The sequence below is a fragment of the Dryas octopetala genome, chromosome 3, assembly GCF_963921425.1.
Source record: "Dryas octopetala chromosome 3, drDryOcto1.1, whole genome shotgun sequence".
In the NCBI taxonomy this organism is placed as follows: Eukaryota; Viridiplantae; Streptophyta; class Magnoliopsida; order Rosales; family Rosaceae; genus Dryas; species Dryas octopetala.
Window position 1 is genome coordinate 8,405,562 of NC_141368.1, and position 62,262 is coordinate 8,467,823.

Here is a 62,262-nt window from a genome sequence, read left to right on the forward strand (position 1 = left end):
TAGTATAAAAGTAGCTCACAAGTTTGATGGTCCTTGTAAGCGATTCAAATCAACTCCCAACTTAGCCATATAATTTTAAGAGCTATTAATTGTTTATCACTACAAAGTACCTCCCAAGTTTGACAAATCTGCTGTAAGATCTGATAGGCTGAAATTCCACTGAATCTGGTCCAGTGATCTAAGAGAATCCCGAGAATTTCCAACCCCACCATCAGGTGCAAGTTGCAATCCTACAGAACTTGCCACATCAGATGTAAATGTTGTATCAAGTGCTGATGTGTCTACTCCCATTCCTGATATTTCTGATGCAGTGAAGGGGAAATGACCACTGGATGCAACTGACGTAGGACTTACAGGCATCTCTGACATGGAAGACATGGCACTGTTCGGTGGAATGACAGGAACCACATCATCACCACTGCAGTCCATCATAATACTTCAAAAAGGAGAAAACAGCTGCCATTAGCAAACTTCTACCAAATAAAACAAGATAAAGGTGCACATTATGAGCCAATGTCATCCAATATATATGTTCCCCGGGGAAAGGAACATTTTCTTTTATCCGAGGAAAGGAACATGTTTGAACCAATGTATTTTCTTTTAGAATGGGAATGGGGAGCTAGAAAAACAAAAATGTCTTTATGGTTTTGGTAACAAATGAATTGTTGCATTAAATAGGTAGTCAAAGAGAGAATGAGGCAAAGGAATAATTCTCACTCATTCCCAGAATTCATCCGAATGGGATGAAAGTTGCTTGGTGCAGGGACTCCATTAACTACATGACAGTTTGATATTGCACAGCCCATGGAATCAAGATGGGGTTGACCTGCTGCTGGCATTGGAGGTTGCTGAAGGACAGGGTATCCCATAGGTAAGTTGTTAACTGCACTGCAAACAAGTGGCAGTGAATACTAATAACTACTATTTATATAAGAAATGCCATATTACATATTACCACAAACTCACAGACTTATATAGATCTGTAACTGGCCACCGTGGAACTTACAGCAAGAATGATTCTTTAATAATCATTATCAAGAATCACATTTTAACTTTTCAAAGAGTTTGGCCAAAGTTCTAAAGAAGGAAGCACAGTTCTGTTAGCATTGAGGAACCCAATTATGACCTCCCTAGGAGAAATGGGGATAAAGTAGAGCTACTACTAAAGAAAGCTTTTTTAAGGGGAAAAATATCATAACAGGATTGATTCATGTTTTTAACATTATGTTGCTGTAAGCTGAAAACTTACCAGGCATGGGATGGATCCCATTCTGTATAGGGGCCAAAGGAACCTTTGGAGGCATGGGATGATACTTCGAGAGATGATAGTGATGCTCTAGTAAATGATTGAACAGGAGGATTTGCTTTTTCAATTTTAGCCTTATGTAATAAGCCCTGAAAAAATCAGCATTTTCTTCTTCCAACTTCTGCCATACTGAACCAAACAAAAATCATAATAAAGAGCAAGATCAGTATAATGTGCCTGTTTTACAATTAAAAATAAAAAGATAAACATGTAGCTTCTTTTGATTACATATTTTATTCATCAATCCCTCATTATAAGGGAATAAAAGGTCATCTAGTTTATAATCATAACAAGTCCAATTTCACTCTATTGAGTCATGGATCCTCATGCCAAAAGAAAGGCAACATGAGAACAAATTTACATAGAAATTATGGATGGTTTCTATTGAGAATAGCCAATGGAAAACAACTACATGTGGACCATCTTTTTTGTACTCAACCAATTTACAATATACAAACTTAATCCATGTAATGACAGTACTCACAGTACAAAGGCTTAAACTCGTAAAGAGGTTTCAAGTTGCCTACCCAAAGTTGTAAATCCAGGATCTATCCTTGCACGAGTCAAAAGGGTTTTAACTACCTCATCTCTATTCATATATAATTGTAAACACCGCTCTATTAGATTCTGGACCTACAAACATTCAATTTGCAGAAAATACCATCAAAGAGATGAGAAACGGATTAGTTAGCTATTTCGTGAATATTATTGCAAAAAAAAAGTAAAACAGAATAAAATAGCAAACATAGAAAAATGGAAGAAAATATTGCAAAACTAAATTAAGCGGTATCCTTACAAGTTCGATATCTTGGCGTGATACTTTCTTACTATCATTGCCTGAAGTGGTTATTGAAGCTGAATCTGTTGCAGGAGCCTCAGTTGTGTGGTTTTTCACTTGGTCACCTTGTGAATCATGTATAACTTGGCTTGATGATTGTATTTCTTGCGTGCTCTGTGAATCACAAAAGGACTCTTCATTTTAGTGAAAAGTAGTATGCGCAAAAAACAAGATTTCAAGCACTAAAAATATGAAGAACTATGAAGTGGCACCTGTAAGGTCTTCATTTCAGCTGACTGTAGGTGGACCACATCTCTTTAGTATGGCTCCGGTATCCTCCAAGCAAAGTTCATGTTTGGTGACATCAATATATTTGCACATACAAATAACAAACTATGAAAGGAAGTTTTTACCTGGAATGGAAGATCAATGGCAAAAATCATAAGCTTAATCGCATAAATACTTGAGTCAAGTCATGAACACTTCACAGTGAAAACATAAATCAATCAATAAAGTTTAACACACAGAATCAAGATCTCTTCTATCAGTAAAATAGTATTACAATACTTCTTCCAAAATTGAATTTGAAGCATATAGATTATAAATTTCTACAGGAATTTTATCTACTAAAGGTCTGGAAACTTGTCCAATATGAGATATAGCACATACGCAACAACAAGCGCATACAACAAATCAGACAGAGAAACAATCATACACTTAAACCAAGTTATGTAGACAGTTGAAATCTGGGCTACATACGGTAGAGACTGATTTTCCAATTTTTCATCACATTGCATTGAAAGCACAAAATTGAAAAATTCAATCAAGATTCCAATTGCTACATTAATAATAGTTGCCAAGAAACACTCATTTCTCAACCAGGATATAAACTTTACCAAAATTATGGGACGATTTATTGTCCCACTAACAACCATAGATGCTTAAGTAGCTTCATCGTTTCAATGACACTAGCAACACCAAATTTTATTCCAAAATATTATGAGTTCTTAGTTTCTAGAACAACAAAAGAGAATCCAAACTTTACTTTAAAAATATTCTCTCTTTGCTAAACTATCTCTGGAAACAAACAAAACTAGTAACCATAAAATGGTAAGTGTTTAATAGTTTGTATGAATGCTTAAGACCCTAAGCAACTGAGGAACTCAGCTCAACAAAATTCACAAATTACTAAATAAATAAAAAGTGCAGACTTGTAAGTCGACCTCATGCAAACAAAGAATTTAAGAAACATAAGTAATTTCAATCAGATCTCAGTCAAGTCCATAACTTTGCTACTTTACACATTACATACAAGCTCTTTTTTTAGCCTATACATTACATCCAAGCTTAACCATTAAAATAAACTAATTTGATTAACTAATAAATAGCTACAGAAAGAAGTAAATTTAATACTTTTAAATGAAACAAAGAAAAAGAAAGAGAAAGAGAACGAAGCAAACTAATAAGAAAAAAAAAGGTGAAGATCCATCCAGCACATGTTACCTTACTAACCCAGTTTCTAAATCTTCAAGAAAACAGAACAAACACACTTTATGTCGACGAATTAAGAAACCCCAGTTCCTCTTTCAAGCTGATGAGTCACAAAAATCAAAAATATCAAACAGAGACTAGTCCCTACCAGAAAGAAAAAGCTTCAACGATTTCAAAGAAAGACACTTGGGGAGCTCAAATTACAGACTATAGCTGCTACTGTCAATTGAAGCACTGCTTAAGGTGAAAAGAAATAGTTGTGGAGGTCCTGAAATGATATTTACAGCAAAGACAGAGGAGGAAGAACGAGTTGTAAGGTTTTGCTATGACATTATTGGAAGCAGAGAAGTGAAGGCTAGAGATAGAGAGAGAAAGAGAGAAGGAGAGAGAAAAAATCTCACCGACTTGGGAGTCGGGAGGGTGTTTTGGATTTGGCTTTTATACAATTTACAGTTTCTATTTTCATATTTTTGTTCGCGGAAAATGAATAATGCGAGAAAGTGAAACTTTCTTGAAAGGGAAATATTTAAAACATAAAATAATATAAACCCTAATATATATGTATACGGCTTCTACTGTAGTAAGTGTACGGATTTTTTTAGTGCAAATTAAATAGAGCCACGTAATGTGGCACCACTCACGAGGCCTCTGTGATGCAGGCACTTGTCATGACTCACGGCTTCACGAGAGCCTTTGCTTTCCCCAATTTTTGTATACGTTTTTTAATCAGTAAAATGATAAAAATGTCTACCAGGGAGTTTTTTTTTTTTTTTTTTTGGCCACTGTCTACCAGGGAGTTTATTATACTATAAAATAACTCATTTCATGTGTTTTGGCCTTTTGGGTTAAAATGTCTGGCCAGTTTATTAGGATGATAAAACCGTTTATATTTGTTTAATATACATTGTTTGACTTATTTTTTTAAAATTTAAACTTTTGTAATATAATAATTATCTAACATAATTTCAGAGCCTTTATCGACCACGGTCATGAATTTTAATCTTCCATTCTCCAATTTTGTCTATCAATATTTGTATGTTCTCCTCGTGCACATGGGATTGCACAATGGTTGTCTACCAGCCCACGCTATAAAATTAGCTTGACATATTTGTACAGTGCTGAGTGCTTGGCATGTCCCCTTCTTTACTAGATGGTTAACAATTTCAAGAACTGTTGAAAATTAACGAACAAAATTAGGGCAAATGCGATTTCAAATAGTTATGCGTTTATGTTGGTTTATTTATTTTTTACATACATATATAAAAAAATACAAATATTTGTATAAATATCATGTTTATACAATTTTATAGTTAAATTATTTCATAATTTTATTGAGTTGTACTGAAACCATTCAAAATTACAATAAAACAAAAACATTAAAAGCTCAACTTATTAAAATGTGAGCGTAGTAAGTCACTTTATCTAGAAGGCCTTTCATTTAGCTTTTAGAAAATCATTTTTTTACTGTGAGTTATTTACACTTATACATCTCGGAGTTTATTGTCTTTTCATATATATTATCTGATATTTTAAAAATTATACATACACACTTTAAGATTTCAAAACTGTTGCATATAACCTTATGCAAGAGAAAATAATAAATAAATAAAGAAAAAAATATTTGTAATGAGGTTGGACCTTACACCTTGAATAATTTTATTAAGTCATTTCACTCCCTTAACATGCTTTTTTGCATATTTTTTTATTATTTTTCGTCTCACTGTAGAGAGTTATATGCAATAATTTTGAAATATCAATGGATGTATGTGTAATTTTTAAAACTCTAAAATGTATAAATAAAAAGATGATAAACTTCAAAAAATGTAAAAGTAAATAACTTATTTTATTGTATTGAATTTAATTTTTTTTCTAACATGGTAGAGTTTTGACTAAAGACGTGGGAGATTGTCTTTTATGTTACGTAGTACATAATAAATGGCTAAAATAGCAAAATGGAAATTTAAAAATTAAAATGATCTAAAGTGTTGATAGATATCTTAAATTAGAAAAGTGAAGCCACTTCTTGCGGTTTGGGCGGGTTGGACGCCACTTCAACTTTTTCATGATATCAACGTATTTTTACGTCATTTAATATAAAATTATTTACGTATTTTAATTCAAATTATACCACACATATGAGATGGTGGATGATATGTTGAGATAAATCTATTATGAAGCTCATTTATTTATAATAAATAGAGAAAAATTTGTATATAACAGATATATATATATTTTTACTTTTATAATAAATAATTACTTATTAATATACGAGGAGATGTTGTAAGAATGTGAATGTATATACCATTACAATACTTATATGCAAATTTTTTTAATAACAAATATTCAGTATTTACTTTACCAAGTAGAACAAGGTAACTCATTTAGGCCTTCCACTATGGTAAAGCCATTTTTTGTGACCCAAAACCTATTTTGGGTCACAAATAGTGCTGTGACCCAATTCTCCCATTTATGGTGCTGTGACCCATTTTAGGTCACAGTGTTTTATACATATTTAAAATATGCCTAATATTGATTAAGTGATATTTAATTGATAATTTTAAATTTAAAGTATAATAAAAATGATTCTAGTGATCTTATTTTAATGAGATCTTTAAAATAAGGTCAATATTGAATATATTTAAAATAAGAAAATTTCATAAATTAGACAACATAAGCCTTACAACATCGGGACTTCAACAACCACAAACAAGAAAAACAACACGATGATTTAAAGGAAAAACAAGTACAACATGATCACTAAAAGGAAAAAAAAACAAGAACAATACGATGATTTAAAGAAAAAACAACAACAACAATCATAATGAGAACAATATTGACGAACCATGATCCAGGTCGTCAATATGTTGGGGCAAGTGGTGGGTTCCCCTCTCGGATCCAGATGTGCTCAATCAAATTAGTTTTTAGGGATTCGTTGACATTTCGGTCCCTAAGCAAATTCCGACGAACATTCATCTCAGGTAATGATGATGGAGCGGCACCGGTCGGACATGGTTCTACACCTTCGTATTCAGCTTCTGCCCTTCTAGTGCTCGCTTCTGGGTCTATTGGGTCATCCCTACCGTCATCCTCAGGGCGCTCATCCTCCACGATCATATTGTGCAATATTATGCACGCCTTCATGATATACCCAAGCTCAATCGGACGCCAATAACGAGCAGGTCGTTTTATAATCTGCCACCGGGCTTTTAAAATTCCGAACTCCCTCTCCACATCCTTCCTGTATCCCTTCTGTCGAGCGGCAAACAACTTATGGTGGGGAAGAACGGGACTGTGCAATGTAGTGATAAGAGTTGACCATTGAGGGTAGATCCCATCTGCAAGAAAGTATGGAATGGTGTAGTCTATCCCATTCACAGTGAATTTCACCCTGTGGTTTCGGCCGGAAATCATATCATCAAAGAGATGAGAACAGTCCAGCACATTGATATCATTATTCGACCCAGGTATACCAAAATTTGCATGCCATATCCACGTGTCGTACCCAGCAACGGCTTCAAGGATAACTGTTGGGACACGATAATGCCCACGGTACACAGCTTGCTCGACCATTGGGCAATTTTGCCATACCCAATGCATGCAATCCAAGCTACCAATCATACCTGGAAATCCTCTACGGCTCCCCTTTCGCAAAAGTTTCCTCAAATCGGTCGGAGTAGGCCTCCGGAGATACTCTGGTCCGAAGACGTCAGTGATGGCTCTCACGAACTTCAAGAATGATTGTCGTATGGTGGTTTGGCTAATGGTCATTGACTCTGAGACCAAATCATATGGAATGCCATATGCCATCACCCGCAGTGCTGCAGTCACCTTTTGGTGAGGTGTGCAACCCACTCTACCGACGGCATCAACTGTTGGCCGGAAATACTCATCCTGGAGGCAGACCGCTTCGAGAATTCTATTGAATAGCGGTTGGTGCATGCGGTATCGCCTGCGGAAAGTCACGGTGTCCTCGATTGGCGAGGGGATGAAGTAGTTGTCCATGAGACGTTCGTGGGCGGCTTCTCGATTCCGGTGTGTGTACCGGCGATTTGAAGAAGTACCGCCATGCCTTGGTGTACCGGCGACGACGGTATGACCCATTGACACAATCAACTTACCCACCATCTCCCTTCCATCCTCTTCCCTATCCCATTCAGCATCAGAGTCCGAAGACGAGGAGGAGGATGAATACACATACAAAGTATTCATTTGGGTGTTTATGGAATGAGAAATGATCCTGAAATAAGATTGAGTGTAACATGGTAAATATAGTGGTATTTATACTGAAACCACTTGCATTTGAGATAAGGAATGAATGGTCCACATTCATTTGCTTTATGATGGTGTAGTCATTTCATGCATCAGTCTTATCTACTGTAAAGCATGCATCAGTCTTATCTACTGTAAAGCATGCATCAGTCTGTGGTTAATAAGGGAGAATCCAATGTTGGGTGGAAATGCAAACATTAATTGAATAAATAGCAAACCATGACTTAAAACAAGATTGACGTTCAAATTAAAGGATACAATTAAAGAGCAAACATAATTTAAAACAAGATTAACATTCAAACTAAAAAACACAATTAAAGAGCAAGGTCTAATTCTAATTATTAGGCGGGTACCCCTGGTTTGAGTGAGTGAGGTTGGAAAGATCCGGGTAGTATCCAGATGGAGTGGACTCCGAATGGTGGTTAGCACGCATTTGCCTCCTTGCAATGACTTCAGCCATCTTTTGCTCCCAATACATCCGTTGCCCATCATTCATTTTGGAGAGGTCTTGGCCCATAATATTTTGTTCTTCCCATTCTAGCTGCCTCTCGATCCTCATCCTTTCTCTTGCTTCCTTTGCGGCGTCTCTTTCACTCCTTGCACGCTCTCTGTCAACTCTCGTTTGTATGAAAATCCTTGAATTTTCATTATAATGATCTACTGCCTCAACCATATGAGTTTGGACGGGCTCGGCTGCCTTGGCCCGTTTTGCATGGTTTCTCCCTGGTGGCCTTGGCCGCGAGGAACAGCATGGTTGGAATGGTGGTGGGTTTTCGTCCTCGCCAAGTGGTATGACTGGATCGGTCTCCTCGGGATCATCATCGGCGGGAGTGTCGGCATCGTCGGTGGCGGGGGTCTCTGAATCACTAACCCGAACAGGAGCATGAACGGCAGCATACTTTGCACTTTCCTTTATTTTTTCCCAAATGTGCACCCATGGAAACTTGAATCCAGTCTTGTTTCGAAAGCCTTCAAGTGCTTGCGTAAACTACAATAATAAAATAAAAATTAAAATATATAAATTTTCTTGTAGAAATGCAAACATAACTTAAATAAATAGTAAATTTGCTACATTTATAAACAAAACAAAAACCATAATCATACAAATATATAAATATGCTTGATAGATAAACAAAATACTGAAAATACAATATAATAATATCATTATACAAATATGCTACATTTATAAACACAACCAAAAATAATCATACAAATATATAAATATGTTTGATACATATACAAAACAATAAAATAGTAATACCATTATATAAATATGCTTCATTTATAAACAAAACATATAATAATTATACAAATATATAAATATGCTTGATAATTGGATAAAACAAAAAATAATCATGCAAATATATAAATGCATAAAAACTTACCACATTGGCATCATTTGCACCGCTTGCACGCATTCGCTCGGCCTCCAATAAGCAAGCATAAAATTTGTTGCAATCACGCGCAATATCTTTGAATCGTGCTTTAACACCGCCAACCTTACGAATTGTTTCACCCCCCATGTTACGCTTGAAAATTTCATAAATTTGTTCCCAAAGCATGGCGGCTCTAATTTGGGCACCAAGACAACCGTCGGGAGACCTCTCTAGGTACGCCATCACTAGGGCTTCATCTTCAGCTACCACCCAAGCACTTCCTCTTGGAGCCATGACAAAGAAAAAAAAATTTTGTGTAAATTTGGTAAACAAAGGTTGTAAATTGTGATGAAACCATATGAGTGTTGTGTGATATATATAGACATCCTTGAAAATATAGCTGTTGGAGGGTTTGGGGAATTTTTTAAAATTTTTTCGAAATTTTTTGGCAATTTTTCGGATATTATATCTATTTTAAATGATTTATTAAATATTTGTTAAAAAAAAAAGGATATGGCCGATCTGGACCGTTGATTATCAACGGTCCATTAATCTCAGCCGTTGATCCATTTCCGGCCCATCTAAAAAAAAAAAAAAACGAGGCAAAACGCAGCAGCCGTTGATCACCAACGGTCGGCCGATCTGGACCGTTGGTGAGTATCCCATTCAGCCACGCGTCAGCAACAGCAGAAAGGCAGGCGCTGCAACCGAGTTTGCTTGCGTCAGCCGACACCTGCGTCAGCCAAACCAGCCGCTCGTCAGCTTTGTCAGGCGCGGGGCCCACCTCTCTCTTCAGCCCAAACCGGTTTCTCTCTCCTTCACGTGGGCTTAAATCTGATTTGGGTCACACAACATTTTGGGTCACACTGAAACACACATTTGGGTTACACTTTGGGTTACACCCTCTTTTGGGTCACACATTCCGGCCCATAGTGTTAGGGTGTGACCCATTTGTGGCCCAAAATGGGTTTTGGGTCACACAATCCGGCAGCATAGTGGAAGGCCTAAGAATGGCAAACTGTTCCTCTTCTTTAGATTTTCAAATCAAATACTATACAGTTATAAACTTATAATTGAATTGCTTTTTTTTTTTTTTTTATAAGGCTTGTTTCCTTTTTTTTCTTTCCTTTTTTTTAGATAATCCAAGTACGTGCCAAAAAGAATATATATAAAACAAAACTACATTGCCGAAACAAGGCACGACAAGTAAAAAGATAGCCAAATTATTGAGTAGTCCTGTTAACTCATCATTTTAAAGTGGCCTTAAAGAAAATAGATAATGTCGACTATTATCCAAAAAAAAAAATTATTTAATAATATTTCTCTCTACAATTTAAATAATTTTTTTCCTAAATAACAAAAAAAAAATGTTGTATATTCAAAACGATGTTGTTTCAATATTTTAGAATTAAACGTTTAGATTTATTGTTTAATATTTAAAATTTTATTAAAAAAAATTATAAATCTAAAACAATGTAATTTTAAATATTGATACCAAATCAGAAAAAGAACCTCTGAGTTCTCTTCAAAAAGCAATAATGTGGTAATTAGCCTCTTAGCATATGAAGGATGGAAAAGAGAACTAATTAAATGTATGGGGTTTCCTATTTGTATTTGACATATCTTAATAATTAAGATGATATATAACAAAATGACAAGAGTGCTGTAACGCTATCCAAGTTGTTCATTGTTGTTTCACACATGTACTGACCTACACAGCATGGTGCATAATTATTTAATTACTTATATGTAGGTGGGGCACGATCAGACTATCAGAGTGTGGTCCAGGTCCAACCATAGAAAAAATATCCTGGCTAGCCCATCAAGCTGATTTTTCATTGTAATTTGCAAATTGATCTCCTACGTACATATTATTCTTCAAATGGGTTAGGAGTTAGGACCACTTTGCACAATCATAGTGTCATAGTGACATGAATTATATGATATATGATGGTGGTTTAAGAAAGACTTTGATCATATGTAAGATTAATTTAGGATATCTCAAATCCCAAAATAGAAAACCAACCTTTTGGTGTACACTAAACAATTCTTCTTCTTTTTTGTTTAAATATTTAGGAAAAACTAACAACCATAACTTCTAAGACATATATCCTACCGCATTATATCACTTTGATATGTAACCCTAATTTTGAACTTAACTCTATTTTTGTTTCTAAATATGGTGGTGGTCATGTATGACCATGGTACATAGTATTATGACTCATGACGATGGCCTCATTAGTTACTATATAAGTCGTGAGAATGTGATGCTTTACGTGGCCTCTTTTTAAGTTATTCTAATATACAAAATCATGATTTCAACTTAATATAAAATATTAAGTTTTATGGCTACCAAACTTATTAAAATGTTTTTTCTTTTTAGTATGAACTTATGGAAATGTTAATTTGGACGAAATTGAAATTATCAACCAGTTGAAAAGGCAAATGTGTTGAAAAACTTGAAATTAAAATGATAGGGTCATAAATTAAATCGACGCCAAACTGTTGAGACTAGAGGCGCATTTGCTATATTACTTTTCTAACTTAACATTTCTATTGACTAAACTGAAGGACATGTTGATTTGGTTTAAGTTGAAAATTTGAAGAGATATATCTTTTTCAAATTTTCAAATACAAATAACTCTTATTCTAGAGTGTCCAATACTCCAATATGTCATCCTTTAAAGTTTGACAAACCCAAACCCTAGAGAAAAGAAAAAAAAAAAACCCAAGAAAAAGATATGTGCTAAGATTCAATAATTTTCTTCAAACTTTTTTATTTTTTATTTTTTGAGAATAGGGTTTGTCAAACTTTAAAGGATGACATGTTGGACAGTACTCTAGCATGTACATAGTACATGGCATTTAATTTGAATCTAGAACCATGTGACTTGGAATGATGATTTTGGTACTTCCAAATCAGCTTGCTCGAGTAAATTCTGATCTTTGTCTTCCCTTAAGATCACTCTCATGATGATCACATCTCATCAAAGAAAGCAACAACAATAGCATGCTGATAATGAAGACAACGATCAAAGAGAACCTCAGGTTACAAAAAGCCAACATTTCTATATGGCCGACCAACTAATAGGAACTCCATTTACCTACCAAATTTAAGCCACAGAAAAAATCCAACAACAGGTCTATTCTCTCCTATTCCTAGTCACACTTAAGAGTCATGGTTAAAAATTTGTATGGACACAGATTATTTCTAAGTTTAATTACATTCCAACTGATGTGGTAGATTAATTTTATTATTTTGATTTGGTAGATTAATTATATGACAGTGTTTTATTGTTGCAATAAATAAGATTTAGTGAGATAAATTATGAAGAAATACCTTGGAAAAAAAAAAAACACTAAGCATATGCTATATAAATTTTAGATTTGAAAGCGTAAACTTTGAGAATGATGCTGTGAAGGAAAGTATAACTTTTACATTTCTTTTCTTTTGCCCCACTCCTTTTCTAACCCCTTCAAAAAGCAAATCTAAGAGGATGACACATCAATTATTGGCCAAAAAGTTTAGTGAATATTACGAGCAGTGTTAAACGCAATCGTTTTTACGGCTATTGATTCAATGAGTCTCAGTGTCTCACATTTCATCGACACTTGTTAGTTATCTATGTATGTCTGAGCAAACAAACGCTAATGTTCTCCATGATATAATTCTTACATGACTAACAACATCATATTTGAAATCTTTCTTTGTTATCAAGTTGAAGGCAAATAATGTAAACTCATAAATCTAATATCATAGTGTGCAACAACCTTAGACACACCTCATCAATTAATGAATTGGTGTGTAGTTAACTTGTACGTGCCCATAATATAGGGGTCCCCAAAGGTTGTTCAAACCTATTAAGAAATTATTGGAGGTGAAGAAGGACCACTTCATATCATCTTCACCACCTTTCTTCTTCACACATTTATAACTTTTGTCTATGCTCTTTCTTCTTTAATTCACATATCATCTTCAACCATGCACTTATAAGTTGAATCACTAATTCACTACCAACCATTAATTGTATTCCTGGTTGGACTTGTTGTGATCGATATCCATATCAATAACGACCATAAATGACTGACACTAGTATTTCTCTGCACTACTTGTTATTACTATACATTCAATTTGATTGTTAGTAGTTTGGTAAATAATAATAAGCTCACTAAAACTTTTCTGAAATTTTAGTCCGTGACACTCAGGGACGGACGCACAGCCAAGCTTGGGGGGTCGGGCGACCCCCCGAACGGCGGAGCACGCAGGCTTAGACCTCTGGACGGCGACACCAGCGACCCCCCGACGTGAAGAAGGCGACCCCCGACGGCCCGACGTGAAGAAGGCGACCTCCAGAGCTCCACTGCTCCAGCCTCCAGCCTTCCAGGTGATGAAACGCATTGAGAATTGAAAAACAGAGAAAGTGAGAAGAGAAGAGGCTGAAGAGCTGAAGAGGGGGCTGGGCTAGTGGTAGGGGTGGGCATTTTAACCGAGCACCGCCAAAACCGGCCGAACTGCACCGCCAAAAAACCGTAAAAAACCGCGTTGACAAAAAAAAGTCAACATCGCCAAAAAAACCGAATCGTACCGGTTCTCTCCAGTTCTGGTTCCGGTTCTACACCTTATTTAACTGCACCGAACCGAACCGCATCGCATACTTGCAAAAAATATATTTTTTTTATATTTTTATACATATATACACCATTATATATATTTTTATATATATATTTATACGATTATTATATACTTTTTATACACTTTTTGTACACATTTTTATACACTTTAGACCCTAAACCCTAATAAAATATTAGAATTAATATTAACGTAGCTATATTTTAGGTTTTAGACCCTAAAATATATTTTATATAACCCTATGACCTATTTTCTAGATATATAATATAATAATAAATTAATAATGTTTTAGTATATAATTTTAGTTATACCCATTACCCTATATAATAAAATTAGTATATTATTTATATTCTATATAAAAAAAATTAGTATATTATTTATAGTTTATACTTTATATACTAAAATTTTTAATTGTTTATAGTTCTAGGGTATAATATATAGTTATATACTATATAAGTGTATAGGGTATATACCATATAAGGTTTATAACTTGTAGTAACTAGTAAGTTAGTAACTTTGTTTTAAGCAGGTTCTTAACTTGTAGTTGTAGTCATTGGTTGTATACTTGTATAATTGATTTTGTTTTTAACTTTTAAGTTTTAAGTACTAAGCAGGTTAAACAAAGTTTAATGTATGAGTCTTTTTGGTTAAGTTCATTAAATTAACTTGTAAATTTGTTTTTTTGTTGCCAAAACTTGTTAATTAGGATGAGTTTGCATCATTAAATAATTGGGCTTGGGCTTGGGCTTAGGCTTAAAAAAATAAATGTGAAGCCCAAAAGTGCTAATCTGAATAATAGCCCATTAGGCCCAGAACCGCGATGGAGAACCGCACAGCACCGCATCTTAAATGGTTTGGTTTGGTTTTTTTATTTCTTTCACTGTTTTAAGCACCGAACCGCACCGTGTATTAATGTCCGGCGCGGCGCACGGTTCCGGGGGAAAAGTGAGTCGAACCGCACCGCGACCACCCCTAGCTAGTGGGCTGCGGCCTGCGGGCTGTTTATTTATTTATTTTAAGTTCCTACTCAAAACGACGTCGTTTTGAGCTAGGAATTAAAAAAAAAAAAAGACTTTTGCTGACCCAGACTCCCACTGACCCGTGTTGTGCTCTTTCAGCCTATTCCTCAATCCCTTCATTCATTAACAGTGAAACCCAAACGGCCACACACAGAGCCCAAGTGCCCAACCCAGCCAGCCGTGACACCGTCGTCCCTATTGCAGTGCTCGGTCCCTAAAAAATGTTGCCTCCGCTTCGCGGCGCCAAGCTCTACTTAACCATGACCTCCCAGGTTGGGGATCCTGGATCCGTCCCTAGTGACACTTGAATTTGGAACAAGCTCATCAGATATGAATACATGAAATACTGTTACATCAATTAGGATACAAAAATTTAGAATTTTTTTTGGTATCTCTAGCATTATTTTTTATGAATTCAACATTGTGTTATGCTTTGTGAATATTTTTTTTGGTAAATTTTTTTTGGTAAAAGGATGCTTTGTGAATCTTTAGCAGCAAACAAATGGTGATTTTTTGAATTGGGCCAGAATATTGTGGGCTAAACTATGGACATTGCAAGCCAACGACCCAATGAGCCAAACAATAGAAACTGGATCAGATGCTGTGCTGGTGGTCAGTAGACAGTAGATGGAAAAACGATTTGTCGTTTTGGATTGGAGGTTTGTTTTTTGGCCATGGTTTTGGGTTGGAGCTTAAACCCTATCCATTACTATAAAACTATAACATGCATTTTTGCAAAACCCTTTTAAACCCTAAATCCCCATTTCGGGGACTTGCTTGCACCTCTCTACCACAGAAACCTCCATGAAAACGACGTCACTTTCGACTACCCTTATGCCCGTTAGGCTCTTGCCCCAACTCCGCCTCCTCAACCTTTCTCTTCCGGTGACCCGTTTCCCGGCCATGAAATTCGGTCCCTCCATTTCGTCCTCTCGGGCCGTACCCATTTTGTCTCGGGTCTTCCCCTTGAGGCTCAGGTACTCAGGGTTAGGGTTTCGTCGTTCCCTGCAGACTGAGCGGACATTCTCGACTCGGGCCTTCCGGACCTCCAGGACCGGGTCGGGTTCCGAATTTTCACGTGGGTTTGAGAAAAGGGCGGTTGGTGGGGGCTCCAAGAGCCTGGTTGATGACGAGGCTGAACTCAGTGACTGGGTCAGCGAGTTGAGGAGCGACTCGTCACGTGGCCGAGTTGGTGGTGAGGGAGAATCGGACGGTCGTAGAAGTAGGGTTAGAGATAGGGGTAGTGATAGAGAGTCGTATCCTGTGAAGAGGAGCAGAAGAGATAGTGGGTCGGCCGAGTTTGGTGAGTCGAAAAGGGGAGGATTTCGGAACCCAACTCAGTCATTTTCGAGAAATTCACCGATGAGTAAGCGATTGGGTAACAGATTTGAGGATGATGATGATAAAGAAAAGAGACCATTTCCACCCAGAAACAATCGGGGGAGTTCGATTTCAAATGACAAGTTTGGTGAGTCGAGTAGGCAAAGATTTTCAACCCCAAATCAATCTTTTTCAAGAAATCCACGGGTGAATAAGCCATTCGGTAACAAATTTCAGACTGAAGATGATAAGGGAGATGAATTGTTTCCGCGTAGAAATAATCGTGAGCATTCAAATACAAATTCAAATGCAAATTTGAAAGCGAATTCTTTGAGTAGGAACAGAGGTGGGAGAGATTTGGATTCGGGGTATAAACGTAGCCAAGGCAGTGAGGGTTTAAGGAAAGGCGGAAGAGATTCGAGTAAAGCATTGCGCGTGGTGGATGATTCCGATGAGGAGGAGGACAATGAGTTTGGTGTTGGCATTGGGGATTTGCTTAGTGAGGAAGAGAGTGATACTGCTGCTTCTGATGATGATGGTTATGCATCATTAAAACAAAAAACTGCAAATTCTTTGTTTGGTTCCGACAACCAAGTGAGCGAAAAGGTTTTGCCAAGAAGTTCACCTGGAAACTCTGACGACTCTTATCTGAGTGAGACTAGGTATGTTAAAATCAACATTTCTATGATGGGTTTACACACAAGTTGCTTGCTTTAACTTGGTTTAAATGTTTGCAGATTTGATCAATGTTCGGTCTCTCCGCTGTCCTTGAAAGGTATCAAGGATGCAGGATATGAAAAGATGACTGTTGTACAAGAGGCTACACTTCCTGTAATACTCAAAGGTTTGGTTCTCTACAAAAAAATGCACGACCTTTAGGATAAGTGATGCCATCTTGCTTTGAACAATGGATCTTCAAGAGGAGTGCTTTAAAAACCCCAACAACCATCAATTCCATTGTTTAATCCGCAATGACCTTAAATAAGATAACTTGTGTTCTCTTAAGGATGTCTGCTTTTTTTTTTTTTCCTTCATAGATTCGATTGATCTGCAATTATGAAAGTGCTTATTCTAATTACTTATGTTTTCTAGGCAAGGATGTTCTGGCCAAGGCTAAAACAGGGACCGGAAAAACTGTGGCATTCTTGGTATGAAACCTTATTTATGTCACTCTGTGGGAATGAATGTCCTCATGTTAAAAAAAAAAAAAAAAAGATGAAAGAATTGTGTGGATTTCCATGATACTTTTAATTTATTTAAGGTTCTGCGTTTGTGTTATCAATATATGTAGTTGCAGGGGATTTTTCATCCTACTTGATGTTGAAGTTTTTAATTTCAGCTTCCATCAATTGAAGTTGTTGTAAAATCACCTCCTCTTAGCCGTGATCAGAAGCGAACCCCAATTCTTGTACTTGTAATATGCCCAACTCGAGAGCTGGCAAGTCAAGCTGCTGCAGAAGCAAATAAATTGTTGAAGTATCATCCTTCAATTGGTGTTCAAGTTGTGATAGGAGGTACAAGACTTGCTCTAGAACAGAAACGCTTGCAAGCAAACCCTTGCCAGGTAATATTTTTATTTTTTATCATTTCTGGAGCACTTTGTCATTTGCTATACTGTCTTGTCTTGTTTTATTCACTTCATTAGCCAAACATCAACTGAGTTAATGATTTATTCGACATTGACGAAAGACTGGAATGTCATGGGCTAAGCTAATAGTGAATGGTTGAATTAAGTTAATTGGATTTTATTAAGTTGAATTAAGGTTGAACTGAGAGTCCTTTAAAAAAAAAAAAGGTTGAACTGAGGGTGAAAGGTTGGATTAAGGTAGTAGGTTCCATCTACTTGAACCATTTCTATTATTATAATTATACACTAATCAATTCCCCTCTAATTTTTGTCCTGGCTCTTTGGTATGTTTATTTATAACACTGATTCCAACTAAGGACAAAGATGAAAATCCATGTCATCGTAATTAAATGGACGTTTATATGTTATGTGACACATTTAAAACTTACAGATTCTTGTTGCTACACCTGGAAGGCTCAAAGATCACATTGAGAATACTTCAGGTTTTGCAACTAAGCTGATGGGTGTCCAAGTCCTTGTTCTTGATGAAGCTGATCATTTACTGGATATGGGATTTCGTAAAGATATTGAAAGGATTATATCAGCTGTACCAAAACAACGACAGACACTGTTGTTTTCTGCCACAGTTCCAGAAGAGGTTTCTTTCACTACTTATTTTTGTGGTAATGTGTTTTTTTGGGAATTAAAAAAAAAATGCATGTATGTACATTATGTATGAACAGTAGGTCTTTTCTGGTTATAGGTCCGTCAAATTTGTCACATTGCTTTGAAAAGAGATCATGAATATATCAATACGGTTCAAGAAGGCAGTGAAGAGACGCATGCCCAGGTAGGCTCTTTTATGATATGTGTGTGTGTGTGTGTGTATTTGATTATGACAATTTGATCATTAATATGTATTGTTGGTATTTCTATTCTAAAAATATGGATGATTTCAGGTCACACAGTCGCATTTGGTTGCTCCATTGGACAAGCATTTTTCCATAGTATATACTCTTCTCAAAGATCATATTGCAGATGATGTCGACTATAAGGTATGCACTGTATTACCAAAAAAGCCCAGGCTCTTGACTTCATGCACCAGAAGTTTTGGTTGGTGTTTGCCAATGTATTGATTCAATAGCGTCATGGGTTTTATTTTGGAGAGGTATTGATGTCAACAGTTACTGTTGACTGCCACTATTGGAATTCTAAAATATATGATCTTCAATTTTGCATAGGTTCTTGTATTCTGCACTACTGCTATGGTCACAAGACTGGTGGCAGACCTTCTTGGTGAGCTGAACTTGAATGTCAGAGAGATCCATTCTAGAAAGCCACAGAGTTATAGAACCAGGGTTTCTGATGAATTCCGGAAATCAAAGGGTCTTATCCTTGTAACTTCTGATGTATCTGCACGTGGAGTTGATTATCCAGATGTTACCCTAGTTATACAGGTAATAGAGTGTCAATTATTAGCTTATGCAAACCTGAATTCATTTTCGTTTACCATTGTTTTTAGTATGCAATATTAAGGACTATGCATTTTTGCTCTTGCTTGTTAGAATCATTCTTATGAGGTATTGTAAAGGTATACGTAAGAATGATTCTTGTTAGAATGATTTTTATGTATGCATATCTTAGCACTTTATTCCTTATGAATCTTTTACCTAGTTTTTTATTTGAACAGGACTTGAGTTTCTTGACCTTCTTCAAGCCTCATAGTTAGTTTTAATACATATCTTTTGCAACTTCACTGTCGTAGATTCTAATCCAAGTTCCCCTTATCCCCCTCCCCTTTTTTGTTGCAATCACAGGTGGGTGTGCCAGCTGATAGACAACAGTATATACATCGACTTGGTAGAACCGGTCGTAAAGGCAAAGAAGGGCAAGGAATGTTGTTGCTGGCTCCTTGGGAGGAGTTCTTCTTATCCAACATTAAGGATTTGCCAACAACCAAGGCTCCTTTACCTTCAGTTGATCCAGATACGAAGAAAAAGGTAGGTTTCTCTCCCTCTCTCTTCAGGTCTCTCTCTCTTTCCATTTTCCTTGAAGCGTGTGGTTGTGATTTGTAACAAAATGCTGGCATATATCTAACAGGTGGAACAAGCACTATCCCAAGTGGTGATGAAGAACAAAGAAGCAGCGTACCAAGCGTGGCTTGGGTACTACAATTCAAATAAGAATATTGGCCGTGATAAGCATAGGCTCGTGGAGCTCGCTAATGAGTTTAGTCGAAGCATGGGGCTGGACAACCCTCCAGCCATTCCCAAGATGGTTCTTGGCAAGATGGGGCTTAAGAATGTCCCTGGGTTGCGCTCCAAATAGCTTAGCAACTTAGGCAGTTGATCTGATTGTCTCAATTACTATTTTTTGTTGAGAACAAGAAGCTATCATGTTTGCAACGTGTTGGGAACTGGCCATGTTTTATCAAATAGAAGAGATATTTGACAGTCTTAAATTCTCTTAAATATACAAATAAAAATGCTAGGGGCTCCATATTAGATTAAAATGTTAAGAATGAAATGTTGAAATAAGATTTCTGCCCCCACTGTACCAAAATTTTTTTTTGCATGGAACATACATTTTTAAAGCTTGGATTATCAGGACATACTAAAATATAGATTTTTGAAATGTACAATTTGTTTGTATGTCACATGGTCTCTGTATTATAAATGAATTCATGTTTTTTTCTTTATCTAAGGGATAAAGGATTTGAACTTAAAACTTTTATAACCTTAGTGTTCAATATTTAGTTGGTACAAACGAACTCATGTTAGCAGTATAAAATGGTTCGATATTTCTCCTGAAGCTTGGACTAAAGCCCTACCCAAGGAGATTGAAAGGAGAACAGAAAACAATAGTGTTCGGTCTCTAGCCCTAGGGGATTCGGATGCCTGAAGGTCCTGTGGACTATGCCCTTGGGGAAGGGTTCCAACACAAGGAGATTTGCCAACTTGTTATTGTCATTTCTGATTGCAGATGCACTTGAGCTCTCATAAACTTGCTTGGCCACCTTGGTGGATGTATTTCTGAGTATACACAGAAAGAAAAGGGGCAACCATCATATTAGAAATACCAACTACTGTCTTAACTTTTTAGATCCTTGTTGATATGTCAATACTCCATTTGTTTTTATATAAATCTACTCTAAGAAATAAGAAAATGTCATACTATATGCCACATGGCCCACATCAGTTGGTATCAAAAAATCGGAATAAGAGTTTGTTTAGTTCTGAAGGTTCTCTTTGTTCAGTCCGAAAAATAAAAAGGAAAGAGGTTCAATTCTTGTAAATATATTTCAAAGGGAAAAGCGGATTGATGCCAAAAGGTCAAAAAGCCTTCCAAATGGAGCTTTCGTATTGGAGATGAGTAGCTTCCCCTCTTTGGGAGTATTTCAAAACTTGCTGAAGAAGTTGGCTAAAGTTGATGTCTACAAGTTATGCTCTCCCCCAATTTAGTCTTCAATCTTCATTGCTAGTCAGGAGGATTTCGCTTGATGCGTATTGCAAGACAAATTATATACTTACAAGAAAATATGATTTATGACTTGGTGTACATATGTTTCTTTACATTTTCAAATAAACATAATTTCTCTTTTGCAAAATGATTTTTATTTTTATTTTAAAAAGTAAAATAGAAGATAGTCAAGTCAACCGAATATGACCCAATTTTTATCTATGGTGCTGTTGTTGCTACACTGTTAAATATCTTAAACAAGAGTACATAAAACAGAACTGGTACACAGATTCTGGATTGAAAACCCTAATACATGGTGTGAAAGAGATTCCTCTGATAGGACAATTTTTGACACAGTAAAATCCTAAATTCTGAACCTACAGAGAGTTTTCTAATTCAGTAGAGTTACAAGGTGCCTAACCCTAAATGGAATTTTAGGTCCCCGAGTCCTGCCTTCCCCTTCGCCATCACCATCACCATCATCCCAATTTACCACCAATCTTGTATTCTTGAAAATGGAGCAAGTAAACTACTTTCTAGTGTACATAAAAGCTCCAAGCAGGCATGATGGGATAAGGAAGATATAAATAAATCAGGAAATGGAATAGTCAAATTCTTCCTATTTTAAGAAGGGGGTGAGAACAAGAACGCTTGGTAATGAGGGTTTCTCACTGTAGTTTCTTCCATCATCATTCCCTTTCTGATCTGGAAAAGCTAGAGGCGAAACATCCTCATCTTTCATCTGATAATTTCTCTGGGCCACTGATTTGGCAAAATAATCAAACTCCCCTGTTAAGATAATTGACAGCATCACAAAACAATCCCAGGGAAGAGGTTGCAAGTAACAAAAAAGAAAAACTGATTAAAATCTCCAGAAGAGGTTGCCCATGAGACACTGCCGTGGTACCCAATTAAGAAAAAACCCAGACCAACTACCTTTGGAGGTGGGGTGAAGAGGGCTGATCAGGTGAAGACCGTTGAGCAGAGCCACCATGAAACCTTTGTTCCTCAAATACCCCACTCATCCGGCTCCCCTCATTGAGCTGTGAAGCTTCATTCAAATCAGAGAAACCCACTGGTCCAAGAGAACCAAACTCAAGCTGTTCAGCAGGTGTTCCATAGCCAGCATTATGATCATAAGGATAAACCATGACAACAGACGGAATGGTAGGACCATTTGATGGCATCCCACTGGGGTTCAAGGCTGGTAGCGGATACATGCCATATGCAACATTGGTGGAACCACTCTGTGTAGTGTTTGAGCGGATAGGACCATTTTGAGGTTGATATGAAGAGAATGATTCCTGTCTGTGAGAGCTCCATGGCCTTTCAGCTCGGTTCTCACTAGCTGCCAAACGATCTACTCTTGAATTTTGCTTCTCAGCTTGGCTGCGACTGTGGTTGCGCCCAGAAGCTCGTGACTTTGAATTAGCATTCCAGTTCCCTTCTCTATCACCATGGTGGTCATTTCTATCATAGTTGTAACTCCCCCTTCTGGTACTTGTAGTATGCCGATCTCTTACAGAAACCTTCTGAAGTAATTAAAAGGAAAAAAGAAAAGGAAAAAGAGAGAGATAAATGGAACTGCAACAAGGACCTAAGTTATCACCCCTAAAGCTATAGTGCAGTGTTTTTTGGCAACCCCACCCCCTAAATTAAGAGAAGCTTTCTATGACATGGTAACCCATGGCTAACTATTCAGAAACCATACACTGGTCAATAGTCAAGATTGTTAGGGCAAACATGCTTGTTAAACAAAGAAAAGAGTTCCTGCATTTGAATCAACACAATCCCCCCCCCCCCCCCCAAAGGAAAAAAAAAAAAAAAGCCGAAAGAAAGGTTCCAAAATAATCAGCCAAGAAGGAACATGTTTAATTTATCTTACAGGATTTGGCAGGTAGGTCCCAGTCCCACTCCGATATCTTGGAAGCTCATCCACATAACGTTGATAAACACCGGCAGGTCTGTTAGAAACTGACTGGAGAGGAGCAACGGGAACCAGTCGAGGCCCATAACTCATAAGCTGAGTGAAGAGATTCATGTTTGCTGAAACAGGTCTCCCGGGACCATCCCAAGGAAATCGTCCTTGTAAGTAGGCAGGGGGCACCATAACTGGTGGATAAGGCAAAGGTGAAGAATGCCGAGAATTTTGGCAAAACCGTCCATATTGCAAATTCTGCCAATGGCTAGCAAAGTCGCTGTTGAGAATGTCAGGCTTATGCTCTAAAAGCTCAATAGGAGCAGCCCTTCCCACAGAGTTAGAAGTACTTAACACCTCAGGCTGATCAATTCCCTCAGATGAATCAAAATTCTGACCAGAATCACTATTATCCGGTCCCTCTTCCCTTGTGAATTGGCTTGTTGATACATCTGAAGTTCCTGTCTCTGCTGGGAAATTGTAATAAGGAAGCATTGTAACAAACGGAACTGGAGGCCCAGTAGGATAAAATGCAAAGGGAACCATCCCAGAATCATTTGTAGCTCTCTGTCGTGAGCCAGGGCCTAAGAGCACTGGAGCAAAAGGTATCAGCGAATCTGATCCACTTGTCTGAGATTGTTCAAAACCAGGTATTTGATGCCTTGCAGCATGCAAGGAAGTAACAGTGTGAGGTCCTGTGCTTCTTTCTACCATTTCAGCCCCTAAAGTTGTCGGTGGATTCCAATCCCTGTTGTCATCATCGGCCTGAGTAGAGGAATGTTCAGACACACTCTTACCTTTGCCATATGAAGCAGATGGAGCTGCTGAAAGGCCAGTTTTTCTACCCCGTTTTTCCCTTGTTGACTTTGAAACCTTCGCTGATGATCCTTCCCAAGAACTCTCAGAAGAGGTCTTGCTTCTCACTGAACTAGTATAAGCAGACAAGGACCTAGAACTCACTCGGTCATCAAAGTAAACCCCATTTCCTCTGTTATCTTGATACTGAGAATTATCCGTGTGATCTTCCCTCATTGAATCTTGGTTTTCTTTGAAAGACTTTTGTTGAACTCGCAAAGAACTTCCTGAGGCGCCTCCCCGAGATGAAGGATGAAAGTTATAACCAGATGAGGTTGACTGTTGCTTATCATCTGCCTGAAGCATTTCAAAACTTCCATTATCAAGATCAAACCCACCAGTAGAGCCCCTCTCCTGCTGATGCCAGAAATCATGATCAGATTCACCTGAGTTCATTTCCACAGATCCAAAATCATTACCAGGTTCTATTGAATCTTCAGGATTTAAGGTCAACCCCATGCCAGGGAAATAATGGGTCAACGGTGATGGAAAACCACCTTGAGGAAATTGCATATTTGTGCCCCACGGAGTCTCAATCAAGGGAAAATTTGTGGGAACCATTCCACCCATATTTCTCTGAGCATATCCCATTGAAGCAAGAATGGAAGGTGGGATTGGAAGAGGTAGGTGACTGGAAGCCAAATTCAATGGAAGATGAACCTGTCCATTAAAGCCGTGAGCTGTAGAAGATGCCATCATGTTAACAAGATCTTGCTCCTCTTGGTGCATCCCTTGTGCCCCCGAAACAGAAGCAAAATCATCAGCAATGGCACTCAAGCCTGACTCATCATGGTAGTTATTTGAACCACAGTTTAAGTCAACAGCAGCATCAAGGCTTTGACGAGATGAGATGTGTCTAGCAGAAGAAGGATCATCTGTTGAGGATCCAATTCTGTGGCTTGCCAAAGTATCAGATTCCAGGTTCTTCCTCCTGCTATTATCCAACCTTGTCGAATAAGTTTGACTTTTCCCACTCTCCGGAGCTCTGTTGCGCCTACCTTGAGAGGAGACTTCACCATATGTATCAGTAAGCTCAGGACTAGAACGTGTCCTCGCAAAAAGAAACCTCCCGTGGAGGTCATTCACCAACTTATCAGGTTTAGCACTTCTCTGACCTTTATCGATGTGTGCACCCAGGTCGGAATTGGTTTCCTTTCTAATCTGATCAGAGGCCCTAGCAATGCTTGTGTTCCCATGTCTCTTTTGGCTTTGAGGGTGAGTAATGGTAGATAAATCACTGTTCCCGGATGTGCTTTCTAAAGGATAACTATCGTGCTGAGAGGGAACACTATGTGAACCATGCGTTCCCTCACCTTGAGTATCACGACCAGGAGAACTTTCATTTTTTTGGCCGCTTGAATTGTTCCTGAGATTCTCAGACCCATGTACGTGGTCTGGGTTCAAAAGTCTCAAGCGCCTCAGATCATTTCGTGGTGCATCAGGTCGATGACCACTCCCATGTCTATCCCAAGTGTTCAGAAAAAATTGATTTACTTCAAAAAATAGATCCTCTTTGGCGCAATCAAGCAACCTGGCCAGCCTTTTAGCCCCAAATGCAAATGCACTGCGTATCCTAAAGAAGTTACCTGGAAAATATATACATACAATAATTAATAATATCAAGAGCCCAAAATGCGACTTGATAGACAACCAAGCAACACAATTACACCTTACAAGCACCATAGAAAACATTGACAAATAATAAATGATTACAGGTATACACAGCAAATGAATCTTTGGGTGTCCCGTGAAATAGTCCAGTTCTCCTAAATATAAGAGTTTTTGTAAATGTCATTTTGAATGAGGCCATTTCCAAGAACCAAATGGATATTGTGTCCTTCCACATTAGCATGCTAATGATTCCACACAGCTGCTTTCTGTTGTACTATTTTTTTCACCATAGGTTGCACTGAAGTTGAATAATTTATACCTTCAAATCCATAAGGGTAGATGAATCCTTTTAATTTATCAAATATACAGGGGGGAAAATATACATGTCGTCCATGTTCAGTGCCTAAAAGTGAACCTGCTGGGATGTACAGAAAGCATGCAAGAACGCGACAAAAAACATAGTTTCACCAACTTCTGCAGTACTTTCAGAAAACAGAATCCAAACAAGCTTCTTAATGATTTAAAGTTCATAATTTCTAAATGAATAATACACATAATTCCAAAATAGGAAACACATTTTTAAGAATTAAATTTTTCACACTAGCACACAAGTAATGCAAGTACACCAATTAATTAAACAATGCATTTCCCAAACCATGGCCAAATGAGATATTGGCCAAACATAAAACAATGGAAAGTAAATCTTGTAGAAACAGTGATCCAAAAGCATATAATTTTGGAACTACATACCTTTACTAACACTACGTCCAAGGTTGTTGTTGATTCGCAAAGGATCAATAACATTAAAATGTTTGGAAACAAAAGGTTGGCCCTGATTTTCTGGACTGCCAGGGATAACAGCGTACACTGAGCTACAGGCATCAAGAAACAATTTGCTCAGTAGTAACTCTCCGCCATCTTTTCGAGGAGGTTCAGCTGCAACATAAAGAATAACAAATTAAACTGGAAATTGGCAACAATTGACAAAATTGGGTAATTGATGGTCAAAAATTAACATAAAAAAAGTCAGGCATATTATCAATACCGGTTACATCTGGAAGTGAACTAATGGGTACAGGACCCCAAAGGCTAACACAAAAATTCTCCCAGTCAAACTTACTAAAGAACTCTAGAAAACGATAAAGGACCTGCACAAGCAAAGAAAACCATTCAGATGGATCCACAAAAAAATTAATGCTAAAAAAATACACCAAGGTAACCATAGCCACCTCAAGTGGTCCAGCAAAGGAGTTGTTGAAAACATGAAATATGTATAAAACCAAAGTTTCCAACGCGTAAGTTGAGATAAGTCCATGGTGAGCACCAAGTATTCGGCTCTCATAATAGCACCAGGCCTTTATGAGTATAATACTACGCTTGAACAAATGGTTCTGATTTATCAAATGATCGACCTGCATAAGCAAACAATACAATTAGTCAAGGCATACAAATATAAACAAGGTTTTCAAGCGCACCATTCACCTCTTCAAGGAAACAAAGGGTGCACAAGCCCCCAAGCTGATTGAATGATATGTCTACTACAATGTTTTCCACAAGACACTTGATTATCTTCACCTGTAGATATATAAAGAGAAGTATTAATGCTAAATCTAGTATCAACAAAACAAATTCAAGATATATTAAAGAACCAAATATAGTAATAACAATGAACAGACATGAACAAAATATTGCCACAATAGAATCTCCAACAAAGATAAAAATGTTACTAAGAGAAACCTACTTCTGCCTGAATGTACTGAACCTCTTTCACACGAAATTCAGCATTATCATTCTTCTCCTCATTCTCCAATGTATCACGAACTTGATGGGCCCATGTGTCCTTCAAATTTTGACTCTTACTGAAGGCGGTTAGGTCAATATCACCATCAGGCAGATAAGTCTTGAGGGGTACAGACCCAAAAGTGAACACCTGCAAGTAATTATAAACATTTGAGTCATACTAAAAATGAATGGATTAAATAATATGAAACACAATAAATATGCACCTATGCAATAACTTGACAAACAATTTTTCATAGCATAACCATGAGCATTGGTCCAACTTCACCACCATGAAGCCATGCTGAACTAGCAACCGTGGAACCCAATATACAACATTTCAGGAAAAAGCCCCCAAGTTTCTAAGTTTCACTTGGTATAAGGTTATATACACCTTTCTGACCAAATATATTTCTTGAGTCCCCTTTTAGTTCTCATTACTTCATTAGCTCAAACTACAAGACTTATGATTTCAACCTTCTGCTTTTAGAACCTCCAACTTCCAAAAAGTACTCATCACACCATTTATGCATCACAATGAAAATATTTCTCAATTATCTGTGCTATCCTATATATAAACAATGCTAGCTTAAGTTTTCTTACATGTATTCTTCAAAAATGACACCATTATAATGCATTTTTCTACCATATAGAACTACATGAGCATACTACCAGAAACAATATTAAAGCACGATGTAACCAAAGTATTAAACCAAACAAATACTGTTCATACATGTTTATACGAATGTCCCACCTGGCAGGGGAAGCATTTCATGATGAGCCGCTGCACATAATCGGCCACAGCATTCCTGCGCTCTTCGGAGGGTGGATTGGGCTGAATGCAGGCAATAAGCTCGGCAGTTCTCTCCTCGGCCTTCAACCATCGCTCTGAGTCGAGCACTCGCATCACCGAGGCAGCTTCATTGGGCAATAGGCCATTCGGCAATAGCCCACTTGGTGGCTGTGCCCACCCCTCATGTTCGCCCATGCAAGCCTAAGCTTTCCCTTCACTTCCACACCAAACAATAACTCTTCCTTGCACACCGAAAATCCCAAAAGCACTACAACAACAACAACAAAGCCGAGCCTTTCCCCAATCCCAAAACCAAAAACAATGGCAACAAGTAAAACAAAAAAAAACACAGAAATGTTGTTGCTCAATGTAAACCCTTTCCTCTAGAAACAAAGGAAACCTTCCGTTTCAAACCGAAAAATCCCAGCTAGGATTTTTCTGTTTTTTCCTTCTAAAGCTACAGAATGTTATCTGCCGCAAATACTACCAGATTATTGGGTATTTAAGGAAACAAAGGATCACACAAATAGAATCCTACCCAGTAGTAAAAATAAAATAAAAAAACAAACCCAGATTAAAAAAAAAAAATCGAATCCACAATCTGAACAGGGACGAAACCCTAGGCGGCGGAAACTACAGGGGTGGATTGGCAGATTGGTGAAATAGAGAAGGATGAGATTATCTGAGAACCCTAGAGGGAACAGAGCAATCCCAATAGTGATGAAGTGTCGGTGAATCGGATAATGGGGGAAGTACAGGCGTGGTGAGGAGGAAGAAGAAGAAGAGGGAGCAGAGAAGAAATGTAGGGCATTAGATTGATTGAGGCTTTCTCAATGTTTGATGATCAAAATTAGGTTTTTCGTTTTTGCTTTTTTTGGGTAAAGAAGGAGAGAAATGAGAAATTGGATTGGAGGAGGAGGTTGTCAGGTTGGGGTGTGCATTTGTGAAAGGGGTTTTTCAAATGAAAATTTATTGGAGAGGAGAGATTGGGGAAAAGAGGGAGCATAAAAATAAAAAACAATATTTTGGAAATTAATTATATTATTATTATTATTATTTGATGCCTTGATGGGTTATTCAACTTATTCAATGAGCTTGTCCAGTAAGCCTGGGATTTGTGGCATCACCCTGGATTTGTTGGTTAATTTTAATTAGACCCTGAACTCAAAATTAAAGGGGAGTCTATATTCACCCAAAATTTCATCACTAAATCTAGTACGGAAAAAATGCAAAAAGCTTTCTAATTTTACCACATGCATTTTTCTATTTGTTTAAATTTTAAAAAAGTTAAACAAAAAATTAAAAAATATAAGTTATAATCGAACCTGTGGAAGTCGAACCTTCATTTTGAACAAAGAAGTGGAGACTAGCACACCCTGAATCTCAAATGAACGCCAATAATTTTTAATAATGACAATTATGCTCACCGCCATCCATGAAACCCCCAATTGGAGGCAAGTCCTTACGTTTTTTTTTTTCTTTTGGAAAAGATGTATTTATATTTAAATAAAATCAGTAAAGTATATCATATAACTAAATAGAATTATGTTCAATCCATACTTAAAAATCAGAAAGCACAAGCGCATTTCAAACTAACAAGTGTGTTGCTTAATTACATTCAAGGTATACATGTTGACAAACTAAGTACATATGAAAATGATCACTAAAGAGACCTCTCGTTTCATCCACCAAAGCACCTTTAGGAGACAAACATTCAATCACCCATTTGGCCATTTAATAAGATGAGAGATAAAGATGAATGTGAATGATAACATCAAGTTTTGGTTGAATGTTTACATATAATAGGGATGTTTTTCATGTATTTCGAAGAAAAAGGGATGCTTTAGCTATTGAAGGTGGGATATATGTTCCTGCATGACCTTTGGCAGTCTTGTAAATTAACCCACTCGCATGCATACTATAATTTTTTGTTTTAATGTAACTAAATTAATGGTATAACTTTATTGATGTATTAATTGTTTGTTTGATATATACTCAATTTTCTTATTAATATTGAACCCATTTTTTATAAAATCTTGGTCCTTAGACTCCTTACACTTTATGGAGTATAGAATTTAATATGAAAAATCTAAGGTCTTGGACTTAGATTTCCAAAAGATTTTATTTAATGCAGAAAAGAATTTGATAGTTTAAAAATTATTATCTTGGGATAATTCAGAAAGTAATACTTAATGGTCACATTTTTTGTTTGGTCCCCCAATGAGAATTCATGGTTCCATAACTGGATGGAGGCCATGGGTTTCTCCATTTTGTACATTTTAAGCAAATTGATGTAGAATGTGGGTGGGGGTGGATTCGTTATCCTGAACTTGAATCCCATACACTTCAGACCCAAGTTTCCATAAATATGGAAATTTTTGTTGGTGTTGTTGTTATTTCAATATTTGTTACCACCAGCAAAGATAGTTATGATAATTAATTTGGCTCAAGGATTCATTGATCTGTTCTCTGCTGTTTCATAAGTTTCTCAGGAAACAAATACTTCTTTTACCTTTCCTTTGTTTTGGGGTATCAATAATTTTGCCGGATTTTGTTTGTTTCCAAAAGTTGGTCAGGGTTTTAAGTACTGGTAAACTACTGAAAATAATAAAATTTATGCATATTCTCTCTCTCTCTCTCTCTCTCTTTTCCGAGGAAGTTAAATTTTTGCTTAGTATTGGTTGATTTCCATTTTCTTAGAGTTTCACTTTCACCTTTTTTTCCCCATAGATTTATGTATAAATTCACATATGAACCTGTTATGGTTTTATCTCTGTGTTTGAGTTTTTTAGTTAAATAATTAAGTGAATTTTGTTTGTCAGCAGCAGCCATAAAATAGGAAAGGAAGAATTACCCCTCAAAACCCCCTTGAAAACTGTACCTTGTTCTACTTGCTTGGGTGGATTGCTTTCTTGTGTCTATATGGCGAATTTAGGTGAAAATCGAGAGCCTGGTATTTTCCGTTCTTGTTGGAATTTTGTTTCTTTATCTATTGTATACGCCATATACACTATACAGTGCTTTTTGCACTTCCAGTTTGCAACTTCTTCCAGAAGCCATCAGAGCAGCAAAATATTAGAAACTAGAAAGTGAAGGGTTGATGAAGAAGAGGAGGAGGATTCAAAATCTGGGTGCACACCATTACCAAGTCAATTAAAGAAAGCCCCAAAGCCTGATGGCAAGCTGTATTTTTCGAGTGGACCCTCTAAGAGCTCTGTGTCTGATGGCAGAGCAATCTTTGAGTTTGAGTCTTCAAAGGAAATTCAAGTTGAACATGATAGCAGAACAACAGCAACTATGGAGACTGAGACTGAATCCTCCAAAGACGCCAGAGCAGTTCATGAGAGAGTTCTTAAGCAGGCAGAGGAGGCTTTGAAGGGGAAGAGCAAAAGCACTGGAAATGAAAAGTTGTATAAAGGGATCCATGGATATACTGTTTACAAGGCTGGGTTCCGAAGAGGGTTAACAGTGATGATGAAGAAGATGATGATAATGATGGTGGTTCGTTGCGCTTTGCATGTTTCCTCTGCAGGCAACCTTTTGTGGATCCTGTTGTAACTTGTAACCAAGTGCACCCACTACTTCTGCGAACATTGTGCACTAAAGGTGACGCCTCTTTCTTAATATCTCATCTATTCATCCACACTCTTGTAGTTGCAGTAACTTTATGACATTCAATTATTGTTTTAGATTTATGAGTTGACTATAAGAGAATCTCTCTCTTCCCATGCTTTGTTTCTTTCAGGTGATTTCTACCTTATCTGCAATCCAAGAACAAGAAGTGCTTTGTGTATGACAAGCCTACTCTTGGCATATCCAATACAGCTCATGAGATACGCAAAAAGATGGCTGCAGAAGGTTAATAACAGCTACAGCATTTACTTATTGATCTCTTTGCTTTGAAGTCGTGTGGGCAGAAACAAGAAGTGCAATTTTGACTGTCTATTACTGTTTTTTGTTGATGTAAGTTTTTTTTTTTTCAGATTTCTTTCACTCGTGGTAGTGCCTTAAATCATGCTTCTGCTTATTCTACTCCCTTTTTTGGATACAAAATTAATGATAATAATAATTAGAAAAAGAGTATAGAGGAAAATGCTTTGCAGTGAAATTCGAATGGCTTTAGTTACCTTACCCCTCTGGTAACACCGAACTTTCTGTTGCTTAGTTACACTTGGTTGGAGAATCATTCTGTTTGGTGTTAGCTGGGAAGCCAGAACTTGGCTCCAGAACCATCCAAAAGATTGCATCAAGTAATTGTTCATTCTGGTAAGAATGTAAGATATGGTAGTTGTCTTTAAGCCTTTGTGCTAGGAGAGAGAAAGAGGGAGAAGGCCGAAAGTTGTATTGAAAATTTACATTTAATTCAGTGTTGGTCAATGATTGTAACATAGATACAGAGAGGGTTAGAAGGTAAGAGATGTACACGAAAGAGAGAACAAATTAAATCCTCTACTATTGTGAACATTCTCTATATGCATGTAGAAAACCACTGAAAATTTATTTAAACTCCTGTCAGTATCTCCTTGGTTACCAACCGGCTGCTCTCCAGATTACTTTCATGGTTCCATGAGTGTGGAGATGGTGAAGTAAGTAGCGGCCACAAGAGATTCCTCTGTTTCCTCACTTTCCGAACAACCATCCTTGTGTGTTGCCTTAGGACCCCATTCACAGCCTTTAGATAGTTGCTTGAGTCATGGTCCCGAAGGATTGTACCTTCTGCACCATAAGCTGTAGGATCACTCAGGGTTTCTAGTGGATGTGGGGAGTTCAAGAAGGTTCGAAGGACACTTGAAGAGAACCCGCATTGGGTCTTGTCCAAAGCATAGAGGCCACTCCCCAGAGGAAGTAGAGGGTGTGGAGGAGATGACTTCTCATCAGGTTGGAGAATGAATAGTTTACCCATAGGAGAGTACAATATCCTCTGCATAAAGCACAAACATTAGAAGAAGTGAATGAGAAAACTTGGCCATTCTTCGAATTCAGTAAATAGGTTGAGAATATCATAATCTAGTTTCTCATATTTTATTTATAATGTTATAGTTAGAAGCCTAATCACATATGCTGTAGACATGCAGGTATTAAGTCTCTAGTCTGTGCACAAATATCATTTTTTGAAAGTTAGAGAGGCATGACAGAGGAATTTAAAGCCGCATAATGTAGGATTATGAATTTATCATCCTGATACTTACATTTTTTTTTAGACAAGGGTGTGACCGAAATGAACCATTTAAACGCTTGAGGAGTGTAGCCACATGGTTTGGGTAGTTGCAGGAAAAGGCTCTAGGGACAATATCTCTATGCATCATCACAGAATGGATGTCACTCTCATCCACCCCCAGTTCGTCAAGTATTTTCTGGCCTCCACAAAACACAAATGGTGAGCCAAATGTGACAACTGGCCGAAGAGTGGAGGGTTTGACAAGCTTCCTACTCAGTAGCATCAAGTGGACTAAAAGAGAGAGGCTTCCTCCAAGAGAATGGCCAGTAAATTGAAGCTTTGCGCGCTCCCCATGTTTATTCAAGTGGTCTATTATTTCTGGCAAGAGTTGCTCGTACATTCCCTTTGCTGCTTCATAGATTCCTCTGTGAACAAGTACATCTGTCCCCTGCACAAGGTTATTAGATTGTCAAGGGTTTCTCTTTTTTTGTTTTTTATTTCTGAGACAGTAGCCACTAGCCAGTAGGGTATCTATGCTTACCTCAAATTTGGTGGGTTCGAAGAAGAGGTTTGCCTTCCAAGATGAAATGGAGTCTGAACCCTGCAAGTCAATAACAATTTGCATAATTATAATTGTATGTACATTTTCCAATCTGTTGCACAACATCTCTTTGTTTCAAAAATCAGAATGATTGTGCCATACGAACACCAAATGCCATTGGAGAGCCATTGCTAAATAAAGGTAGAACAATTACTTATCAGACATGGATCTAGTGGGATGAAGACCGAAGCAAATAAGCAATTACCTGAATGACAAAGCAACGAGTATACGTACTGGAGTCATCACAAACAAACCATTCACAAGGTGAGGAGTGGAGTGACTGAAGGTCCTTTGCTGTTTCTTGTTTTTCTCTTTCCCCTGCTGCAACCATTACTGTCATTGTTGATGCTGCCATGGAAACAGCAACCTGTGATTTATAATCTCGGGGTGAGCTCCCTCCTTCCTCTCCTGGTTGGTCTCCATTTATGCATGAGTTCTTGCCATCGCCCTCCTGCTGTGATTTAGCCTCAAGGGGCAGGCTGTCCTTGGCACGTGAGTGGACATAAGATGCGGCTGAGGCAGCAATTTCGTAAGCAACAGATGGATGGATTGAGCGCTTTTGCTCGTTATCTGCAGCATTCTCTGAACTTGATTCACTATCGACTCCGGCAGCTACAGGTACACGAGTAGAGTCCAGATCAAGTTTTGCTTTGAGTGCATCTGCCTCTGCTTTCTTTTCTAATGAAGATGTTACAAATTGTAGGCCATAATATCTTCTTAAATCCTCGGCCTGCGCATGCATTATGTATTTACTTCTCATGCTTGAATGTCCAACTTTTGTTTATAAATTTTAAATGTAAATGTTATGATTTATGAAACAAAAACATACCTTGATCTGTGGTATCACATAAGCCATGTTGCTCAAGAAGGCTAGCTTAGAAAATAGCTTGGTATCAGACCATGGTACTCTAACCAAAAATCTTGAGAAAAATTCAGGACTCATTTCTCCATCATCTTCTTCTGAACTATAATCCACTGCACAACCACCCTCCTCTCCACCACATTCGCAATCACCGTTTTCACCCTCTTCACAAACGTGGTCTTCATCCACAACCTCTTTTTGCTGCTGCCTATCCCTCCATTTACTTCTGATTTCCACAAGCCTCTCCACCCAATTGGCTCTCTTTATTTTCTCTCCTTCACTACTCTCCCCAGAGTTCTCCACCATGTCCTTCTCCACTATGTTCATATGCTTACTCGTGTCTGGATCAAACAAGAATGACCGAACCGAGTTTGGAAGAATAGAACTCGAAAACTGAAATGGAAAAATCCCCATGGAACGGCTATTCTGTAGTTTTGGTTCTGTTGATGCAGCATTGATACGATTGATGCTGTAACAGAGATGGTTATCTGAATAAGACCTCCGGATACTGGAACGGTTGCAGAGGTCTTTGCTGGAGTTTGACCGGCGGAGACCATTGTGCTCTTTGAAGATGTCTATGGTCCTGGGGGAAGCCGGCGAGGTAGGAATAGTAAATGAAGTGCATGCCATGGTTGTACTACCAATCTGCAATTGAACAAAGCTAGCAAAGTTCCTGGTATTGAAGGTTCACTTTTTTCCAATGGGGTTAACTTGCCTGAAAGATCATCAAAACTTGGTTAGTGAACAATGTGCAACTCTATCCCATTACTAGAAACTCAAAAAGGGCATACTTCTTGAAAGAAAATTAGCTTGTGACAATGGAGTTTTATAAGCGCAAGTTTAATCAAACACCTGCTCCTTGTTAACAACGGAAACTTAGGAAAATACCATTTTGTGCACAGAGACCAACTTCCAAGTACTGATAGGGGAGTTTAAAGTCATTTAACATGCTAATTAGACAAAACATGTCTATGATTTTGATAAACTATATATGACAAAGCAAACATAGTAATATTCGAGAACATAAGAAATCCATCATTATTCATTACCTGTTTATAGTTACGTCTTTTGCTATGATGTTATCGTAAATCCAATGAAATGTACGCACTTTAAGTTTAACCAATAAGCATAAATTTAGGACATAACTACATGCCTTGGACAATATGGTCGTGGAATTCCATGTAACTTTTTGCCTAAAACGAGGTTGCATTTGAGCAAATAAATATTCTGTACAATATATCTTCCACTTTCATGTGTATCGTCTTCAATCTTCAATCTTCCACTTTCATGTGTACAATTTCAAGTAACATTAATTAGTAAAACTGATTTATAGTTATTTCAAATTTCTTACATTCTATCTTATAACTAGTAAAAGTACATAGATTTCAAATGATTCAGTGCAGCTGATAATCTCATATTCGTAATACTACATTAATTATATCTAGTCATTTCAAATCAAGTTCAAGCCCATTAAAATCTTTCATCCAAATGAATCACATTAAGAGGTATAATCAAAGTTAATTTTTAATGTGAATTTGTATACCATACAGATAAATTTAATAGTTCAAAAATCTAAATCCTATAATTAAAAAATGAATCCCCAGCCGTTAGACCCAAACGTTAGAAAAGTGATTCAAACTATATAATTTTTTTCAAAATCAAATACAATGTCTGTCTTGTACTTGGGAATCAAAACGGTTTGGTACTTTTGTTGTCAGTTTCAATGCTTTACCTTGGCTCACCCGATTGACAAGAATCTCACCAACCTTTAAATTCTCCGTCCTTGCTATCTGTTTTAGAATTGCACCTAATTAGTTTTTATAATCATCATTTTCTTTATCCTTTTCAACAAAACAAACCTGTAATCTTTGTTCCTGTCTGGGAACTCCCAGACATATTTTTCTACTACTAGAAATTCTCTCTTGATGTTATCGTGCTTAAGTTAACTAACAGAACTTAGAGACAAAACCGTTACTTATACTAAGACGTTCGAAAATCAATATTACTACAGGCACTAAAAGTTTTCTCAAATTTTAACTACCAAATAAAGTAATGACATCATAGTAATTTTTTTAAGAATAATTATCATTAAAAAAAAAATTAGAGTTTAGTCTTTCTAACATTTTTTATTTGAAAAAAAATCTTATGACTTTTTTTTTTTTCTCAAATAAAATCTTTATTTTTTCTACTATTGTCTTGTTAAAAAAATATATCATTATTTTTTTATTTTTTCAGGGTTTAGGATACCGATTCACGTCATACCTTTCTAGGATATAGAATGAAGTTTATAAAGGCTGCATATTAGGTTTTAACTTCGTCAAACAAAGCTTGATGAGTAAGTAAAAATACACTGCCGAACACTCAAAAATGACTGTCGAGCGCTCGGAGCCTGGTATATGTAAAAAAAATAGAAACTAATGCACCAATATTATGTAACATGAAATGGTTACAATATTATTGGACTTTAGTTAGAATTTTAAAAGATATAAGATTTTAGTCAGTAAATTATAAAATTAAAGAATTTAAATAGAAGTATTTTTAGTTGTTAGACATAAATAAGGTTTGAATGGGTCCAAATATAAACAAATTAACGTACCCATCAATTAGGATACAAAATGTAACCACTGTTTGTCTGATTTGTTTTAGTGTTTTAAAAACAACATGCTTATTCAACTTTCTCTGAGTTTTAAATAGACATTCTAAATTTCCGTGTCCTCCCCAGCCCCACCAAACCTCCATTTCATCTTAACAGAGCAATTGATTCTTCTTTTAATGATTATTATTCAAAGATCTGTATTTCTGTATTTTGTTCTCTACTTCTCTCTATTTCTGGTTTGAAGGAATTGCCAAAAAGGAACCCAATTAACAAAAAATTAATATGTTTCCAACACAAATTCTCAAAAAAATAATAGGAATCTTAGACAAAAATTATATATTTTTTTTTTGGAATTTATGTTGGCAAACATATTCTTTTTGTTAATTGGTTTATTTATTATTTTGAATAGGTTCCCAAAAAAAATATTTCTGAAAGCTATTTTCTGAAAATTATATGAGGAACCAATTCAGCCAATGCATGCTAAATATTATAAACAAAATTAATCAGAGGAATCCAGAAAACTAGAATTATAGTTTAAGTGTCAAGGGTAAGCTTCAAACCTTTGCCAGTAGTATAACCCTTCACATGTCTTCTTCCATAGAATCACATTGTCAAGGAGACAGAGCACAACTGAAGCAGGTGAGTCTAAGATGGAGCTCCATCAATGGAGGACACCATTTACAAGTTGCAGTTGCAGAGAGCCAATTTAAAATGCCTGCTGAATTTCTCTGAGAAATATAATAATATATGCAGAGTAAATTGAATACAGAGTGATCAATAATTAGTTGGGCAAGATAGATTTCTCAATTATGGGTTCAGGGGCTAAAAGTTTTGATGTCGGTCTGGAGGTTTCGTAGCCTAATTGTGTTTTTGCTTCTCAAAGGCTGAGTAAGATCGATCTGGGTTTTACTATAATTGGAGGTTTGCTGAGTTGCTGGCTCCAGTTTTGATTTATAATAAAGGGGTTGCAGAACCAGCAACAGAGAATCTGTTCACGTGGACTCCAGGAGTTGCCACCTTTCCAACAAATTCTTATGGTCCAAAATACCCCCATGATTTTTTTTGGGTACCATATTATGTGATGTTTTTTGGTCCAACAAATTTCTTATACTCTCTGGTTTTTTTTTTTTGTCACTATTTATTATAAATATGAAGGATTGTAATATATTTTTGAATTTTATTGTTAGCTCTGAGTAAGATTGGAATTTGACAAAAGCTATCTTTTTTTTTTGAAAGACAAAAGTTATCAAATTTAAGGGTTATCAATTTTCTAAGTGATATTTTTTTAACAAGTGGTTTATTATGAATTTAAGGCTATACAATTATCTATAATTTGACAATTTAACGTATCAAATTATCTCATAAAAAAATATTATGAATATTTTTTTTTTATAAAGAGAAAGTATATTTGAATTTGAATCTTTTTAATATTGTGTAGAGATATCACTTATCAGTAATTAATAATATGTGAATGTTACTTGTATTATATTCACTTATAAATGTGGTCGATCTCACTATAAGTAATGTTATTTTGGTAGCCTCCTGGATCACATCGACCTATAGAATGCAATTCTCATTTTTATAAGAGACTTGGTGTGCAATCCCGTTAGGAAATATGGTACAAAAAGTAGTATTAAAAAACTATAATAACATGTTTACTTATTTCACTTTTTTTTTAAATTGTCAAATATATTTTGTAATGAGGGTTACTTTCGTAAACTAAGGCAACAAATCCTTTTTAAGTTTCACCAGGAGAGAGCAAACGAGTTAAAGATCTGTAACTTCATAAATAACGTTTTGTCCTACGTGCTTTGAGACGGTTAAAGAAGGCTGCATCTCGCAGGGACAACTGTGTGGTTGCATGAAGTACCAACCCCAGTAGCTTACGCATTTCGTCCACCCGCTGGTCACCGTACTCCACCTCATGCATGCTTTATTCACTCCAACTCCAGCGCCGTGCATGACGTGGCACTGCAGATATTTTTATTTTAAAAACGCCGTGCGGCGGCCACGTCTCGCTTAACGGAGGCTGTGTCAGCGTACCGAAACTTGACGGTTTACGGGTTTCTTCAGACTGTTTCTGGATGCGTCTTAACTTCGTCGGGTTTCTGACCAAATAGAGAACCTTGTGGGTATAGTTAGTAAATTCAACGTACGCAGTTTTTTTAAGGACTTCTGTTCTGCGTATTATTTTAACTTTTCGGTTCAGTTAATGAACTAATTAACAAGTTGGATGTAATACGATTGTGAATTATTATTCATTGGAGAAAACTAATTGAATGAGTTGTTCTTATGTTAGATAAGCATTATGGTTTTTCTATAATTAATCTATTGTCATCTATAAATTTTGAAATTAAGACCTTTTACGATAAATATAGATTGCCACCCACTACATTAAAATTAAATGATAATTGACAGCATTATTATTCTTTTAAAAATACAAAAAATATATGTATTTTTCAACCCAAATGTACATATTATACACGTAGTTTTTAATTATACATGTATCACTTCCATATTATCTGCATTTTTTTTTTCAAAAAATTAAAAATTAAAACTTGAAAAAAAAATTTATATTATAGTCGAACTTTCCATCGTTTTTTTTAGGGAAAACATTTCAAATAATATGTATTATATACGTATTTTTGCTGTCCCTTACGTTATGACCTATGCTTGTTGGGTTATATTTGGGCCTTCATATAATTGGGCTTGGTAGCTCAAAGATTGGTGGGCCATGAAGTGAAGATTGCTCCAAACATATGATATTTGTTGGGTTTTTAAAGTCCCAATTCGTTTGGGCATAGCTCTAAACGGCAGAGGTGCTTCTCGGCCTTCTAAGGGATGTCCTAACTTTGTTGGGTCATATATATTTGGGTTCTTATCTTTATCCGACATAAAGATTTATGTTGGGCTAGAATTTTTTTTTTAATCAAATGGTTTATTAAATTTGAATTCAGCATCTCTTCCCAAGAAATAAGAGAATGATTGACATATGCTAAACTAAATGGTTATTGACAAGTTGAGTTAGATTTGTGAACTCTATTTTTCGATTGAGATAAACCCTAACAGTCTGCTCACTTATCGGTTACAAGACCTTAATGTAAATATCTGATAGTGCAATTACCCACAGGTTAACAATTCAAGTAATTCAAGGTATTTTTTGCATCCCTAAGTGAGAACACTTAGGATGTCTGAGTTTACAATTCGTTAACTTGATGTTTTGTGAAGTATGCATGTTTTATTGTACCTGCAATTACATCAAACTTGATTTTACAAAAAATTGTTACGAGATAATATTAGGCAGCGTTATTTGCACTCGCCGAATAACTGTGAAACTTGAGTGCAACAATGTAACACATTGGAGTGTAAGATTAATAGAGAATGCCATATTAAAGTTCAAATCTGAGCATTTGATTTAAAGAAAAAAAAAAACACTCAGCAAAAATTTCAGCTCGTTTAAGTTCCAACGTGAAATTGTTGGATTAATTTAGCCTCCCTAATGTTGCAACACATAGGTATAATTTAATCACATTATTTAATAGTGAGGGATTTTCTTTGTTGGATAATATATATGCATTATTCCTGTAAGATCATCCACACAAATTTGGTTAATAACTTTGCGCAATAGAGAATTTCACTTATTTTGATCACCCCAAATAGTTCAATTTGTTCATGGGTGTCATGTGAAACTCTCACAAACAATATCAAATTGGCATATGCCTTTGGTTCTCTCTAGATTGTAGGTGCATGATGTGCATCTTCCATTACTTTTGATGGATATATTTTAATTACATTGGAACTCAAAACCTTATCCACCCAGCAACTAGCCAACAAGGCAACAACAGCCAAAAGTAACAAGGACGACCTACTCTCTCAAACTATCCAATCAAATTAACTCCTTGAAATCCAAGTTTGTCCCTGAAAGTGAAAACCCTTTTTTTAAACTAAAAAACAAGAACGATAAAAGAAAAACAAACCAAATTGATGTGGGTATTTTATGTAGTTAAATCTGTATTTAGATAAATATTGATATGTATATTTACATAATACTATAAATTTGATATCACTAATATTATTGAACAAAAAAGTAAAAAAGCAATGAAAATGTGTGGTCCTACACTTCTACTTCTAGACTTCTAGTAAGGTGTACGTGTGAATAATTGACTGCAGCTTTGCATGAGACCCAATTCGAATGTGACGCGTAAACCCCTCATGCATGCCTTTATGTTCATATTCTGCTTTGGAGTTATATAATAATTACTTAAAACTCCATTGAAGTTAGGTTAATTGACTTGAGCACAAGTGGTCCAGATTCCAGAGATTTGGTGTGTATAGTCAGTTGATTAGCTTCACCAATCTTATCATTACTTTCCCTTTCCTACAATATATTGTGTCCCCTGTTCATTTTTCTTGGTACGCTTTAATTGGCTTAGTGCTTCTTCTTTTGTCCTTAACAATTACCATGAACCCAAAAGTAGTAACTTTAATCATCAATTATTCAATTAGCTAGGTTTATCCAAATGCAAATTGGATAGAATATGATGATGGAAATAAAGTTGCTAATAAAAGTTCCAATCCAAAGTCGTAGATATTTTTGTTGATTGTGTTTTTTGCTATAGAATTGTTTATTTCTATGTGTTGGTATTGTGTTAATAACTTTAAGATTTAAGATAGTGTATAAAGTTTAAATTTCGTGACTAATCTGACTAAACATTGATCTTAATTAGTAAAATGAAATGGTTGAATAATTAAAAAATGAGAATATTAATTAAATAAAATAATTTTGAACATAAGTATATATCAACATAAAATTATAATACTGTACGTAGAGGATCAATTTTTTACTAGTGTCTATTTTAGGAGAAAGAATATATTGTGGGGTTGTTTATATACATGCAAAATTGAGTGGCAGAACAATGAGAAATTTTTTAATAGGATGGCTTACCATGTGTATGGTACAATTATTCTACGGCGCCGCCATGTACACTGTTTATTTTAAAAAACTATAAACTTTACTTAAAATAAACATACATGTGAGCATGTAATTAGAGGTCATACAAGACAAAGTGCACGACTGCCCTACTGAAGATTCTTTCACAGAACAATCTAGTTAAAATGATAATAATTGTCCAAATTTAAAGATTATTTCTTAAACAAATACTATCTTTAATTAAAATATTATACTACTCAATATTATCAAGTAACATAAATAACTCCACACATCGATCGGTTTAGATGACTTTTTTCTATAATGAGAGAGTGAGAGTTGTTATCTTTAAACCCTAAAGCAGCCCAATCCGTGTCTGAAAAAGGGAATTGTTTTCTTGGTATGAAAGAAAAGGGAATTGTTGAGATTGAAAATGTCTAAAAAAGTAATATATACCCTGTTCAATACATGCATGCCAGGAATGGGAAACTTTATGAATGATCCAATGAATTCATTGCCAACCAAATTTTGGGCAATGGCAATTGGCAAGAAAGAAAGAAGCCAACAAGATAATAATTTTGTCCCAGGAAAATTTTGGACTACCCAATTTTTTGTGTTGCACCATATGCCCCACATATAGAACCTGTGTTTTCACCTTGTATGTATCAGTGATTGTGCTTTACATGCCCCAATATATATATAGGAGGAATGCAGATGCATGACTCACTTGAAATATATGATTTGACACCTTACAAGGTACAACACAAGGGAATCTCCATACTAAGGGTATATATAATATACAAGAACTAACTATATATTAAGGTAATGGAATTTTGTTGGCTGTATTTTATCTATTTAAATTATGATTCGTTATAAAATTTATTAAGTTTATTTATTTTCAACAAATAAGATAATGAGATAAGTTTGAAACTTTAGCACATATTATTGATAACCTATAGCCGTATAGGACATATGTTTGAGAGTGAGTTGATGAGTAATTACAATATATTTTCAGGTTTCAAGTCTTCTGAGTATTAATTAACATTGACTATATGATGCCTGATGGTTTATAAAGAAAATTCTACGATCCGAACTGAAATGGTCAAAGTTGAAAGTCGAGATAATCAACAATCATAACATCATAATGAAGACTGAACAGCAAATGCATCAACAACAAAATTTGCCTCAAATGATGTAGTGAAACTGAACACTGCAAAAATGAGAGGCCAAATAATCGATGTCTTTGACGATGGTATAAATTATCCAAGGAATAGTTCAATAATAAAATAACATTTTTACAATTACCATTTCAGATCTTTTGGTTTCTCCATTCATAACAAAGTAAATATTATTTGACTAAAGTCTTATATGTTCAAATATATATAAATATATAGGTCTCTTCTATTAAAGAATCTCTCAAATAATTTTATTTAAGAGATTTCTTATATGGTCTATTTTATATTGTATTTCATTGATTCGAGCTATGTCTATCTTTTACGTCTCTATTCAAAGATCATTTATATAAAAAATTAGACAGATAAAAAATCATTAAAATATTTAATTTTGATAGCATAAATTGACGAATATAATTTTTCGATATACACTTGAAATGATGATGATTTAATCAAACGGTTAAATGATTTCTAATTTATCTTTTTTTTTTTTCAAGATTGATCTTTAAATATATTGAGACTTAAAAAGTAAACGACTTGGATCATCGAATTATAATGTGAAATAGATCCCACGAAGAGATTATTTATTTACTCTTAAATGAAGGATCTCACATAATTAGAAGGTAGTGGATATATTAATTTGGTGCCAAAGAAAATGATCATCAACAAGTTAATAAAAAAAACATACATAAGCATGAATTGTTTGAAAGAAAATAATGGCAAAATATTTTTATCCCTCTCAAAAAGAAGAAGAAAAAGAATCAAACATTACTTTCAAACTCACCGATCATATATGGACCCCCACTTACTAAAATGTTCATTGGTGACCTTCCTTAAATATTGCTAAATATTGCTATTATCTTTTTACTTTACTTTTGCTTTCTCTCAAGTATCTTTATCGCTTTTCAAGTTTTCATGTTTGTAAAATTGCTTCTTCTGAAAGAAAGAAAGAAAGAAGGGGGGAGATGGTCGAATCCGAGTGACTTGAGCCCACGTGATGTGACAAAGAGACCTCAGAAAAGAAAAGCGCCATTTTTACTTGGCACCATTATTGGACCCCAACCAAGCTAAGCTAAATCGCAAAGTCAAATGCTGCCAAAAGAGATGTGCCATTGCCTTTGTGTTTCAAGGAATTTGGACCCCCATTTTTGTGTCATTGTATGTGGGAGCTAGTGTGAATCATGTGACCTACCTTCACAAAACACGTGATGGCTAACCCAATCTTTTGTTTTTCTTGTTTTGGTTGACTAGTCAAATGTATTAAAGAGATGTTAGTTAGGTTGTTCATACGTAGAGACAATTTTAATTCATTAGAGTGAACCCTATAATATGTAGCCTATCGAACAAGGACCCATCCACGACTACAACTAGGCTTCTTCCCTATATTGTAACAAAAATAATATTGTTTATTTGTTTTGCAGATACATAAATAACAAACAGTGTATAATGCATATGCACCACATAAATCAATTTGTTTTGTTGTAATGTACATATGACAACATTATAACAATCTTGTGCTTTGTAAAATGATCATAAAATAAAGCAGCTAAAGTTAAATTAGGCAAAAATAAATATAAGACAGTAGTGAAAATAGATGTTGGAGTGACATTTTGGATCAAACGCTGAACTTAAAATTCGACCAGAAAAAGAGAAATTTAAAACATTAAACTTTTTTATTTATGTAAAGTGATAAGTGTCATACGCTGACTAAACTCATGCTGACTCAACTCCATCTCATTCTGAATAAGCTAGCTGACTAGGATGCACAGCTGTCAGTTTGTTAAGAATTAGTTTCATTAGATTGTTAGCTTTGGTTATTTTGTTAGTTAGTTACTTAGTCGGTGCTCTCTGAGCGTAGTGCATTGCCTAAGTATAAAGGCTCCTGCTGTTACTTTCTTTGTATGAAAATCAAGATCCATATAGTAAATTCTCTGTTTTCTCTCTCGATTCTCTCTGTCCTCCTATACTTTCTTTTCTTCCAAACCATGAATCTTAGCATGGTATCAGAGCCAGTCATGGTGTTCAATCACGCTGCTGCAATCTAAGCTTGACAATTCAGGTTTCTTGATCATCAATTCTATTTTCTCTTCGAATTACACCTATTTCTGTGAAAATCTAGGATTCTTGCAATTGGTTTCAGATTTCTTGCATCTCTTCTCTTTTATCTTCGAATTACACTCATTTCTGTGAAAATCTAGGGTTCTTGCAATTGATTTCAGATTTCTTGCATCTTCTCTCTTTTATCTTCTCTCAAATTCAATATTGATCATCTTGCTTCTACTTGTGCCTGTTCTCTTATTCCGGTATCATTGATTTGTCTGAGTATTGAGAAAATTTTTCTATTACCTGTTTCCAAACACATAGCTTTGATTCTGTTTGATCTTGCAATTTTTCTATGAGATCCTAGTACTCTTAGCCTTTCTTTCATTCTTGATTCCTTTATTGCTGCTATTTTCATAATCACCATGACAACCCCAATTACTTTGCTTCCAAATATTTGCACTTTGGTCACTGTGCGTCTTGATGACACTAATTTCGTTACCTGGAACTTTCAACTGGAATCTATGCTTGAGGGGCATGATCTTTTTGGGTACATTGATGGTTCTATTCCATGTCCCCCACCGTACAAAATCACTGAAGAAGAAGGTGTTACATCTGAAATTAATCCTGAATACAAAGAGTGGAAGAAAAATGATAAAGCACTCATATCACTCATTACTGCTACACTATCTTCAGATGCTTTGAGCTATGTAGTTGGCAGTAAAACATCACGGGATGTTTGGTTGAATCTCAAGGATAGGTACTCTGCTATTTCAAGATCTAATCTGATGAATCTCAAAACCAACCTGCAAACCATTCAGAAATGAGGTGATTCTATAGACCAGTATCTGAAGAAAATCAAGGTAGCTCGAGATCAGCTTACTGCTGTTGGAGTTAACATCAGTGATGAAGATATCATCATTCTTACTCTTAATGGGCTTCCCCCAGAATATAATACCATAAAAACTGTGACTCGTGCTAGAGAAACACCCCTGTCTCTTCAGGAATTCAGATCACAATTGCTTGCTGAGGAAGACACTTTGACTCTCACTGCTAAACTTATGCAGTTGCCTACTCTCACAGCCATAGTAGCTCAGAATCAAGTTCAGTCTTCTACTTCAGCTCATTCATCACCTCAAATTGAGATTCGAGCTCCTGTTCAAAGGTTTAATCCTCATGGCAATTATAACAGGGGTTATCCTCATGGAAATTATAACTCTGATTTTCAACATCACACAGGCTATAACAATGGTGGTTATTTTCATAGAGGCCGTGGTCGAGGCAGGTATAACAATGGCTATCAGTCTGGGGGGTATGGTGGTCGATCTTTTGGTCGAAGACCTCATAATGCTCAGTATTATTCATTTGCTCCTGGAGTTCTTGGTTCTGGTCAGGATGCATATTCTAGGCCACCTGAGTGTCAGATTTGCTACAAAAGAGGTCATTCAGCTCAGGATTGCTATCACAGACATTCTCATGTCCAACCTCAGTACCAGTTTGTTGATGAACCAACTACACACTCAAATGATTCTCCACCTCCTGACATGTCTCAACCATGTCAAATCTGCCATAAGCAAGGCCACACTGCTCTTGACTGCTTTCATCGAACTAATTTTGCATATCAAGGCAAGGCTCCCTCAGCCTCATTGTCTGCTATGACTGCATCTTTCAGCCCTACCACTGCTATGGAAGATTTTTGGATTACAGATTCAGGTGCTTCAAGTCATATGACTGCTGACTTGCACAAGCTCACTACATCGACCCCTTTTTCAAGCAAGGAGGCCGTGACTGTTGGTAGTGGTGAAGGGTTAGATGTTCATCATATTGGCTCTACTTCTATTACTCATTCACCTTCTCAGTCTTTACTATTAAATCAAGTCTTGCATGTGCCAAAATTATCTGCTAATTTGTTGTCAGTCAATCAATTATGTAAAGAGAATAATTGCAGACTAATTTTTGATTCTTCTTCCTTTCTTATCCAGGACAAGCACACAGGGAGAGTGTTGTACAAAAGGTTGAGTAGCCATGGCTTGTATCCCATTCCTCATTCTACTTCATTTCAACTTCCTCATTCTACTTCTTTTCAACTTCAACCATCTCATTTTACTTCTTCCACAGCATTGCTTGGTCATACTGTCAAGACTTCATTGTGGCATCACAGATTGGGGCATCCATCCAATGATGTGGTGACCAAGATCCTCTCCAAGCACAATGTCTCTTTGTTGTCTGATTCTCAGAGGTCCATTTGTCAGTCTTGTTTAGCTGGGAAATTGACCAAGTTACCATTTTCATTGTCTAGTACTAAGTCTAAGTTTCCTTTTGAGGTCATTCATACTGATGTTTGGGGTCCTTCCCCTTCTATTTCTATTGAAGGCTCTAAATACTATGTTACCTTCATAGATGAATGTACAAGATATGTTTGGTTATTTCCTCTTGTTAATAAATCAGATGTGTTCTCGTCTTTTGTCAAATTTCATTCTCTTGTGCAAAATCAATTTTCTGCTTCAATTAAGATTTTGCAATCTGATGGTGGTGGTGAGTTTGTTAACCATTCTTTTAAGTCCTTTTTCTCTACACATGGCATTCTTCATTACGTTTCTTGTCCTTACACCCCTGAACAGAATGGGTTGGCAGAGCGAAAACATAGACATATAGTTGAGACGGCACTCACCTTGCTCACTGCAGCATCTTTGCCTCAGAAATTTTGGTTTTATGCTTGTGCCACTTCTGTTTTTCTAATCAATCGACTGCCCTGTGCCAATCTTGATTTTAAATCACCTTTTGAATCCTTATTTGGCCACTTACCTTCTATTGATTTTCTGAGAACATTTGGATGTGCTTGTTATCCACTTCTCAGACCTTACAATGCTAACAAACTGCAGCCAAAGACACGTCAGTGTGTGTTTCTTGGTTATGCATTTGGTTATAAAGGGTACATCTGTTTTGAGCCTTCTCATGCCAAATTTTATATTTCTAGGCATGTTTTATTTGATGAGTATACTTTTCCCTATAAGTCTAACCACCTTGGTCCTATCTCTCTGCAATCTCACCATACACCATCTACACCAATTGTTTTGTCTGTACCTATTCCTACTTCTGTTGTTCCACAGGTCCCTTGTTCAGTCAATTCTCATAGCTCAGCTACTCACCCTCCCTCTCTCGACTCCCTGTCGCTTGATCCTGGCCATGGTACTTCAAGTTTCTCCTCTCCTGAAGGTTCTCCTACTCAGTCAGCTTCTCATGGGACTCCCGGCACCCCACTCTCTTCTACCATCGCTTCAGTACCTTTCAATGCCTCTGCAGAAGAACATTTACTATCACCTATCTCTCCACTTTTGCTCTCTCAGCCAGATATCTCAGTCTCTACCTCTCTGCCACCTACTGCTATTCCTGTTAGTGCCATTCCCATTGATCTCCCAGTGCCACCACTTGGGACTACCACTAATAGTCACTCCATGAAAACAAGGTCCAAGAGTGGAATTTTTAAACCAAAAGCTTATCAAGCTTCTCATAATGTTGATTTATCTGACGTTGAGCCTGCTACTTTTTCCTCTGCTGCCAAAATTTCTCAGTGGCAGCAGGCCATGCAAGAAGAATATGATGCACTTCAACAACAAGGTACTTGGACTCTTGTTCCACGACCATCTCATAGAAATATTATTGGCTGTAAATGGGTGTACAGGATCAAGCGAAATCCAGATGGTTCTATTGCAAGGCACAAAGCCCGGCTTGTTGCTAAGGGCTTTAGTCAGGAGGCTGGTATAGATTATGAAGAAACATTCAGTCCAGTAGTCAAACATGCTACTGTGAGGGTTATTCTAGCTCTTGCTGCTCATTTTGGTTGGAAGCTTAAACAATTAGATGTTAAAAATGCTTTATTACATGGTATTTTACATGAGGAGGTTTATATGCAGCAACCTCAAGGTTTTATTCACCCTGCTCATCCTGGCTATGTTTGCAAGCTTCAAAAGTCTCTTTATGGTCTCAAACAGGCTCCAAGAGCCTGGAATGAACGTTTTACTAGTCATTTACCAAGTTTAGGCTTTCAGGCTTCAGTTGCAGATTCTTCATTGTTCATTAGGCTAAAAGGCAAATCTGTCATCCTGCTGCTTTTGTACGTTGATGATATCATTTTAACTGGGAATGATTCTGCTGCAGTTCAAGACATTATTAATCAGCTTTCTACTGAGTTTGATATGAAAGACTTGGGAGAACTTAGTTATTTCTTGGGGCTTCAAGTCTCTACTACATCACAGGGTTTATTTGTGAATCAGTCCAAATATGCTAAGGATTTACTTCATAAGGCTGCTATGATTGACTGCAAGCCCTGTTCTTCCCCAACTTTGCCTACTACCAAGCTCTCTAAGTTTGAGGGTGTTCCACTTGCAGATCCCACTAAGTTTCGCAGTATAGTGGGGGGTTTGCAATATCTCACATTCACAAGGCCAGATATCGCCTTTGCAGTCAATACCGTTTGTCAGTTTATGCAGAGCCCTACTGATCTACATTATAAAGCTATGCAACGAATTCTTCGATATTTGCAGGGCACTTTAGATTATGGCCTTCACTATAAATCTGGTCCTTTGGAGCTTACTGCCTATAGTGATGCAGACTGGGGAGGGGAACCTGATGAGAGAAAATCCACTTCAGGCTTTGTTATTTTCTTAGGTGATAATCCTGTGCCTTGGTGCTCACGCAGACAACCTACTGTTTCCAGGTCTTCCACAGAAGCCGAATACTGTGCTATGGCCATTACTGCTGCAGAACTTTCTTGGCTTAGGCAATTGATTTGTGACTTGCATCTGTTCTTACCCTTAGCTCCAGTAATCCATTGTGATAACATTTCAGCTATGGCTCTTTCTTCTAATCCCGTCTTCCATTCTCGGGCCAAGCACATCGAAATTGACTATCACTTTGTTCGAGAGCGAGTTACCAGAGGGGATATTCAGCTTGATTACATTTCCACTCAAGAACAACTTGCTGATATTTTGACCAAAGGATTGTCTTCACCTCAGCTTCGTTTTCTTAGAACCAATCTGATGCTTGGTCCACCCAAGCCTCAGATTGAGGGGGGCTGATAAGTGTCATACGCTGACTAAACTCATGCTGACTCAACTCCATCTAATTCTGAATAAGCTAGCTGACTAGGATGCACAGCTGTCAGTTTGTTAAGAATTAGTTTCATTAGATTGTTAGCTTTGGTTATTCTGTTAGTTAGTTACTTAGTCGGTGCTCTCTGAGCGTAGTGCATTGCCTAAGTATAAAGGCTCCTGCTGTTACTTTCTTTGTATGAAAATCAAGATCCATATAGTAAATTCTCTGTTTTCTCTCTCGATTCTCTCTGTCCTCCTATACTTTCTTTTCTTCCAAACCATGAATCTTAGCATAAAGTTCGTGAGGGAGTTTTAAACTTTTAATAAATTTTATATACGAAATATTATTTTGGATATTCTAAAGGAATCACATGCACCTTTTAGAAATACGGATATTATACGGATTAAATTTGACACACTCAAATAACCAAGAGAAGCTAATCCACAAAATATGTTAATACACTTTTGATTGAAAATGAATATTATCATAAATTGCAAGTGGGGGTGGTGGGGTCACTAAGGATGTGGTTTGCATGAATGGACCGAATGGTTTATAAACCGCAGAAAATGACAAAAAAATGGACCAAAGAAAATAAAAATAAATAAAAAAGAAAAAGGCTTGGCACTCGTCTTTTGTTTGTTTAATAGTTAATACCAAAGTGTATGTGTCAGCTTTCTTGTTTTGTACTGGATTTTTTTTTTTTTTGGTGATCTTTTGTACTGGATTTCACATGGCAAGTGGGGGAAGAAAAAAAGCAAGTGGCAAACGTATAAATGGGCTCATCATTCATCAAAGCCTTAAAGGGATCAATTAAGCAACACCCACTAAAGGAAATAGATGCACCCAAGATAAGAAGAGCCATAATGGCTCTATTCAAAATTTATAATACCATGAAAGGGTTTGAAAAACCTTCTTATTGTATTCATTGTATTTCCATTTTTGGGTGAGCACAAAGGATAAGAATACCACATAATGGTCATCCCATGAATCAAGGGATGTGAACAACTCTTAATCATTATCTCAAACCCCAAGTGTGATTTTTTATCTCAACTAATTGATATCATCTTGGCGGTGGATTCACTCTACTATAGTTTATATTTCATTTTATTTTGATAATTCATCAGATAATGGAAAGAAAATGTTACTTATTTCCACTATTTGTTTTCCAACTCATGAGGCTCATTATATATGCACCACCTTATTATATTTAGAAATAAGTTGAGAATAAATAGTTGGATTAAATAACATTGTTTTAGTCCATCCTTACTTTCAATCCAACATGTTCAACTAAATAATGTATTCAATATTTCATTTAATTCTCATTTTTATTTCTTTACAACAAAATATCAAAGTTAAGAAGATCTTGGAGTTAGTTCAAGCAGTAAGGATGAGTGAAAAAATGAATTTAAGATTATGATAGACATTAAGAGTTAAGGGACACCAAGGCGATGCCCAATAAAAATCCTCATGTGAGGATTTCAAAAACTTATGATCTATTTGGAGTGGTGAAAATATTTTTAGGTGCAATAAATGTATATAATGTTAATTTAACAATAAATGATCACGTGACTAGCACATGAGGAGAATTAGAGTATCAATAAGGTAAGAGAAATAATAAATGCAGTCTAGAATTATCATTTCACACTCCTTTATACACTCACACAAAAAGAGTGCAAATAACATGCACCTAACCTAATTGAACTCATATATTACAAATACCACTCCCAATCTCCTAGCAAGAAGAAGTAATGTGTAGAAGACTCAGAACATCTAGTTATCTTCCAAATTTCCCCTTGGGTTGAGGGCTATAATGAAATGTATTTCCTTGTAATATACTAGAAGGTGATGGCTTTTCAAGGAAATTCCCTGTCATGATATTCAATCAATTAAATATAACAGTCATGGTAGCAAGTAGCAACTAGCAAGTCTAGCATCTTCCCCCAACCTCACTTTACAAATTTTGACTTTAAAAATCACCCACTTGCTGAATTGAATGCTAATAAAACAAAAGCAAGTAGTACCCATGTACCCCACTAAAACCAAAGGGCACCCAAAAAAAGCACCCACCAGCCCACCAACCCAATTCAGTGGTAGAGAGTGGGCTGTCACCAACGATATTGTCACCACCATGCGGCTCGAAGGAAAATGCCCATTTTCCCAAAATAAAAAAATACAAGATAATAAACTGACAAAGGCATAAAGCACTTTTTTAATATATATAGGCCAATAATGGGTCCAAAGTAAAACGCAGGCTTTGGGCTTGTATACCCATTAAAAAATTGCATTGTCGGTGGAGAGTGCACTCACTACTCACATTAGAGTTTTGATAACCCGCCAAGTTAAAGCTAAGGTTGTACCTTTTTTACTCAAAAAAATAAAAAATAAATAAGAAAAGCTTGTTACTCTCTCTCTCTCTCTCTCTCTCTATCTATCTCTGTCTGGCTCTGGAAGCCTCTGTCTTGTACTCTTGTTGATAGCCTCATTTGTAGAGAAGGAAACAGTTGGAGAGATTGAGATTGGGAAGGGATCAAGTTGATCAGAATGAGCTGTGGTGGTGATTCAATGGAGGCTCAGTACATACGAAGGCACCACAGGCACGACCCCAGAGAGACCCAGTGCACTTCGGCTTTGGTCAGGCACATCAAAGCCCCTGTGCATCTTGTAAGTCTCTCTCTTTCTCTCTCTCTCTCTCTCTCTCTCTCTCTCTGTGAACCTTCTGATCGAGCTCTGGGTTCTGTTTCTTTCGTTTTGGTGTTGTTGATTTTGATAAAGAAAGGGTTTTTCTCTTGTTTGACTTTCTGTTGGGTCTTGGAGATCTGGGTGATTGGGAACGATTTGGAGTTGTTTTTGGTTCCTTTTTAATGTTTTTGTTTCTGGGTTTTCTTCATTGTGGCTCAATTGGGTCAAATGTGTTAAGATTCGACTTTGATTGTTAATTTGAACGACTTCGTAGTAATTTTGATGTAAAGGGTGTTAATTTGTACTATTATTGGGATTTAGCTTTAACTGGTTTGGTTTGCATGTGATTTTGGAGGCTGCAATCCAACTTTGGAGAGTTGAATTTCAAATATTTGGGCTTAAAATTCTTTTTATCTTTCAATTTGTTGTAATTATATAATAGGTTTATAAATTCATTTGGTTGCTGAAAAAGTCGTACGAAAATCTAAAAATTGAAGGGCATTTTTTTTCTTGCCATTTATTTCCTTAAATTTTAGCTTCTATGAAAAGGAAAGCAAGTTAATTTAATTTCCGTTCTTGTACTTTCTCTGTAACCAAACAAAATGTTAATATTTTAATGGCAGAGATCTAGTTGAAATTTGACAACTCCTTTTACATTCACGTCTATTTTGTTTTTGATAAGTTTCTGAATTAGTGGTGTGATTAATCTTGTTTCTTTTATCAGGTATGGTCATTGGTAAGGAGATTTGATCAACCCCAGAAGTACAAGCCCTTTGTTAGCCGGTGCATCATGACGGGGGACCTTGGCATTGGGAGCGTTAGAGAAGTGAATGTTAAATCTGGGCTTCCTGCAACGACCAGCACTGAGAGGCTGGAGCTTCTTGATGATGATGAGCACATTCTGGGCATGAAGATTGTTGGTGGTGACCATAGGCTAAGGGTAAGAAAGTTCTTGTCTCTTTTGCCTACTGTTGCGGTCTTCCTTTTATCCAATTTATTGTACAAATAGGAAGCACACTTGTCTGGTGGCATAGATGTGTAAGGAATACGTTAGGACTACCACTCAGTTAGCTGCAATCTAATGTGGCAGTCTTTGTAGCTGTTGTATTTTTATGCCATGCGTATGCAGCGTATTATACAACTCCACACATATATTTATGGTGCATAGGCTGCACAACTGATTGGCGATCACACCATACAGAAATTGTTGGTGGCATCACCATTGATGGCTATGTTAGTTTGTAGATTAAAAGTGAAACTTGTGGTACACATGGCAGTACTAAAGTGAAAAAACAAGAAAATTTTGGAAAATGCATAAATTTTGCCATTGCTTTCAAACATAAATAACAACACTAGTTTATTTGATGCTGTGGTTTTGGGCTGTTTTTTTTTTGCATGTTTTAAGGTTTCTGTTTATATTAATTGTGACGAAGTTCTTTGATCAACAGAAAATATACTAATGTTCCCTTGTGTGTGAATGTGTCATGAATGACCATTTAGCTTGGATTTCAATGCTTTCATCAATGTTTTCTTTTGAATATATCCATTTACCAAATTCAAGTAAGAATTATTTTTGGTCCTGAAAACTTGACCATCTGGGGCTTAAGATTGTACACTAAACTTTAATATCTGTCTAAACATGAATTCATAAAGTTTAGTAGCAATATGACAGTTTTGTTAGTAAATGACATCACTGCTTATTTGTCTGGTTGTTCCTAAGCACATGGAAAATGAGGTTTGATGCCTAACTCACAGTTTCAAAGTCAATTGTTTCACTTTCTGTTTCTAGAAAGACTGAAAGGGTAAAGAGAATTTGTATAGGAGAGCTAGCAACAGCTGCTTGTGGGTGACAGCCACAGGCACTCAGCCATCAATAGGGCCATTCAATGTCTAGGTCCCATCCATTTACCTCACATGCGACTTATGCATGGGATGGGGGATGTAACATGTTGACCAAGAAATTGGAAGGTGCCTGGAAATGTTGTTCTTTGGTGACTGACCTTAGTGATATTCAGAATGTGTAACATGTAATTAGTTTTTGGTTTTTTGGAATTACTATTGTTTTAGTCAGCCAAGGCTGCCAGCATCTGCCATCACATGCAATATGTATTTGGATAATTTATATGAATATTGAATTTATTTTCTGTTTTTGCCTTGATCTCTGAATAATATCTTTTTACTCCTGTATGATTACGTGGTAAGAGAATGCCTTTCCAATGCATTTCTATATGTTCTTCAAACTTGCAGAATTACTCTTCAATTATTACTGTCCATCCTGAGGTTATTGATGGGAGACCAGGGACACTAGTTATTGAATCCTTTGTGGTGGATGTGCCTGATGGAAATACCAAGGATGAGACATGCTACTTTGTGGAGGCCCTGATCAGGTGCAACCTCAAGTCTTTGGCTGATGTCTCAGAGAGGATGGCTGTCCAGGACCGAACTGAACCTATCAATCATTAGTGGATATGGGGGATGGGCTGGATGGCTTAGGAGCACAATGACTATAGTTATACCAACCATGGTTTTTTTGTCTCAGATGCTTTGTAGAGATAGTAGGAGCTTCCCTTCCATTCACAGAAGTTTTGGAACATTGCTGGCTTATGCATTTCTGACCGATGAAGATTGTTCCACTGTCTTTGCAGTTGCTCTTGCATAGTCGTTCTTACTCTGAAAATGATGCCTGGGGTTTCTGGTATTTGTGTTTGAAGGATGAGCTTTCAAGGTTTTTATAAGCTCTCCATGAATGGAAAGGGAAAGTTACTGTGAGTATTATTTTTCCTGGGTTTCGAGCATGGTGGTACCAATGTTAGTACGACTCTGATCTGTAAATATTTATCTTGGAAAGAGATGGTATCTATGGACTGGGGTTTTCATCTTGTAGTGCAGGGAGGGTTCAGAGGAAGAACGCTGCGTTGTTGTTTGTTTTGTATATACTTATGTATTTGTATTCTTAATAAATTATTGTAATTGCTTAACTATTGTGTTTCTACTTATTGGATTATCTGTTGAAGCTACAATAAAACTTACCTATTCTTTCTTATGTTAAATTCGATGTGTTGGAGGACCAATAAAATACACTGCACGAATTGGTGACACGTGGAATCAATACAATCACTGCCAATTCATATGGTGAATGACTCAAGAACTTGCATATGTAAGGGGCTTCCGGGAAACTTGAAATCTATTTTACTCGGTATATATTTTTAGGCTCTAGGCAATCTAAACAGGTGAGAGGCCCTACAGAGAGCCACCATTGCTTAGTCTCAACTGTCCGTTAGCGATAAGATGTTTTTAGCAGTCTTCACACAGGTGAAAGAATAATGTCTTTTAACTTCACAGCAAGCTGAACACTTGCTGATGAGGTTTTGTATGCTTAGCATTCACTGGAGACTGGATCAATTTGGGGTAAAATTCTCACTCTATCAGCCTGACCTTTTGGGTACAAAGGGGGACGGGAGGTTCGAACTGTGTCCTTGAGTGTGGGGATAAACGCTCACGATCGCTGAACTTACAACCCTCCACCTGTCAGCCTTGTTCATGCCAATTGAAGCATCAAGCCTTCCCTTCATGATGATTGATGGGTCATGGCAATGTAGCATTCAAGAGGGCAATTTTATTCCTCCTTACCAGCAGTCATTGCAGGTACACTTTCCTTCCCTGAAATGGTGAAACCGAATACCATCCTTGAGGAAAATCTCACGTTTCCGTACCAATGACATGTATTTTGCTGCTGTATGACAATCAGAACAAACTCTTGTGTTGTTAATCACCCTGATAGGTTCTCCACTTTTCATCTTCATCAATCCATAGGTAATGGCCAGTTTCTCTGTGTGACTCAGCAGAATCTTCTTCTTCTCCACCTCATCAATGTTCTGATGTACACAGTTAATATCAGGCTCATATCCCAATTTCTTCATTTCAGAAACCAAATGATACAATTCAAAATATAGTTCTCCTGTGTCTGTATGAGGCTTCCCTTCTGCAGAGAACATATGAATTGTCTGATCAATTTGTATCCAGCTCCACACAGGCCCGTTTTTCACCCCAACATTTTTCATCAAATCTTTAAGACGCTCCACATCTTCCCATCTGTTTGACATAGCATATAAGTTCATCATCAAGACATAATTGGCCGGATTATGAGGTTCCAACTCAAAAAGATTCTTTGCTGCAGTCTCTGCAAACACCAAGTTTTTATGGATTCGGCAGGATGCAAGAAAAGCACCCCATACAGTGACATCCAGCTTAAATGGCATCGTTTGAATAAAATCCCAAGCTTCATCAAGATAACCAGCTCTTCCAAGAAGATCTACCATGCAAGTGTAATGCTCAATTGTCGGAGCTATGTTATAATCTGTGCTCATACTATCAAACAATTTCCATCCTTCATCAACTAAAACTGAGTTCTTGCAACCAGAGAGCAGAGCCGTATACGTTATAGCATCTGGCTGCAGACCAGCTCCACGCATTTCATCAAAAAGAGAAATAGCCTCTTTCCCAAAGCCATAAATTGCAAACCCCATAATCATGCAATTCCAAGAAGCTAATGTCTTGTTCTTAATCTTCCTAAAAACCTCATGGGCACTTCTGAAATTGCCTGCCTTACTGTACATGTCAATAAGTGCTGTGGCTACGAATACATCCTCATTGAAACCTTTTCGTATGCTGTGACAGTGTACCTCTTCACCCTTGCATAACAAAGATAGTCGTGCACAAGCTTTAAGTAGGCTGGATATTGTGGCAGAGTTTGCCCTGATACCTTCTTCTTGCATTTGGATAAAAACCTTGAGCGAGTCCGCGTAATTCTCATTTTGTGAACAGCCTGATATAAGAGCAGTCCATGAAACCACATTTGGGGTTAACCCTGAACTTTTAATCCGATGAATCACCGCCAAAGCTTCCTTATGGCGACCCCACATTGAATACCCTGAAACCAGACCATTCCATGTCACTAAGTCGGGTTTGATTCCTTCTTGATCAATGCTATTCAATAGCCGTTCTGCATCTTCAAAAAGACCCTTGAAGGAATAACCTGATATCAATGAATTCCATGCAAAAATATTTTTGTTCTTCATATTATCAAAAACTATTTGAGCATTGGATAAACAATTATTCTTCACATACATGTCCACTAATGAAGTTCCTACATACACATCATAGCAGTCAAGCCCATTTCTTATCACAAAACCATGAATTTGTTTCCCATGCTTCAAGAAACATAATTCAGTAACTGCTTGAAGAACACTAGTAATAGAGCTTGAATTTGGCTTGAAGCCGGCATCTTGCATTCTCTTCAAAATGGTCAGGACTGCTTTATATGAGCCATGAAGAAAATGGCCTGACAAAAGGCAATTCCAAGTCACAATGTCTGGCTTCACATCAGACGATTCCATTTTCTGGAAAAGAATCCAAGCATCATTTAAACAACAAAGTGAAGCGTAAGAAGAGATAATCGAGTTCCATGATGACAAATTATGATCCTTCATTGTATTGAAAACTGTCCTAGCTAATTTTAGTCTGTCATTTCTGGAGTACATGCTAATAAGGGAATTGCATATTGACAAATTTGATTCCAATGCCCATCTCAAAACATACCCATGAATTTGCTTTCCCTCATTGAGAGCTCTCACTTTTCCACAAGCTTGTAGTGCTTTGACAATTGTAGTACTGTTGGCTTTAGCAAATGAAAATTGCATATTTCGAAACAGTTCCAGAGCCTTCACCCATCTCCCATTCTTCACGTTGAGCATGATTACCTCATTCCACAAAATATCTTCTTGATCCTGCATTTCATAAAACAATTGATTGGCACTTTCTATGCCCCAACAACTCCCATAAAACTTTATCAATGCACACTTCAAATGCACGTCCAAATCAAAGCCCCTTTTGATTAAATAAGAGTGAATTTCCAACCCAAGCCACAAATCCTTTAAACTTGCACAAAGTTTCAAAACTACACTAAGAACTTTGCTATCAAACATCACCCCCCCACCATGAAACTCACAAAAAAACTCAAGAATTTCATGTGGGTCACACCCAAATCTTCCAAACTCCTCTAGAAACGAACTCCATAGAAGATAACTTTGTTGAGAACCCACAAAGAAAGCCAGAGCAGCCGACCTAAAATCACCAAATTCTAAGTAATATGCGACCAAATGTTTTCCCATGGTATCCATATTGTTCTTGTTAGCCATTTTTATCATCTGGGCATGCATCACTTTCACTGAATTCAAAGATTTGGGATCACCCAAGCCATCCAAGAAGGTAAAGCTTGAAGAAAGTCTTGGCAAAGATGGAATAGAAGAAGAAGCAAACGGTTGGGGCTCAGTAGAAGTGGCCGTGACACCACGAGCAAGAGAAACCCTTGGTGGGTTTTGAAGGAAAGGTCGGTTAAGGTGGTGAAATGGAGCTAATTTGTCCATGGAGGTTTGCAGTTAACCAAGGAAGCCAAGGTTGTTTCGCTGTGAAAAAATGGTGGTTATTTGAGGGAATATTGGAGAGCCTTCATTTTCTGCAGCAATTGGGAAGTAAATGGAATAACTTTGGATTTTTTTATGGATAAGGTTCACCCTCCAAAATAATTCTTATTGATGCAAAAATTCGTAAAAGAGATGCAACAACTTAAGGTGATGATCTAGCTGATTGGAAGCCTTGTTGGACAATGAGTTAGATGTTGATTTGAGATGATTAAGATTTGTTGAACTGTTGGTTGAAGTTGATAAGATCTTCCAGCACGAACACAAGATCAAAGAAGAAAAACCGGTGTAGTACCAACCAAATACGCTCCGATAATGAAGTTAGTGAAGTGTATTTGAAGGTGTTTGAGTAAGAACAAGGAAGAACAAGTGATGAACTTGAGAGAATATGGAAGAACAATGCAATATCTTTTGGGATACTCTTAGCTGGTTGTATGTATTTGTGTGGTCTTTTGTGAGTAAATTGTGAACCCTTTCTTTTGTGCATATAAGTGGGTTTATATAGACAAAAGAAGTGGTGAATGTTAAGTTTAACTGCATGAGGATGAATGGCTGAGAGGAGGCCACACATTCGGTCATGAATAGTAGCATGCACAGTTGCCCCTATCTTTGCATTCAATATTGCATTGAATGCAAGTATGGAAGAACAAGTGGGATGCCCTCATAGTCATGGTTGTGAGCTGGAATGTCTCATCTGTCAAAAAGTTATGTCAAGTGCACTTGAGTATGACGGTTCGTCCCAACGTGATCTTCTTAGAATGGCGGTGGGAGGCCGATCCGATATGAACACATATGTCCCCATGTGTAGATGTGGAATCCATGTGTGATCGGATCAGACATGGACAAGTCGGCCGAGCCGATCAGGTAGTTAGTGTAGTGATCCCTTCAAGTGAAAACCGGTTGTGACTAGAATTTGAGAGAATGATTACCAAAGGCCGAGCTGAACCGAGCGTCCACTTCATGATGGATTTCTCCAAGTGTAGAGAAATGGTGTTGATCAGTTCGGATCGGCGGGAGGTAGTCCCTAGGCCGAGCCGAACACATGTCATCTGTGAATCTCTCATGTATGAGGCAGTAAGATGTGCCAAATTGGAAGAGTAGGGCATTGGGCCGAGCCAAACCAAATGGTCGAGATGATCCCGTGATGACAAGATTATCAAAGCAAGTCTGATCATGATCGATCATTGGGCCGAACCGAGCCAAATAAATGGTCGTGTGATCTGGTGGTGACAAGATTGTCAAAGCAAGTCTGATCATGATCGGTCATTGGGCCGGGCCGAGCCGAACCAATGGTCAAGATGATCCGATGGTGACAAGATTGTCAAGGCAAGTCCGATCATGATTAGTTAACCAAGCCAAAGTGATAAGGCGACTGGGGTGGCTGACCAGGTCAACCGTTGACTGGTCAAGATGTCACGTAGGATCTTTGTGGCGGTGAACTAGAACATCTGAGCTGAGCTGAATATATGACTTTGTAAATGTCTCACGTACAATGATCATCTTGTCTAGTTTGATCAACAAATTAATGATCTAGCCCGAACCGAGCCGAGCCGAGCCAAGGCGAGTTGTACAATCGTCATCTCGTCTGGCCAAGCTGATCCAAGTTGAAGGCTTTGGAAGTGATATTCTAGGTTCTAATAAAATGTTTAATGGTTGAGATGTGACTGGAGAAATATGGATCTCCATATCCTAGCCGAACTGATGGTGTCCGAATGAGATGATCTCTCGAATTCTCGGTGGATCCCAATGTTAGTTCAGATCGGACATGGGTAACCCGGAGGTAAGAGCCGATCTCAGATGTATATGTTGTTAGCATTGCTAAGCTGAGATGATGACACAGATGGCTAGGTCTAACCAAGTTGACCATTGAAAAGTCAAAACAAAAATGAGACCTGGTGTGCTACGTGTTGGTCTGTGATTGGTCATTGAATCCATGTGGATTTATCCACAAACAATTCTGTTGAACCGGTCTGGTCTAGAGTGATTCTTGTCCGGGCCAACCGGTTGAAATGTGCATGCCATTTTTTTATGCCTCTCAAGTTTGCATGTAAAATGTGGCAAACAATTTAATTAGTTGAGTATGATACTTCAGTTGCTATATGTAACTGTGAGTCAGATTTTTTGGTGATGTTTTTGTCTTTGTTGGTTGGTTATAGTTGTTTTTTTTTTTTTGGTGTAGTTAATTTTGTACCTTTTTTTTTTTTTTTTTTTTTTGAAAATGGTGTGGTTTTGTACTTAAGCCGGCAGAAAGGTTTACAAATAAAAATATGAATAATACTCGAAATTTTAAGTTCTTTTTTTTTTCTTATATAGGAGGGAGAGATCCTAAGTTGAGACCTCTTTGACTACATAGCAAACATAATATTATATATGCATACTACTAGACCAATATTATTTTAAAAAAATATTACTAAATCAAAAGCTAGTTGAACAATTTTAAACATAATATTTTAACCTATGCAGACATGATAATGTACTAGCTA

At 36.9% G+C, this 62,262-nt stretch overlaps 6 protein-coding genes and 1 pseudogene across 11 annotated transcripts in view; 3 read left to right on the forward strand and 4 right to left on the reverse strand.

The window, feature by feature from the left end:
- LOC147290462 (helicase with zinc finger protein) overlaps positions 1-3,990 on the reverse strand; it is a 5,013-nt gene extending 1,023 nt beyond the window's left edge. The window contains exons 1-8 of one of the 4 annotated variants that reach the window (XM_086237031.1): positions 3,588-3,990; positions 2,498-2,566; positions 2,357-2,380; positions 2,103-2,258; positions 1,834-1,939; positions 1,250-1,435; positions 718-883; positions 111-436 (exon numbers count right to left, since the gene is read on the reverse strand). In XM_086237031.1, coding sequence (XP_086093157.1) covers positions 111-436; positions 718-883; positions 1,250-1,435; positions 1,834-1,939; positions 2,103-2,258; positions 2,357-2,380; positions 2,498-2,527 — 994 coding nt within the window. In that variant the 5' untranslated portion in view covers positions 2,528-2,566; positions 3,588-3,990. Of the gene's footprint in view, positions 1-110; positions 437-717; positions 884-1,249; positions 1,436-1,833; positions 1,940-2,102; positions 2,259-2,356; positions 2,567-3,587 lie in introns of all 4 variants that reach the window. The other 3 variants (XM_086237034.1, XM_086237033.1, XM_086237032.1) reach the window with 3 other exon arrangements.
- An 11,579-nt stretch (positions 3,991-15,569) lies between these two features.
- Positions 15,570-20,217, forward strand: LOC147290463 (DEAD-box ATP-dependent RNA helicase 31-like). Its single transcript, XM_086237077.1, has 10 exons — positions 15,570-16,851; positions 16,927-17,033; positions 17,282-17,337; positions 17,529-17,753; positions 18,208-18,414; positions 18,520-18,606; positions 18,716-18,811; positions 18,998-19,213; positions 19,574-19,756; positions 19,857-20,217. Exons 1-10 carry the CDS (start codon positions 15,674-15,676, stop codon positions 20,082-20,084), a joined length of 2,583 nt encoding a protein of 860 aa, XP_086093203.1. The 5' UTR covers positions 15,570-15,673; the 3' UTR covers positions 20,085-20,217.
- A 1,191-nt stretch (positions 20,218-21,408) lies between these two features.
- LOC147290464 (nucleotidyltransferase) lies at positions 21,409-29,115 on the reverse strand. 3 transcript variants are annotated; one of them, XM_086236288.1, is made up of 9 exons: positions 28,133-29,115; positions 27,341-27,529; positions 27,082-27,174; positions 26,829-27,011; positions 26,645-26,747; positions 26,350-26,535; positions 23,101-25,574; positions 22,152-22,747; positions 21,409-22,004 (listed from the first exon to the last, which is right to left on the reverse strand). In XM_086236288.1, the coding sequence occupies exons 1-9, from the start codon at positions 28,364-28,366 to the stop codon at positions 21,995-21,997; spliced, it is 4,068 nt and encodes a 1,355-aa protein (XP_086092414.1). In that variant the 5' UTR covers positions 28,367-29,115; the 3' UTR covers positions 21,409-21,994. The 3 variants fall into 3 exon arrangements, with proteins under 3 accessions (XP_086092414.1, XP_086092413.1, XP_086092416.1); XM_086236287.1 differs by having other exon boundaries at positions 28,112-29,115; XM_086236290.1 differs by having other exon boundaries at positions 21,409-22,747.
- Positions 29,116-31,093: 1,978 nt separating this feature from the next.
- On the forward strand, positions 31,094-31,729 carry LOC147290465 (zinc finger CCCH domain-containing protein 1 pseudogene; annotated as a pseudogene).
- A 943-nt stretch (positions 31,730-32,672) lies between these two features.
- LOC147290466 (alpha/beta-Hydrolases superfamily protein) lies at positions 32,673-35,422 on the reverse strand. The gene is made up of 5 exons (XM_086238333.1): positions 34,760-35,422; positions 34,136-34,660; positions 33,871-33,930; positions 33,361-33,777; positions 32,673-33,092 (listed from the first exon to the last, which is right to left on the reverse strand). Exons 1-5 carry the CDS (start codon positions 35,420-35,422, stop codon positions 32,673-32,675), a joined length of 2,085 nt encoding a protein of 694 aa, XP_086094459.1.
- Positions 35,423-52,952: 17,530 nt separating this feature from the next.
- PYL7 (PYR1-like 7) lies at positions 52,953-56,350 on the forward strand. Its single transcript, XM_086235103.1, has 3 exons — positions 52,953-53,282; positions 54,025-54,240; positions 55,548-56,350. The coding sequence occupies exons 1-3, from the start codon at positions 53,163-53,165 to the stop codon at positions 55,761-55,763; spliced, it is 552 nt and encodes a 183-aa protein (XP_086091229.1). The 5' UTR covers positions 52,953-53,162; the 3' UTR covers positions 55,764-56,350.
- A 110-nt stretch (positions 56,351-56,460) lies between these two features.
- On the reverse strand, positions 56,461-59,869 carry LOC147290468 (pentatricopeptide (PPR) repeat-containing protein). The gene has a single exon (XM_086235102.1). It carries the CDS (start codon positions 59,723-59,725, stop codon positions 56,927-56,929), a length of 2,799 nt encoding a protein of 932 aa, XP_086091228.1. The 5' UTR covers positions 59,726-59,869; the 3' UTR covers positions 56,461-56,926.
- Between the last annotated feature and the right edge of the window lie 2,393 nt (positions 59,870-62,262).

Excerpts from the sequence above, each read along its gene's own strand:
- LOC147290463 (XM_086237077.1), top strand. The coding sequence starts at position 15,674 with ATGAAAACGACGTCACTTTCGACTACCCTTATGCCCGTTAGGCTCTTG. Across the intron at positions 18,415-18,519 it reads CTGCCACAGTTCCAGAAGAG|GTCCGTCAAATTTGTCACAT; the intron begins GTTTCTTTCACT and ends TTCTGGTTATAG. Across the intron at positions 19,214-19,573 it reads ATGTTACCCTAGTTATACAG|GTGGGTGTGCCAGCTGATAG; the intron begins GTAATAGAGTGT and ends TTGCAATCACAG.
- LOC147290464 (XM_086236287.1), bottom strand. The coding sequence starts at position 28,366 with ATGGGCGAACATGAGGGGTGGGCACAGCCACCAAGTGGGCTATTGCCG. Across the intron at positions 27,012-27,081 it reads CCCTTTGTTTCCTTGAAGAG|GTCGATCATTTGATAAATCA; the intron begins GTGAATGGTGCG and ends TTGCTTATGCAG. Across the intron at positions 25,575-26,349 it reads TGGACGTAGTGTTAGTAAAG|GTAACTTCTTTAGGATACGC; the intron begins GTATGTAGTTCC and ends TATATTTTCCAG.
- LOC147290466 (XM_086238333.1), bottom strand. The coding sequence starts at position 35,422 with ATGGCATGCACTTCATTTACTATTCCTACCTCGCCGGCTTCCCCCAGG. Across the intron at positions 34,661-34,759 it reads ATGTGATACCACAGATCAAG|GCCGAGGATTTAAGAAGATA; the intron begins GTATGTTTTTGT and ends ATGCATGCGCAG. Across the intron at positions 33,931-34,135 it reads CTCGTTGCTTTGTCATTCAG|GGTTCAGACTCCATTTCATC; the intron begins GTAATTGCTTAT and ends ATTGACTTGCAG.
- PYL7 (XM_086235103.1), top strand. The coding sequence starts at position 53,163 with ATGAGCTGTGGTGGTGATTCAATGGAGGCTCAGTACATACGAAGGCAC. Across the intron at positions 53,283-54,024 it reads TCAAAGCCCCTGTGCATCTT|GTATGGTCATTGGTAAGGAG; the intron begins GTAAGTCTCTCT and ends TTCTTTTATCAG. Across the intron at positions 54,241-55,547 it reads GTGGTGACCATAGGCTAAGG|AATTACTCTTCAATTATTAC; the intron begins GTAAGAAAGTTC and ends TCAAACTTGCAG.
- LOC147290468 (XM_086235102.1), bottom strand. The coding sequence starts at position 59,725 with ATGGACAAATTAGCTCCATTTCACCACCTTAACCGACCTTTCCTTCAA.